Genomic DNA, 72,089 nt, shown 5'->3' with positions numbered 1-72,089 from the left:
ATCCTCGGCCACATCCTTGGGCCTTCAAGGAGCTTTCATTGCGCGTCCTCGGCAGTAGGGCTCCTCGGCCTGGGCTTTGGGCCCTTAACACAAACTGGGTTGGGACCTCAGATTTCGGGCCCCACAATAGCCCCTCAAAATCCTGCTGCCCGATTTTTTAGTTAGGGAGGAGGGTTTTGGTGATGTTGGGCCCACATCATGGCTCACTCAAATTCTGTACTCTACTAATATTTGTGTTTTTCCATTTACATGTGAGACGTGCCAAATTAAGAGGCATTCCTTTATTCATTTACGCGGAGTCCTTTAACGTTTCAGTATTTGAAGCGCGCCTTCATGAGGATCTTCAGATCCTACGGCTGCGGATGATGTTGGAAATTGAGCCAAGTCTGCCTTGTCCGTAGCATTCCTTGGAAAGCTGCACGAATTGAATGCCACCACCTTACCTTTTATATAAGTAGGATAGGAGGTTATTCTCCTTACATACAAACCCTCCGGCTCTCTTCAAAACCATAATCCTTCAGCTATAATCACAGTTTTCATATTCAGTGTTATCCACCCTTTGTGCAATATGTTTGAGATACGGGCAAGGGTAAAGGAGCTACATCCGCCACAGAGGCGCCGGGTCCTTCCGAGACTCAAGGTGACGTGGTCTGGGCAGGGGAGGCACAAATTCAAGATAATCTTCCGTCTTGACAAGGGGGAAATGGTATTTCTCCCTCTTTCAGTCAAAATCCGAAGCAGGTACTGGTCGCACCAGATTCTTGGTGTGTCAGGAGTAAGGTTTTCCGCCATCAGTACCGTCTACTTTATCGCAGGCGTGGTTACGTGGAGGCTCATCAACTTCCGGCTCCCTGCACCTTTTCTTCAACGGTGCTGGCCTCAAGTTGGGCTCTCTGCACCTTTTCTTCAACGGTGCAAACCCTAAGTTGGGCTCTTTTGCTGCCTGAGTTATAGGCATGTAAAAGTATTGAGGAATGGTTTCCTTAGACAAAATTTTGGAACGGCAGCACGTCTCTTCTCTGCACCTCTTCTTCGGCTTTTTCTTCACTCCCTTGTACCTTTTCTTTTCGCTTATGTAGTTAGTTTCAGTATGAGCTTATTTAAGCTCTTTCATTGTACGCTGTACTGTTTCTTTGTCTTAATAAGAAATGGATTTGTTTCCTTTTAAATATTTTTCTTTTTCTGCAACAACTACTTTGTGAATGGGATACTACATTTATATTTTCCTTTAATGATACTTAGAGCAGGAAACCTTGAAACAGAATCCTATTAATTCGAACTTATCGACAATATCAAGTATAATAATGCTAACTCACAGTAGGTTAACCTCATGAAACTAACCGAGATAACAGCTGAGTGCTCCGCAACGTGTGCAAGGCGACCGCCCGAGAACGATAAACCCTAAATAAACCGTCCGAGAGGGTTGCCGAGCAGTGAGGGACATTGGCCGTGTTTTTGATAATACCTGACCCTATGATAGTCGCATCAGTTCTCTTGGTATTGAGGATCCGAGGGTAGACTGGGGATCCCATTCAGTCTATGGGTCAACCCTACTATCAATGGGTAACTCCTTTCCGGGGTAGATTCTAAGTGCCGTATAACGTCCAGGTTGTGTCCAAAACTCGCATTTTTTCTTTTAAGTAGTTGGTTTTCCCATAGGCTTGAGTCCGAGGACCATACAAGGTCTTGGTTCTGTCCAAAACTTGTATTTTTTCTTTTAAGTAGTTGGTTTCCCCATAGGCTTGAGTCCGAGGACCATACAAGGCCTTGGTTCTGTCCAAAACTTGTATTTTTTCTTTTAAGTAGTTGGTTTCCTCATAGGCTTGAGTCCGAGGACCATACAAGGCCTTGGTTCTATCCAAAACTTGTAGTCTTCTTCTAAATAGTTGGTTTCCCCATAGGCTTGAGTCCGAGGACCATACAAGGCCTTGGTTCTGTCCAAAACTTGTAGTTTTCTTTTAAGTAGTTGGTTTCCCCAGAGGCTTGAGTTCGAGGTTGGTTTCCCCATAGGTTTGAGTCCGAGGACCATACAAGGCCTTGATTCTATCCAAAACTTGTAGTTTTCTTCTAAGTAGTTGGTTTCCCCAGAGGCTTGAGTCCGAGGACCATACAAGGCCTTGGTTCTGTCCAAAACTTGTAGTTTTCTTCTAAGTAGTTGGTTTCCCCAGAGGCTTGAGTCCGAGGACCATACAAGGCCTTGGTTCTGTCCAAAACTTGTAGTTTTCTTCTAAGTAGTTGGTTTCCTCAGAGGCTTGAGTCCGAGGACCATACAAGGCCTTAGTTCTGTCCAAAACTTGTATTTGTTTTTTCTTTTAAGTAGTTGGTTTCCCCAGAGGCTTGAGTCCGAGGACCATACAAGGCCTTGGTTCTGTCCAAAACTTGTAGTTTTCTTCTAAGTAGTTGGTTTCTCCAGAGGCTTGAGTCCGAGGACCATACAAGGCCTTGGTTCTGTCCAAAACTTGTAGTTTTCTTCTAAGTAGTTGGTTTCCCAGAGGCTTGAGTCCGAGGACCATACAAGGCCTTGGTTCTGTCCAAAACTTGTAGTTTTTTCTTCTAAGTAGTTGGTTTCCCCAGAGGCTTGAGTCCGAGGACCATACAAGGCCTTGGTTCTGTCCAAAACTTGTATTTTTTCTTGTAAGTAGTTGGTTTCCCCAGAGGCTTGAGTCCGAGGACCATACAAGGCCTTGGTTCTGTCCAAAACTTGTAGTTTTCTTCTAAGTAGTTGGTTTCCCCAGAGGCTTGAGTCCGAGGACCATACAAGACCTTGATTCTGTCCAAAACTTGTAGTTTTTCTTCTAAGTAGTTGGTTTCCCCAGAGGCTTGAGTCCGAGGACCATACAAGGCCTTGGTTCTGTCCAAAACTTGTATATTTTTTTTTTCTTTTAAGTAGTTGGTTTCCCCAGAGGCTTGAGTCCGAGGACCATACAAGGTCTTGGTTCTGTCCAAAACTTGTAGTCGTTTATTTATTGATTTATTTTCCAAAGGTTGGCCCCTTGATCAAGGTGGGGGGATTTAGTTTGATGTTGGAAGCCCCTAGAGCTGCCCGTGCCATTGGCATTACAAGGCGTAGCCCCTAGCGGAAGTTTATGTCGAGCAACAACTGCATGTCGCTGGAAATGGAGGAAACTTCGCGGACCTCTGCTTGATAAAGACTTGACTCCACTGCCACCTGCGCCAACGCACAAGCCTTCTCACAGACGGCGCCAATTGTAGGGACACGATTTTTAACGACCCAAGGATGGTATTGAGTTCGTGTGCAATAGGCCCAAACAATGTAATTTGTAGAGAGTGGGCTTGAAAGGCTTGCCTTTAGTCGCCGGTTAGCGGTCTGGTCCCGATTTTATGGGAGCTCATACAAAGGTAGGTTTGGCCTGAATAGCTAAGCCTTACATCGATGTAGCCCGAAGGGTTTGACTCCTCGGACTTAGTCCGAGGAGCATCACATTCTTCCCTTTCTTCTTTTGTAGTTTCTTTTTTGTCCCCCCCCCCCCCCCCCCCCCTCTCCCCTGGCTCTCTTCCCCTTTTATACTAGTGTTTACTTCCCGTCCCTCGTCTACGTGTCAGTTTTTCCTTTTTGGGGGTAATGACTAGTCCTATCAATCCATTCATCAGAGTGGTTGGGGGTGGTTGGGAAAAGTTAAATAGCAAGGTCTGCAGTATGGGCTTGTCAGACGTAGGGCTCCACATTACGGTTTTGGTAGCTTTCTTCCTTGTACTGCTCTTGTACTGAGTTTGTCATTTTCTTCAGGCGTTTTGTGAGGTGTTGAACGGGAGATCGTCCTCGGCCACATCCTTGGGCCTTCAAGGAGCTTTCATTGCGCGTCTTCGGCAGTAGGGCTCCTCGGCCTGGGCTTTGGGCCCTTAACACAAAGTGGGCTGGGACCTCAGATTTCGGGCCCCACAAGAATAATTAATTTAGAGTTTCAAGTTTCTCACTACTTAATTAGTAGAGTATTTCATAAAAAACCCCCTCTTTTTTTACATTCAATTCTAATTAAAATAATTTTTCATTTTTTATAATCTATATTTAACATCAAAATATATTTTTTAATTTATATATGATTTTTTATCAAGGCATTTAATTTACATATGATTTTTTTTATTAAGCTGTGCATCACATGGGTATAATACTAGTATATATATATATATATATATATATATATAACCAAAGCCTCTAAAGCTCCCACAATTTTCCACGTCACCACTATTTTCTTTTTCTTTTTATTTTAAATTCTTTTTATTTTAGGTTTTATATCTTATATATTTATTATTTCTCTTCAACGTGTAATTATCTTATCAAGTGTTACAATAGTTTAGTTTAAGTAAAACTCTATTAGATATATGTTTCAAGAGTTTAAAAATTCTACTTCAACTAAAATTCTATAACAAAAATTTCAACGAATATAAACCCCTGCCAAGGTTGAAACCCTTCATACTCACTCAAATTTTCACAAAGAAAACACACACAACAAATTGAAGATTTTGCAAAGAGGGTACGGGACTTCATGAGACCACTTTGTAACGTTGTATCCATGGAGTTGCTCAGAGTAAATGCAGAGGTAAGGACATGTTGCCATCTTTCATACTCTAACTCTCTGTGAGTACTACTTTATAATATTGTTATTGTTGTGACTTGTGAGTGAGTTTATTAGTATAAAAATCTACATGTGAAAATTTTAATTGTAAAAATTTGTTTTTACAGTTAAAACATTAGATTTAATCATAATTTTGATTTAATAATTAACAATTTCATCAATCAAATTTTCTCTAACGTTGGTGTAATTTGTACTACTATGTTTGTTATATACAGAATCCTCATATGATCTTGGAAAAATCACTTTATAAAAAAAAAAAATTGTCATCTATAACAAGAAGAAGAGCTTATTCCTGACCATTAATACCACAAATTTCCTGTCATCAATAATCAATTTTATATTAATGTTGTGATATAGTCCATAGGTATTTAAGAAAAAAAAAGAAAAAGGAGAAGTATGGTCTATAAGGGAATGGTTTAGATGTTTCCTACTTGACTTTAGAATCTCATATTGATTAGTAGAATAATATGGAGTGAGGAGGTGCATTATTCATATTAAAAGTGACAATTCACATTGAAAAGAAACTAAATAAGGGCGTGTAATAACCTCTATACATATGGTGGTAGTGAAGTATTGGTGCATATGAGAGTTAGAAGACAAAGTTTTGTCTTTTTTATTTATTTAAAATATGCATCCTATTTTGTTGATATCTATACAATACCTATGGAAAACTATTCAAATTCTACTACAATTTATATGTTCATATGATCATATCCTATCAAAATATTTTTTTTTTGATAATTAATATAACAAAAGCAGTCATCGTCCACAATTATGGTCTTTCTAAAAAAAAAATTTAAAATATGCATCCTACTTGGTTGATACCTATATAATACCTATGGAAAACTATCTTAAATTATAAAATAATTTTTCTATTAACTTTTAATTAATGGTTTTTTCATACAAGACTCTCTATTTGTTTTTTTAAAATATATGTGATTTTAAATTTAACTATTCCATACATCGTACGGGTTAGCGACTAGTTAATATTAATTATTAAGTTCTTGTTGCATAGTAGTTTGCTCAAATATTAAATAACATTATATATTTTTTTTGATAAGTATTAAATAACATTATCACAAACATAAAATGACATCATCCACCTTACATATATATGCAAACCTTCCATGTCTAAGAAAATATTCTTAAGATTTGCATCAAATGCTTGATGTACATTATTTTCTTGAATATATATAAAATGCAATGAAACACTCAATTCAGTCAATCATCATCATTAAGGTAGAAATCGTAAATTGATGTAGATTCTCAATCTACACAGTAATGAGTAAACACTTTTAACTTGTTCATCCTCTATTATCTACCTCGTGCCACATGTTTTATGGGTCAAGCAACATGAAAGAATTTATATTTCTTTAAATCATGATATTCATCCTCAAAAACCACATTTTTGTATTTTTCAATGATTTATGTTTGCCTTTTTTGAACTACCATTCGAGCTTCCAACTCATTAAGTCACTCAGATAACCATTTTGGTCGGGGTTTGATCTCTTTTAACTCTAATATCACTTGGCATGGCTAGGAGCTTGACGAAACAATTATTTCCTTCAATTGTTCATTGAAGCTTAAGTTTGTAAGAGGGAAACAAAAATAAAAACCTCAAATTGTGGCGAAATAAACAAAATGCTAGAATTCTTGAAGAAACTAATGTGCTTAAAACAATATTATTGGTAATTAAGAATTGTCATCCTGCAATGATATGATCATATTCTTTTTATAAAAAATCAAAACCTTGAAACCTTAGAACAATTAATCAATGACCCTTAATATGTAATAAAAATAAGCCAAAAAGAGTAGTAAACCCCTTAAAATGACACAATATTAATTAAGGTTTTTTTTTTTTTTTTTGGGTTCAAGGGGTAAATAAGTAAGGAGCATGGGAGAAGCAGATGATGGCCTTATAGTTATACCCCAAAGCCTACCAAACTTAAACATTTATAAAACTAATGGTCTGTTTAGATCGAGGGAAAGGGAGGAGGAGTAGAGTAGAGTGGAGTGAAATTGGCCCAAAATTAGCCCATTTTCAGCCAACTCTACTCTACTCTCCCTCCCTCCCTCCCTCCTAAATCCAAACAGGCCCTAAGATGTATTTTCTTCTCTCTCCTACCAAAAAGAAAAATATGGATAGGAGAGTGTTCTCCTTAAAAGATGAAATTCAAATAAGGTTTAAAATATGAGAAATGTTATGTTTACAACATTTTCACAATAAATCATGGGTGATAGGTTGTTAGTTGTTATGGGTGGGCAGAAAAGTAATTTAGGCTGCGTTTGGTTCAATGTAAATCGAATTCCGAGTGTAAAATGAATGCAGGAGAAAGTGAATTCTTGTAAGGAAAATAAAATTCGGGTGTTTGGTTGTGTAATGGAAAATAGTTTGGAAAACGATTTTCGGTGTTTGGTAACATTCTAAAAATTCTATTTTCCTACAATTTTTTCACATTTTCTCAACATCCAAACAAATTTTATTACAGAAAATTTCAATATATACACTTAAAGAAACAAAAATCTGCTCAAAATAATTCATTAAACTAAAAAATTTGGTCAAATTGAGAGAGCGAGGAAGAAAGAGTGATCGAAAACTGAGGGAAAGAGAGAGATCGGTCATGGGTTATGGGCGACGAGATCGAGACAACGAGATTAGTTATGGGCGATGAGATCGAGACAACAAGATCGGCGGCGTCGATGAGCTTTGGGTCGAGAACGAAAACGAGAACAACAGAGTCAATGAGCTTTGGGTTGAGAACGAGATCAGTTTTGGGTGGATCGGTCTTGGGTGGTGACGATCTAGATGGTGGCGTTGGTGCTGGGGTGCGATCTCGGTGGTGGTGTGATCTCAGCGGGACGATCTCCACGGTGCAAACTCGACGGTGCAATCTCGCCCGTGTGTCTGGGGTTGGGGCGCGATCTAGCTCACTCTCTTTACTCTCTCCTCTCTCTCTCTCTCTCTCTCTCTGTGTGTCTGTGAGCTCGAAAATGATTTGAAGGTAAAACAGAAGTTGCATTCATTTTCTGGGTCAAAGGCCTTATTTTACGGTCAAAGTAAATGATTTTCCAGAAAACTCTATTTTCAATGCGCAACCAAACACAAGGAAAGGTGTAAAAGGATTTCCTGAAATCGTTTGAAACCAAAACAAACGCAGCCTTATGCTATGTTTGGAAGTTTGGAGGGAGAGGAGTATGGAGGGGAGTAGAGGGAAGGAGAGTAGTAGGGAGGAGAATAGAGCGGAATGATTACTCTCCATCTTGTTTAGATGTTTTTAAAATTAAGCAAGGGGGAGGGGAATAATTAGCCTTTTCATAGTTATATGGTAAGGGTAAATTTAGTAATTCATTTGGTCAAAAATTTCTATGTTCTACTCTCCCTCCAAATCTCTCTAATTTTGGGGAATTAAAAATGAGGGGTTAGAAGTAATTAGAATCTCTCCAAATCCCTCTCCCTCCTCCCTTAAAAAAACATCCAAATAAGGTATAAGTTCCAACTCTCTCCTTAGCGTTGTGGGACAAAGCCCGTGGGATCTTTTAAAGGGCTTCATTTTCTTTTGCCAAGTAAGAAGAATAAGAATAGTAGACGAAGGCCTTATAGATGTAAGTTACAAGTCCACCTTAAATCTCCTAAGATAGCTTTGGGACTTATAAAATTAACACCCACTTCTTCCTTAATAGTGTGAGTCAAAGTCTATAGACCCCTTAAAAGGGTTTTCATTTTCTTTTACAAAGGGGAAATAGAGGGGTACATGAAGACTTTATAGGTGTAAGCTCAACCCCACTATAAAACTCTCAAAGTAATTTAAACACATATAGACTATCCAACTCTCTCCTTAACACAAGACAAAACCCATAAAATAAAAATTAAATTGTTAAGAGTAGTAAACAATATAATACTATAAATGTGAACAATATATATTCGTATGCCTTGCTCTTCACTAAGATGCTTATTCTTCGATGGAGTTGGAAGCTTATGAATAAGGTCCCTTCAACCATTACTATAGTCAGTGTCAAATTTTTAATAAGTATTCCATCTTTTTAAGCCTCCAATTCTCAACTCTGCACATTGCAAGATTAAGAACTAAAAAAAAAAAAAAAACCCTTTTAACCTTGTACTTGCAAGGTTTTGAAACCCAGATTGGACTGGGCGGTCCGATTGGGAAAACTGAGAATCGGACTGAAATTCGGTTTTTTAAATCTAAAGAACCGGGTATCAATTAGTTGTGGGAGAACTGGACGAACCGTAAGCCAGTTCAACTGGTCATGGAATAGGGAAAAATTAAAGAAAAATGCGGCTGCCAAGATCTGAACCTAAGCTCTCACACCTTGTAAGCAAGATTGAAGCCATGACCAACAGATCAAGTGCTCTTCTTGGGAGCTAATATGCAATATTATTAAATTTATATTAAGTTTACGTTATTTATAGTTTCTAAACTTCTATGTCATCTTTCTCAACATATTAAATATTACTAAATTAACTTTTTATTTAAGAATAATACCTATGCAATTTATGAATTTATTTTAAAAGTTGTTTTTAGTTAATTGAAATGATTTCTCTTAAATGATTATTATAAAAATTTCTTTTTATGCTTATTTATGTTGTACTATTTTTCATTAACCTTATAATGTACTATTTTATGTATTTTGTTTCAATTTTTAAGATATTTTTAGTAAATTTTGCTAATATTTACAAATTTAATATATTTATTTATATTTAAATAATTATTAAATTAATTATGATGTCATCACGGTTCGACCCCGATTCGACCTCAAAAACCTTGAACCTCTCCCTTTTACGGTTTAATAAATGGTTCGGGTCTGAAACCTTGTGCACTTGTTCTACTCCTTTTATTGTCCTCGAGTACCCACAATGAATTCCTCTTCTAATCCCCACTCATATATTTCCATCTTTGCAACATTTTTTTTCCCTTTCATTATTTCTATTTCAAGTTATTCTATTACCATAACATTTTTATCATAATTCTAACGTGACAGATGGTAAGTAATTACCTATTTTGGACATAACAAATTTCTCATATTTCTTTTTTACTACTCACAATTTATCATATTAAATTTATGACAAAAGAAAATTATGGTACTCTGCTAGGTAAGAACTTGGGCCAACATGCCTTTGGGTATGATACCTCACCTATAAGTTGTTCACCTAGATCATTGATGATTATAGTGTAGGATCTTAGCTCAAGGGTGTTTAGGGTGCTGCCATAATAATCACTTGATATTGAAGGTGCACTAATCAACTTATCTAACCATTTTTTGCTCAAAAAAAAAAAAGAGAAAAGAAAAAGAAAAAGAAAATTATGGTCCCAGATCTTCTCTTCTAAACTCCCGGCATGCAAACAACTCTTTCCCTGCCCCTCGTGGGGCTACCCTTGTCTTAGTTGTGTAGAATACAAAAAAAAAAAACAAACAATAAAATATGTCTGTGTCCGGAATGTAACCGTTGAATCCAGCTACAATTCCACGTCATACACTGGCTTCCTCGTGGATCGTGACCCTCTGACACGCATTGGATTCACATACAAAGCCTAAAACATAGTTTAAACTTTAAAAGCCCTGAAGTGAAACCCCACGCCCCAACTTCTTCTATTCTGTGCTACTCCTCACTGCTCACCATGCACCCTCATGTCACTCTCAGCCGTTCGATTTTAGTCAAAATAAACTTCTTTTTCTTTCCCACCTTAAAAAACCCAACAGCTCCCAACTAAACTAAACGAAACTTAAACTAAAAGGGAGCTCAAAAACCCTTCTGCTTATATATAGTTCTTCAACTTTTACTCACACCTCAAAAGGAGCTCCCTTTTCTCTCTCTCTCTCTCTCTCTCTTTCCAAATTTTTTATTTATTTTTTGGTTATTTCTTTTGGGTTGGTTCAGATATCCCTTTTTCTTGCTTTCTTTGAGATTGGTCTAAGTGGGTTTGTGTTGTTGTTTTGGAAGATTAAGGATTTCATACTGGGATTCAATGGCTATGCTGTTGCTTTTCTTCCTACTAGCAGTCTCTGTGGTTTCTGCCGATGAAGGTGGGCTTCTTTCTTTCTATTTTTGCTCTCATTGTTTCCTTTGTCTTTTTGTTTGTATTATAACTTCTGGCTATCCATTTTCTTTGCTGAAACTGAGCTTTTGTGTGCTCACTTATGGCTTATCTTGCTTTATTATTCTATAAATGTTTAGCATTTTATGATTTAAAACTAATGGGTCTCATTCCCTTATGCCATTTTTGATGTACTATCTGCTAATAACCTTTTCTTTTCTTCCTTCCCTCTTCAAGTTGCATCATATGTATGCTTGATGTGTTTTCTATGTGGGTTTGCCTCTATTTATGGGTATCATATAACTTTTGTTGAAACTGAGCAATTTCTTTTCCTTCATTTTTAAACTGGGTGAAGTAGTAGTTCTTTTTATGTGTCCCATTGATTCAAACTCAGTTATGTGAAATGCCCCTTTTCATATTTTCCTCTATAATTGTATAATGTATTGGATAACTATTGAGTGATTTGAACAAACAGTTTGTTGGAGAGAGAGAGAGAGAGAGAGAGAGAAGTAGACTGGTCTTGGTGGTTATCTTTCTTTCAACTGGCCAAAGCAGGAAGCTTCTGTAGCAAATCTTTCCCTTTTATTTTAAAATCTCTGATCTGTCCTTAAGGCTCTTTAATGGGCTATACATTATTGCTTCCCAGCTCACTTGTCAGCGCTTTAGCACCTTATACTACATTTCCAAAGAAAATGTGGGACCAAACCATATTCGGTGGGGTGTATGAATTCCATGTAGTTCTAATTCCAAAAAAGGGTAGTATTGTCATTTTGATTCTGGAATCTAATATACTGGACGGTTGGTCCACTGTATTATGTGCATAAGCCCACACCTTCCTCAACCATTCTGAATATGGAATTGGCTATATCTAAATGACACAGATCTAAATCTTAGGGCATTTTAGAGTACAAAGTTATAAACTATTTTATAGAACCAGGTGGGGTGATTGTAATGGTATGGTCTTAGTTATCTTTTCTTTATTGTACTTTTTAGGGAGTTGTATCTTAGGAAATTATGGCTGGGGACCACAGTTCATGAAGCAAAGGTCATTAGTTCGAATCTCCCCTTCCTTCTCCCTGATAAATGACCAAATTGTCTCACAAGAATCATTTTATCTAACAACTCTCCCTTCACCTGAATTGCTCTTATTAAGTGGGCTCCAACATGTGGGAATGTATGTATATATTTATAGGAGGCAAGATGGAGACAAGGTTTGAACCCAAAACCTCATGCTCTGATACCAAGATAGATGATTGATTGTCCCAAAAGCTTAGGAAATGATGAATTAATTCATTTAATCAAACACTTCCATTAGGCCACAACCTCACACTCAAAAAAAAAAAAAAATGCAGTATCTTCAGTTAGAAAAAAAAAAGTGTTCCAGGATTCTATTTAATGGTTAAAATTTTATTTCTTGGATTTATGTACAAAGTGCCACGTAATTTTTGGTGTGGCAGGCCTCCTTATATGATAATTTGTTGGAAGCAATGCTACAAATCTTATGTGATGCTCACCGACCAAGCCAGCCAACATTTAATAATTTGTACCTTCTTGCCAAAAATTTATTGATATGCATTTATGAATCTGTTCTAACGTATACATTGGATCTTTTTTGCCAAAATATTATTGATGTATTAGGAAGGAACAAGCTGTGAATGACCTTGAAGTCTGTCATGAATGAATGCCAGGTGTTAAGGTGGTGAGCAGCAACTGAGCACCGCATAACTTTCCGCCTAGGAAATTGTGTGGTTTCTTAAGCTTGGTCTAGATGTCTTAAATCGTTTATATACATTTTAAGTTATGGGATTACAACTCCATTCCCTCTCCCTTGTGTGTGTGTTTTTCTCAAAAAAAGAAAAAAGTTATGGGATTATAAATTTGAATTTTTCATGTGTGGGACCATGCAATTTGTGCTCTTAGTTAATGTTTGTTATTTTCTAGAAGCATCTAAACACTAGGATACTTTCTGTTTTCTTTGATTAACAATCAGAGGTAAGCAAAGCTCCACTATTTTGATGTATGAATGTGCTACAGATGGCCAAAACTGTGATTTCTGATGATGGCATTCTAGTGTTATATATATGTATGTATATATACCAACCCAAGTATGGCCCAGATATTTAGCATCCTTAATTTTGTTGGCTGCTCATTCTCTTTCTAGTTGTCACTCGTTTGGAAGCCCATCATAGCTGTTTGATTGTATAATTTTTTATGTCTTGAACAGAAGAGGAAAACATAAAAATCCCGATCTCAATAGCAAGATTAGTAAATTATTGTCATCCATCAGATTTTTCCAGTAGCAGACATACAATGATCTCAGAATTTTATAATGCCTCTTGTGTCCTGTGTATTTCTATAATTTAATGACTGTTAACTTTAGTTCCAGTAAGTGTTGCGATATCTAAGATCAAATTAGTCCTCAAGCTTTGTATCTGACTTCGGAGGGACAATGAGGCCCATAATCTAGGGGCTGATCATAACATATCCCTTCCAACTAAGTATTGGAGTGACAAATTTTGCTCATTGCTTTATGATGATTCTTAACTGGAATTGGTCTGATTGGATTGGGTCTTACCCAGGTGTTAAACTAGACCCACTTAGAGTAGATGGATGTTTGGTAATATCTGAGTTTATATATTCTGTTTACGTTTGATCAATCATGTATTTGTGGTTGGCTATATCATCAGCTTTACTGGTGAGACTTAACACCCTAAATATTCTTGTTGATTATTCAGAAACTATGTGAATGGTAGATGATCATTTGGGTTTACCTCTTTGTACCTCATGTAGCTTAAACTATCACACGGTAACTAATGTTATTGCAGTCTTTTTTTTTTTTTTAATAGCCAGTTTGTTAGGATTATAGGATGATATCGAGAATCTTCTGTTGGAATATAATTAACTTTATCCTTGAAACTTAGAGCTTAAAATCTACTTCTTGTGATTGATCATAAAGTATGTGAATGGGTGATGATCATTTGATCAAGTCGATATTATAAGAAGGCCAATTGATGATATTGAAAGTCTTCTGAATGATTAGATTCTTTTTACTCGTCTCAATAATGCATACATGTTTGATTGTTTGTCCACATTAAACTATGGCTTTGTTGCACAAAGGATTGTATTTAAGTGTTGTGCTTTATTGAATATGGAACATAATCTGTTTCCCATGGAGAAGGTATATGTCTAAGCCTTCAACCTTGTTTTTCCTTTTGCAGATGCCTTCATTGGAGTAAATCTTGGTACAGACCTCTCTAACATGCCAAGCCCAACTCAGGTAGTGGCCCTTCTTAAAGCGCAGAATATTCGACATGTCAGGCTCTATGATGCTGACCAAGCCATGCTCCTTGCCCTTGCCAACAACAGGCATCCAGGTGACTGTTGCTGTTCCCAATGACCAGCTCCTTGGGATTGGTCAGTCCAATGCCACTGCAGCCAACTGGGTTACTCGTAATGTTCTAGCTCATGTCCCTGCTACCAACATTACAGCAATAGCTGTTGGATCTGAAGTCCTAACGACCCTCCCAAATGCTGCTCCAGTCCTAGTCTCAGCGTTAAAGTTCATCCACTCTGCCCTTGTTGCCTCTAATCTAGATCGCCAAATCAAAGTCTCCACTCCGCACTCTTCTTCCGTTATCCTTGACTCGTTCCCACCTTCCCAAGCCTTCTTTAACCGCTCATGGGATCCAGTCATGGTTCCCTTGCTCAAATTTTTGCAATCTACAGGATCATACCTTATGATTAACGTGTACCCATATTATGATTACATGCAATCCAATGGAGTGATCCCATTGGACTATGCATTGTTCCGCCCCCTTCCTCCGAACAAGGAAGCTGTGGATGCTAACACGCTCCTTCATTACACTAATGTCTTTGATGCTCTTGTTGATGCAACTTATTTTGCAATGTCCTATCTAAATTTCACCAATGTCCCCATAGTAGTTACTGAGTCAGGTTGGCCATCCAAGGGTGGCTCAGCTGAGCCAGATGCAACCGTTGAAAATGCCAACACTTACAACAGTAACTTGATCAGGCATGTGCTTAACAACACAGGGACTCCTAAGCATCCTGGGATTGCAGTTAGTACTTATATCTATGAGCTTTACAATGAGGATTTGAGACCTGGTTCAGTCTCTGAAAAGAACTGGGGACTTTTCAATGCTAATGGTATGCCAGTTTATATCTTACATTTGACTGGTGCGGGGACTGTTTTGGCCAATGACACCACAAACCAAACCTTCTGTGTTGCAAAGGATGGCGCTGATCCAAAAATGCTACAGGCAGCACTGGATTGGGCTTGTGGGCCAGGGAAGGTGGATTGCTCACCATTGTTGCAGGGGCAACCATGTTATGAACCTAATAATGTTGTGACACATGCAACATATGCATTCAATGCATATTTTCAGCAGATGGCTAAATCTTCTGGGACCTGTGATTTTAAGGGGGTGGCGACCATCACTACAACAGATCCAAGTATGGAATTCTGACTTGGTTAAAGTGTTGTATTTTGTCTTTTGTTGTAGAGATGGGTTAATATGTGAGCTCAAGTTAATAACCTTGATAGTAGAGTGCGTGCATCAAGAATGAAAGCCATGCCTCCAAAACAGGGGGAAAAAACTAAACAGTCAAAGTGCCATGCATGTATCTCCTCCCCTCCCCCAATCACCACCCCCCCCCCCCCCCCCAACCCAATTTTCAAGAAAGAACATATAGTTTAACTTGGTGTTTAAGGTGTGTTTTTGGATTTTTCACAAAATGAAAGGCACAAGCAACTGGCAAAGATTTTTGTAACTTGATCCTTAGACTGTTCTGACAAAACCATTGTTTTAATGAGTTGCTATAAATCAAAGAAAACGCTTTTTAATTTTTATTTGTTTTTATAATTGCACCTTAATAGTACTAATGTTTGTTTTTTGCCGATTCTTGCAGGTCATGGTACTTGTATAGTTCCCGGAAGGTATGAACTGAAACTTTGAATTATATGGTTCTGTGCTACTTACCTCTTTGTTAATTGCTCAAAATCTTTATTTTGTCCAATGAACATCCATTTATACCTCTTGACATCTTAAAAGTTTTGAAATAAGTTACATATTATGGCACTGAACTTTTATGTTTGTTTTGTGAATGTAGTGTTGGAAAAAATGGCACGATCGTAAATGGCACATCACTGGCCCCATCTTCCAATTCTACTACTTCTGGCTGCCTATCACAATATTTCCATGGTGATGGTTCTTTCACGAGCTCTGTGATTGTAGGCATTTTAGTTTTGAGTGCAGTTTTATTGTGAAAACTTCATGCATTTGTTTGCAACTCTTTCGACAAATGTTGGAATTGTTCAAAGATATATGCGATTCTGCATCTGTTGAAAAAACTTGCAGCATACCCAGTTTTGTTCCTCTGGAAGAGGATTAGAAGGGTCATATATATATCCGGCAAGTAGTTAGTTGATAGTGATTTATCTATTGGATTCTGTACAAACAAACCGGAAGGGGATTTCGTGTAACTAATCTTGTTGAGGCAAAAATTTGGTTTCCACTAACGTATTCTTTGAAGGGTGATCTGGGGACCTGACCCATCTTAAATTGTGGTTCATGATGATCTTCATTTGGTCCCCCAATATGTTGGGAAGTTGTTCGCTTCTCAACAATGTTGCTGTAACTTACATTTCGATTCTGTAGTGCCTTTCAATGCAAAAGATTCTGGATGGGCCCTATGGTTGACCCAAATTCCAATCATGGATTGCCTAATTTGTAAACACCCGGCTGTCCCTAGTTAGCATAATAATAAAGAGTGCGTTCATCTGAACTATGGGTATCTGCTTTTCTTCCTTTTCACTATCTCTTTCAACTCTTTTCTTGCCAGCACTATAATTTTTTTTTTTTTAAATTTTTAATTTTATATATTAGCATGGGTTAAATTTATACGTAGGAGTGAAATCTTACCTTGGATACTAATGAGAAGGTGGAGTTAACATAATTGGATCCAAACTTGCAAGTGTTTTTGAGATTTTTATATTTCCTACTAAATTAGAGGTCTTCTCAACATTCAATGCATTCTTATGGGTATTTATAAAAATAAACAAAATGAAGTGCATATTAATCTTCTACTTACCTAGATAGAGTTTTGTAGTTAATAAATCCTAAGGGTATGTTTGATTGGGGTGAAAACAGGGAGGAAGGAAAATAGGGTAGGGGGGAAAATGGATACACCCTTTCTTTGGCCAAAGGCTTATAAGGCAGGGGGAAGGCGTCTCTCCCCGATGTGGGATTGAGCAAATTCATGAGGCAACAAAGTCAAAGCGAACAATACCTGCTAATTGGGGGCCGAGACAAGAAACCCTCCCATAGGTAGAAAATGACTTTTTTCACTGTTTGGTTGAGAGGGGAAGGGGGAGAGAAAAGTGGTGGGGTTCACAAGTTTTCTCTCCTCCCCTTTCAAAATACAATCTCTTCAAATTGGAGTGAAAAGTAGGAAAAATATTTGGACAAAACTACCCCATCTCTAATTAACGTTTCTTGTTTTGTTTTGTTTTTTTTTTTCTTAACTTTTAATTTTTTTTTTAAGAAAACACTTTTGGAAGATTTTTTATGTTATTTTTTGAAATGTCCACTTTCATTTATACACAATTTAAAAAAAAAAAGTATAATGTATTACTTTTTGTTTTATTTAAGATAGAAATGATGGTAAATTTATACAAACCTTATTTTCAACCAAACCAAAAACTTTTTCATCCTTCCACTTTTCTACCCTCTCAACCAAATACAAATGAGGAAAACTAAAAACTTTTCTATCCTTTTATTTTTCCATCCTCCCTTTATTTTTTATCTTCTCACTTTTTCATCCTCCCAATCAAACGGACTCAAAGTGGTAAGTTGTTATTTTTTCTAGTTTGAGTATCATTGAAATTACATTTATACCCACCACTAACCATTAATAACAACTTGGTACTTAGACTTTGTTATGAAAATGTTGTGAAAATATTGTGAATTTCTCTTATATTATTGTTAACTCTTTAAAAAGCCTTGCAATTATATGATGTGAAGGTAACAAATTGTTTTTATTTTAGAGAAAAATAGAAAAGAAAATATTTTTGTTACTTCTTAACTTAATTTTTGTTTACATTTTTTAAATGAGATACAAATAACCAATTTATTTTTTAGGATATGGAAAATATTTTTATTAAAATTTATATTTGAAATAATATATATATATATATATATATATATTTTTTTTTTTTGGGGTAAGAAAATCTGGATTAGTTTTAAATTGATTGGAATTGGTTTCAAATATGATTAAAATAGACCGTGTTAAAAGTAGTTTTAGGTGGATTCAAAATATTTTAAATAGGTTATTACACATTCAAAGTGCTACATATAATATATCTTAATTTAATCTTTTTTATTTTTTATTTTTTAAATTTAGATTCATGTATCTACAATTAAAGATAACTACTACGAAATTAAAGATATTTTGACACTTGGCTCAAACTTGAAGTCCATTTAAATTCTGAAAACACTTGCATCTAATTAAAGATATTTTGGGATGCAATTAGAATCTAATTAGAATTCTTCTTTGAAATTTCACTATAATATATTTAGTAGCAAAATTTATATCAGAAGTTCGTTTGAGAGAAGTGGCAGTTATATCATGTATGATCGCTCTCGTGCAAGATATTTTGCAATGACATGCAAACTTTTTTGTTTAAGGTATTTCAGATTTGCTTAACATCTTGCCTCTAGCAAAACAGCAATTTGCTCGATCGAAAGGCAATTTGCTCAAGAGTTGAAAGAAACAATTTGATGCTTCAAACTTTACAGAATTATGCATAGAAGTGTGCCTTCAGTGAAGGTTGATTTCTTCTAATGCCTAGTAACAATTTTAACAATGTTTCAAAAGTTGTGATTTTTCAAATGTGACATTTCAATTTTATTTTTTCATGGGCGTCTTTTGAATTTTCATTTAAATAATCATATTCAAGTTAAGAGCATTGGAGCCCAACCCGTGTTTATAACATAGACGACGGCTTATAATATAGATGTTTATGGTTTAAATTCTCATTCCTTATTATATAAACTAGTCGCTAACCGGTGCGATGCACGGGAAATGTATTGAGTACAATATATAATTTAATCTTTGTTTATTTTACTACAATACCAAAATTGAATTTGTAAAATAAAACCATATAGCTAAAACATTTGTTAACAGCTATACGTTTCAGACATTTATTAAACTATATTATTATTATTATTATCAACTTAACAGTATTTTAATATATGATACCAACATACTTCAAGAAAATGTCCAACACTGAAAACAATTTCGAAAACAAACTCAACTAAACAGTTTGATGAATAAATATATTACAATCTCTAATATAAGCCAAGAAATAAACTTTGAAACCAATATGAACAAAATCCACGTCAAACAAAACCATTTCGATCATTAAGAATATGACTCACTAAAGTCATGAAAAACATAGGATTCATTACCAAAAAAAAAAAAAAAAACATCTTTAGTCTTTATAGATTTTGCCTAAGTACCCAGATACAATAACACATACTCACACAAAATTCATTAAAGAAAGAATCAAAGAACATACACAACATGTACATACGCTATGAAAGTAAAAATAAGAAAAACAAAAGAGACGTAAACACAGACAATTAAAGAAAAAATATAGGAAAAAAAAGTTAGGAATAGAAATATAAGATAAAGATGGGTTACCCTAAAAAAGAATAATCCATGGATATTCATTGAAATCTTCTAGATAATTTCTGATAATAGAAAAAATAAAACCCAAAAGTTATGATGTTAAAACTTCCAAAAGGCCAAAAAAAAATTTTTTGAAAAAAAATCAGAAGATTCAAAGCTTCAAAAATATTGAAATAAAACAATATATATATATATATATATATATAAAATTACGCAATAGAGAAATACAATAGAAAGAAGGGAATCTATGATTATAGCTTTTCTACTATTGAAATTGGCCAGACAATTAAATGTATTGCAAAAAATGAACTTAAAAATTCACAAATCTATAATTTTTATTGAACAAATCAAATAACCCTAACCTTGATGCATTGACCGAAGAAGGAGAGGAGTCAAATACATAAGTGGAATATGTGAATTGTGAAGCATGAGCCGTCCTAAAAAAAAATCTTGAAGAAAAATAAGTTTTAAGAAGAAAATTGTGTTTTGGGGCTTACGTTTTCTACGCAAGCAATTCTTAAATAAGAGAGAGTAGAGGCGGTGGGAGAGTATCCTTATTTGGCTAGAAGTCTAATTTACATTGGAAAAGGAAAACGGTGATGAGGTAAAAAATGTAATTTAATTTAAATATTATATTTAAATATTATGCTGACGTGAAAAATTGTGGGAGTTTCAAAAGTTTCGGTTTTATATATATATATATATATATAGATAACTATAATTTCCTTGTTATAAATTCTCATTCCTTGTTATAAATAGCTATCAAATTTATCCTAAAAAAAGAACAAATTATATTCAGTTTTTTATTATAGAAAAATTATACAAGGAAATGCCGGAATTCTTAATTAAGATGCTATCTGTAGAGTTTAGATCATTGTTAATATCTCGTACTGGTGAGTAAACTAGAACAGTGACCACCCCTGTGCCACCTCGGGTGGAATTTCGGGCTATTCCGGGCGTTTCGGTAAATACTGGCCGAGATTAAAGATTCGGCCGGTATGAATCTTTGGCCTTTTTCCCCTGAATTTGATGTCCGACCCGCTGGTCACTGCCTTACCAAAAAAAAAAAAAAAAATTGATCCACTGCCTTTGTTTCTGTTTAAAACGGAGAAGAAAAAACACAAGATGAAAAAAAAATAATGAGGAACAAACACAGCAGAGAGAGAGAATAAGAAGAAACAGAAAAACAGAACATAGAGGAGAGACAGAGACAGAGCACTGGTGAGTGTTGAGGCTCCAGACATCTGAGACTCTTGAATGAGAGCATTGAGAAGTGTGTGAGACAAAGGAAATAAATGGGGTTGGTGATAAAGAGATGAAGAGGTTCACGTGGGTGGGTTTGGGAAATGGGAAAAAGTTAAATTTCAACTTTCAAGAATATTCCTAGTTTTTAATTACTCAATATGTTGACTTTATTTACAAAAATGCAACAAGGGGTCTCCTTCAAGGTGACCCTTTATCCTCGTAACTATTCTTGCTATGTGCAGATGATATTTTTCCTCTTATTAACAATGCTGCTAAAAATCAGGGGCTGAGTGGAATAAGCATGTGTAGAGGCTGCCCAATAATCACCCATCTATTTTTTGCCAATGATAATTTATTGTTTTGCAAGGCTAGCAGCCAAGAATGCTATCAACTTGTTGAAATCCTCCAACTCTATGAAGCTGGGCCAGAAAGTAAATACTGATAAATCGTCAGTATTTTTTTAGCCGTAATGCTCTTGAAGCTTTAAAGAATGAGGTGCTGAATGTACTTGGACCTATGGAGAACTCTCGGCATAGTAAATACCTTGGTCTTCCCACTATTATTGGTAAGTCCAAAACTGAAGTTTTTGCAGAAATTAAAGAGAGAGTATGGAAAAAGTTGACTGGATGGAAGGAAAAAATACTCTTGATGGGTGGTAGGGAAATTCTCATTAAAGTAGTTGCCCAAGAAATTCCGACTTATACCATGAGCTGTTTTCAGCTACCAAAATGTCTTTGTGATGAGATGGAAGGGATGATGCAAGGATTCTAGTGGGGGCAGTGCCAACAAGAGTCAAAAATTGCATGGGTCAGTTGGAGGAAGCTTTGCAAATCAAAGACTAGGGGTGGTATGGGTTTTAGAGACCTTCAAGCCTTCAATTTGGCTATGTTAGCAAAGCAGGGATGGAGACTGTTAACAATTGCGAACTCCTTAGTCGCTCGAATTTATAAAGCATGCTACTATCCTCATGGGGATGTTCTCAAAGCAAAGCTTGGATCAAACCCCTCATACATGTGGTGAAGTATTAGGAATGGGCTAGAAGTGATAAGGAGAGGAACCCTATGGCGGGTTGGAAATGAGAATTTGATCCACATTTGGGAGGATAAATGGATGCCTACACCCACAACTTACAAAGTAATCTCTCCACCTCGGCCTTTTGATGGCTTCCTTATGGTCTCTAACCTCATTGATAAAGATACAAGAAGGTGTAAGTCAGATTTAGTTAGAACATTGTTTCTACCTTTTGGAGCAACAATCCTCAACATTCCCCTTAGTTACAACGTGCCTAAAGATAAGATTATCTGGGTTGGAAATAAAAAGGGGGAGTTTACAGTGAAAAGCGCATATTACATTGCCCTTAATTTGAGCAAAGGAGAGGATGAAGAGGAATGCTCTTCGGGGGATAGTAGAGCTCCCCTGTGGAAAAGAATTGGGCACTTAAAAATCCCTACAAAGATCAAAATTTTTGGATGGAGGGCATGCTTGATTGGATTGCCAATTGCTGAGAACTTAAAAAAGAGGGGAATTAATACAAGTGAGCTTTGCCCATGTTGTGAAAAAGAACCTGAATCAATTACTTACTCTTTGTTGAGATGTAAGATTGCCAAGAAAGTTTGGAATTGCTGGCGGGAGTGTCCAATGGATATACCATCAAGTCAATGGGATATCTTTGATGTAGCGTTGGAAATTCTGGCACAAGGGATAGCTATGGATCTTAAGACTTATTTTGTCACAGCATGGTCAATATGGTATAATCGAAACCAGGTGGTGCATGAGTTAGTCTGCCAACTACCTAATCAGATATAGAATTTTGCCAAAAGGTACCTTCAAGATTACAAAGAAGCCTCCTCATCTATAGGCCATGATAAGCCCTGTGAAAGTAGTAGATGGCGTTCCCCTCCTGCTGGACTTTTTAAAATAAATGTGGACGGAGCTATCTCAGAAAATGGAAGGAACTCAAGTGTGGGGGTGATTATTAGACTCCAAGAGAATGATAGTTGCTGCCTACGCAAATTAACTTTCAGGTCAGTTTTCAGCTTTAGAAACTGAAACTCTAGCAGTTGAATGTGGCATCCTTCTTGCACAGGAAATGGGGTTAGCGTAAATAATCATTGAAACTGATGCTCTATCAGTAGTTCACAGTATTTCTGCTAGTGAAACTAATGGAGGAATTGGCCACCTATATCTTGGAATCATTGGTCTTCTTAAGTTTTTCAAGAGCTGGGAGTTAAATTATTTGAAACGGGACTACAACAGGGTTGCACACGAGCTCGTACAATTTGCCAAAAGGAATAAGGCTTCTCAATGTTGGAAAGGGGTCTCCTCGCCTATGGTGCAACACCTCATCCAGGAAGATAGTGTATAGTATTGGATGTAGCTCATGTTCTTCCCTTCTCTGTTGTATTGCCTTTTCAGTTTGCTTATGTATCCCTTTCCAATAATTAAAAAAAATGCAACAAATGATTTTTTAATAACCATATGCTTACTTTATTTGAGATTAAAAAAAAAAAGAAGCAAATATATTAAATTAATTATATTATATATTTTTTTATATATTTATATATATGCGGTAATCCGAAATGGTCTAAAACGGTATGTCGAAATAGGCTAGTATTGAATTATTTCATTCCAATAGACAAACCAAAACAGGTTCTGAAACGGTATTCATAACATTAATTTAGACTTCTATTTTATCATTGGGATAATTTGCTTGGAACCTGATAACAAACTCTATTTTTATTAAGGACAATTATTGTTTTAAAGGCAACGATTCAACATTCCTCAAAACCAATATTTTTTATTCTTCTTCTTGTTTAAACCCTATTTTCCTAATAGAAAAAGGGTTTGGAAATGTTTTGTATGTTTGGAATTGTGTTTAAAGGTTTGGTGTTTTTTATTATTATTAAATTTTTTATTAATTAATTTTTATAGCAGTTTGTTTTGTACTTAAAGTTTAATGTCTGTTTATATGGATTTTTTTAGTGAGAAGTGCTGTGTCCACAACATTTTCATAACAAATTATAGGTAATTAGTTGTTATTGATTCTAATTTGAACTTATCACTAAAATCATTTTTTTGTTCCACTACTAACAACCTTTAACAAGAAGATGGGTTTTAGGTCTTGTGTAATAGAAAGTAGTTCTAAGTTTTATTTGTGGTTTATGGGGTTACTTTGTATTTCATTTAGTCGTTGTGTTGTGATGTTTTGTCTTAGAATTGATGAAAAGGGGGTTCTTAGGGTTCATAGATGTGTTGGAAAATCCTAGTTTCAAAACACATTAAATTTAGGTTGTATAAATAGAAATGTGTTAGAGTTGAGTTTAGAAGCTGCTTAAAGACAATGAGATTATCATCTGCTTAAGTATGATGAGTTGCTGATCTTTTACTCATATCTTTTACACTAGAATATCTTTTTGCACCAAAAAAAAAAAAAAAAAAAAAAACTTTTTCAGTGAAACTTTTTTCATTGGAAAGTATAAATGCTACTCAAAGATGACGATGTTATCATCTATTTAAGTATGATGATGATCTTTTACTTATTTCTTTTTATACTAGACTGTCTTTTTGAGTGAAACTTGTTCCATTGGAAAGTATAGATCCATTGATTTATAATGAACACCAATTTAACCTAATTTTGATTTGAAATTAGTAAGAAATGACCATTTGAGATTGGTACAACAATATTGTCCTTCTAAGTTTGCTTGAGTGAAATTGTGATAAAAAGTAATTCGACTTTGAGGGCTTGACGACATAACCTAATGATTTCCCTATATAGAATCAACAATGCGACACTAATTGAGAGGAGAGGTTACTAATACCATATCAAGATTACATTGAGAACAAACATTCTTAAGCCTGAATAGTTCTAAATTTCTCTCCCTAAAATGTTTCTCCTTGTGAGGCATTTTTCCAAATTTCTCTTTGGAAGTTCCTCTCCACGGTCCTTAATCATGAGATTATTTTTGAGTTTTACATACCATAGATTGATAAGGGTATTTTTGTCCGACCATATGTCTTTGAAACTTGTTGTCCTTAGGGCTGTACCTCCCTCCAGTGGGCCCATAGGGTCTAAGATCTGTCGGTTTAGAAGGATGGGCCCTGACAATGTAGCCACCTAGCGTCTCTAAAGGTGCTATTAGCAACTACTTAAGTAGGCGATGAGCGAGAATATCAGCTTGAGCCAACGGATGAACATGGGACCAGGCCAATGGATGGAAGTGGGACCATATCGATGAATATTGAGAAACCTCGCATAGAAGTCAGTTGAACTCGATGGACAAAGATGTAAGCCCGACGAATTGATGCCCCTAACCCCAACGATTGATCCATGGGTCCCACAAACCTTTACGTGCGCACCACTCATAAATCCCTACTTGGCAATAACTTGCACAACACGTTCAAAAACCCTTCTACATGCTCATATCCTCCTAATATGGGAAGGAAACCCCTAAATCTCAGGACATTAAACTTCGTATCCTCCATACAAGGAAAAATCCGATATCCATGGGATCTTGGTTGGTCCTACACCACTATATAAGCACCTAACCTCCTCTTGCCTAAGGTACGCAGAAAATCCCTAACTCTCACACTACTGAGTTCTTGGTGATTATTCTTTCATTGATTTAACCTTTAGAGGGTCTTTGGTCGGTACCCCACCTGTGCTCTCTGTTGGTTCTTGGTTTTCTTGTTCCTTAGGTACCCCATTGGAGCACTCGTGGACAATCAGCTCACTAACGATTTTTGTGTATCATCATAGATGTTGTTCATCTAGAACATAGAAAAACCTGGACCTCTACTGGTGAGTTTATTAGTAGAATCCTCTAGAGAGTTCCTTGAGACATTAGAGTTCAGGGTTGTTGCGAATGATGTTAGTTTGTGGAGAAAGTGCATGTAAAAGAATTCCAGAGTTTTGGGGCCATTGCAGTGGGAAGGCAAGCGAGCCATTTGTTAAGGTTACATAGAGAGTCTAAGATTGTCAAAGTTTTGCAAGTATAGGTTATTGTAATATTATGTCTTCTATAGTGGATTTTCAATGTGTTTAAATCATCCACAATGATATTTTCTTTGAACAAGTGCTTCAATGGTTTTCCACTTCCTTATCAAATTTGTGTGCCTTTACTGTTTGATTGTTATTGCTTTTAGATAGCTGCAGTTAAAATACTTATGTGCGCTACTTGTTTGGAATAAGTCAAAATTTGATCAATTGATATGCTTATTGGTTGTTTGGGGTCAAAATATGGTTTTTTCAATTGGTTACATGCCATTATGAAACATGTAGGGGACAAAATAAGAATTTTGAATCTTAATGAGCAATTTTATTAAGTGTAATGGTTATCACACACATTGTGTAAGTACACACAAGTTAAAATCAAGTTTTGAAAACATGTTTCTCAAAAAAAAAAAAAAAAGTTTTGAAAACATGATTTTAGTTATAACGGTAAATTTGTGTTTTGAAAACACGATTTTATAAGCTGTGTATACAATTGTATGTAATTAGTTGTGTACAACAATAATTAACCTTTATTTAAAATCAAAGTTGTATTTTAATGATATAACATAAATAAAAATCATTCTATAATAAGACCCACTACGTGAGCAAAAGGTTTAGTTCTAAATAATTTCACCAAATTATAGCCAATAAAACCAATAAATGGCCGTTATTATCCCAAATAATTGCGTAAACCAAGTCCTTTTTTTGCTTTTCTTTGATAATTTTCACGATCTTTGGCACGCCATTCTTGAAAATTCCGATCCTCGCAAAGTACTGTGATACACATGCACGGTCACACAAAGTACATGTTCTTTGTTGATATCAAAGGTCTGCGCAAGATTCATCACAATATTTGATGCACTCTTCTTTATCTGTAAACTTCTCCAAATCAATATGTGAAGCCACAGCCATATTGTGAGGTGAAAGGGGAGGAACAGAGGGATAGAGAAGATCATTGGCTTTCATTGCAACACCTACAACTATAATAAACAATGTCACTGTTGCCAAAAGTCTCTTCATTTCAATATTATCCATTCCTCTTGTGCAACTCTTAAAATTTTTTTGTTTTTTGATAACTTCTAAGACAAACGGTTTTATAATGCATGTGTTATATTGAGAAGTTTCAATATAATAATATTTTAGCTTGGAAATTGAAGTATTCTTACAAAAAAAAAAAAAAAAAAAATTATACAAAGAAAGATGATCCTAATGAAGAGTTGGTTAAGAATAAGGATTTTTGGGAACGTATCAGAGCTTCTGATTGTAAAATATTATGGTTTAAGTCATGTCTCTTGATTAGTGTCATGAATTTTTATATTAGTTTAAGATCTGAATTATTTAATATTTTTGGGATTTTTCATGTCTCAATTTAACAGGTTGCAGAGTAAAATAATATAGTAGTTCAATAGGCATGGTGTATTTGTCAAAAAACATCCATTGGTGATTTCTTTTTTTAATAAAAAAAATCCATTCTAGAAGACAAAAATTTGAGAATAGTGATTGTAGGAGGCAAAAATTTGTCAAGCCAATTACAAAATGCCACATCAAAAGTTTAGTGACAAATTTCAAATTAATATGTCATTGAATTAATTAAGTCAAATGATGACATGTGTCATCCAAATTGACATCACATTAGCATATTGAAATTTGCCACGTGTCATTTGGTCCACAAGATAAAAATAAATTTCCTATTCAAAATTTATAAATAATTATCTTTCTTGAAATAAATTAATAAAATGAAGATAAATTTACTATTCAAAATTAATGGATAATTATCTTTATTAAAATAAATAAATAAAATAGAGATATTTATTTATCTTTGTTGATTATTTTCTTTATCAAAATAGATAAATGGAGATAATTATCTCTAAGCAAAATTTGGGCCAATCAGAGTCTATTACATATTTTCAAGTATATCAATTCAAAACGAAGTTTATTCTCTGAAACCACTATAAATAGAGGACATCCCTTCTCATTTTCAACACAAAGTTTTCAAGAAGTTAGAACTTTGGAGAAATTCTGTCTTTAAAGCACCGAAGAATTTCAACCTAAAATCCAAGAATCTTCGAAGAACTTGAAGAACAACAAATCTCTAACAAACTAGCTTAAAGCCAGAGATTTGTTGTAAAGACTTCAATCCATCTTCCCAAAGCCAAGAGAATTTCTTGTTCAAGTCAGTTCAAAGAAGATAGAATCAGAGGAGTATTCTTTTGTAAAAGAATCAAAATAGAAATTATACTCACTACTTGATTAATACAAAATTATATTTGTGAAACACTTTTTCAATTGTTTGATTTTCTACTATTGAGAAATTTTGTGTTTACAATGATATTATTTTTATTTTTATATTATAAATAAAACTAGTGGGTAAATTGTGTAATGCACATGAAAATTTAATATAATATGATAATTATGATTCTTATTATAGATATGTATTATGATTGTGTTTGTGTATTGAATTATATACTCTATCGTTTAAAGAAAATAGGTTATGCTAAGATTTTTATGGATGTTTTAAATTAATAATATAATTTACATTCAATTAATATATATATATATATATATTTATATATGTATATGTGTGTGTGTGTGTGTGAAAATAGTATTGATATGTAAAATTGTGAGACCTCAAAAATATAAACAACAAAATATATGAGGTATGTTTCTATTTTATATATACTAGTGTGTAACCTCGTGCATATGCACAGGTACAATTAAAAACAATCATAATTAGACGGTTTAAATTATACCATTTTTTTAGAAGATGTTGAAATTATACATGATATTAGCTTAAACCTTTTTTAAACCATAAATATTTAAATCATGTAATCATTTCTCATTATATATATGTGTGTGTGTGTGCGCGTGCGTGCTCTTTTGAATTTAATTGAATTTAGACTCTTTGATTTTTACACCCAGTAATTTACTTACCACAAAAATTAAAAAAATTGGACTCCAATTGAAATCCAAATTAGAATCTAATTGGATTTGGACTTTTCGATTTTTACTCTCAATAATTCATTTGGCACAAAAATTAAAAATTAAATGGGACACATGGCTCACAATTGGACTTCAATTGAAATTAAATTTAGATTATAATTTGAGTTTCTCTTAGTTTTGACTTTTAATATATATATGTGTGTGTGTGTGTGTGTGTGTGGTGGGCAAAAACTTAGAAAGTTAACTTTTAACCTCACACAATTAATTTATAGATATGGGGTGTTAGTCAACCTTGGTTACCCCTGTTAGAATGAATTGATCTTGTGATAAGAGAATAAGTGTTTGGAATATACTTAAGACGAGGAAATTGAATAATACTAGTCTTGGATTGATTAAGCTATGTTCCTTGGGAATGGTCCGAGGTAGGTTTACACTTGTTCTTGGATTACAATGGTATTACTTTCTTTCTTTTCTCCTTAGATTTTTCATCCCCTTCTTAATCGGGATCTCTCTATCTTATATAGTCGTCCAAGTTGTATCTTGGCCTTCCACTTGGAGGGCTAGGGTTCATTTTCCTTGATACTTGTCTCATTAGGGTCTTACTATAAGGTTTCTCTACTAGACTGTGAGTTGTGATGACACTGTTCAAGAGTCATTCCTTCATTAATGTGACCAGCTAAATGAGTACAAAGCATTGAATGCAGAGGTGATGGATGCATTATCTACACTCTTCCTTTTCTAGCTTGATGACAAACTTTCCTTCTTTTCCTTGGTTCATGCCCGATGGTCTTTGTAGTTGGGCTTTAGCCCTTCCGAGGACGTGTCAGTATCCCCAGGGTCCTCGGGTATTCTAGTCTCCTTGGGCCTATGGTTGAGTTGTCATATTTGTACTGAGGATTCGTTGACATTACTTTCCGAGGTGTATTATTCTGGCATTTACCTCCTCTCATTCATCCCTGTCCTTGGCTTCTCATTCTCACACAATATATGTATATATATTATAGATATGTTAATTGTTGTGCCTTAACGCATTTCAAGGAGAACCAATTAGCTCTAGACTCAAGTGGCAATCCAATTGGGGGGAGACAACTTCCATTTCCAGATAGCAGATAGAATCTTCCGTCTCAAGGCTTTTCTTATTTATTTATTTATTTATTTTATTTTTAAAGGAAAGTAAGATCTCATTCATGGGCCCTCTCTCCAATGAGTGTTTTCAAGGCGTTGTTGACGTGGACTTGGAACTTATGTCTCATGGTTGGCTATTGGAACAAACTCTAGATCTAAGAGATATCTACCTAGAGAAAAATTAAATATACATGGTTATTGTAACTTTGTATTTCATTATTTAATTATTTTTTTTTCTCTTAAGTCTTGCTCTCACCATATTCTCTCTCTCTCTGTGAAGATAATAATATAAAAGAATGAAAAAAGATCATGTAATTAAAATAGAATGTAGAATAGATAATCTTATGTGAGTGTTTTTTAAAAGTGATTGTGTAAAATAAAAAAAGTAGAATCTTATGCTAAAATAGACAAAAAGAGGAGAGAGAAAAGACTAATGGAAGGCCTTGTGGTTGGAATTCGATCCATACCTTCGCATCTACTCTCTCTTAGAGAATGAATAAGCTAACACCTGGTGTTGATGTGTGTACTATCGGGGCCTTAATGAGGCAATTGTTGTGGGTACAACACATTTGTTGAATCACTACTGTTCAAACCACTCAACTCTTGGCAAACATCATGTAAAATGATGGTGGTTCAAATTACACATGATATTATATTTGTTACTGTTGCACCATAAAATAATTTTCTATTACATATATACATGCACACACGATTCCATTGTTGGATTAGATTCTTAATATATCATATATGTTTGCAAAATATCAAGATTATCAAAAATCAATAACTGTCTCATTTGATATATATATATATATATTTGTAATCGTAAATTATATACAACAAGTTTATTGATAAAAAAGTAACATCTAATTGATACGAAATTTTGACATGCATGTTAAGAATATAGAAAACACGTAATCTATTGGTGAAAATTTTAAACTTTTAATCTAATAAGAAGTTAATAAGTGGAGTAACATTAAAGCAAGAGTTACGTGAGATGCATCTTCAATTCTCATTAAGATGTACATATATACGAGTGATGAACTAATATGAGAAATAAGATTTGAGGTTGATTATGACATTCTAGAACTAGAGTGTGCATGTCAATATTCGACATTAGCAGTAGCAAGCACCCAACATCGCAACAAATTTCACATGACAAGCATCACAAACGAAACCATTAGAGCTGGAAAGCCTGTGTTGGTGATTGATGTGTAGCTTGCAATATGGCTGGTTACAGAAATTACATTTAGGAAGCTGCAACCAGCAGTTTGAGCACAAGTTGTCACCACACGCAGTGGCTTCCAGTTCTTCAGATTCTATGATGCATTCACCACACTCTTCACACCTCGGAATGCAAAGGTTGCATGCCTTGCAACTCTTTTTCTTGCAGGTCTCTCGTGGACAGTCATAAACCATACTTACATTGTTGCACTTTGGGCAGATATCCACGTCAATGCCGATCATAGGGTTACTTTCTTCATTTCTAAACTCTGGGGAATTCCTGTGATGAAATAGGATAGGTTGCTGCCTTTGATGCTCCTGCTGAGGCAGTTTCATTTGGAAATACGAGCGAATTGTGTTGAGGTGATCTTTCTTTATGTTGTAGATGCCATGTATCCTTAGACTTTTTAAACTGTGATGATTTTCGGATAATGTCTTTACAGCTCTAATGACTCCCTCAGGGGTTAAGCCAGTGCATTCTGGTAGGAAGAGCTGAATCCATATGCAAAAAACAATAATGCAGTTAAAAACTGTCTGCTAATATACATTTGTTACATGACTGTCGTCAAAGAATGAGTAAGAAAACTAAATTGTTGCAAAACAACCATGATCTAAATGTTCTGTTCTGCCTGCCAAATCACACTAGTTAAAGGGTGTTTCGATATGGCATGTATTTTTCCCCCCATTTTTCTCTCTATTTATTTGGGAAATCCAATCTAAGGCACTTTTCCCCCGAAAGTATTCATTGATGGGATGCATATTTTCAGTGAAAAATGCTAAAAGTAGCATCAATTTCATTATAAGATGGCAGAATGCTTATAAACTGACATAATAAATCAAACGATGTTATGGTTGAGAGCTTTTGCAATTCTGGTACATTTATCAATTAAAGTAATTTTGATCACAAAAAGTTTTTTTTTTTTGGGGGTAAAATCTTGATACAGTAAATCAAATGATGTTATAAGCAGAAATGTAGGAATCAAGTATAGCATAAACTAATTCATCTAAAAAAAAAAATGCAGCATAAACTATGTGCACAGAGGGCTGTGTCCAAATAAATCCCCATTCCATTGATTTATGAATTGAATCTAGTTTATTGTTGGGAGCAATTGAACAAGGCTCTGTCCAGGCAGCTGTAGAGGCCAATGCATAGCCTAAATGGCAAAAGCATATCACAGAGCCTTTTTATTCTTCCCTGTGGAAGTACTGTTTTTAATAAGTTGTGCTGGTGCAGGATCAGCTCACTTTTGTATCCAGATTGATAACTGAGTTGAACCGCACCATAAACATATACATAGCACATACATATATTATATTGCTCTACAACTCAATTTAGTACCCAAGTGAGCCAATCGTATCATGAAAGAGGAGACTAGACAGACTTTTATGATAGAGGAAATCCCAAGTTGCCCACCACCAGGCAAATCTTATCCATTGCCATCTCTTAACAATCCAATGCAAATTATTCATGGCTATCAACTGTCCCAAATATGAACTACTTCATCCAATTAAAGCACCAAAACTAAAATTGAAACTGCAAAATTAATTGAAGATGGAACATAAAGAAACATCAGACATCAATTTTTTGGTTTTCATACCTTGTTGATATGGGGGTTCTTCCTTACGACTAGCTGAAGCCCATCATCTGTAATCTTCTCACAGTTTATCAGAACCAAAGTTTTCAGCCTACCACTTGCTTTTGAAGTGATCTTCATCAGAATCTCATCAGACAACCTTAAACTTAAAGGCCTTTCAACAATGATATTCAGCCATAGCAGTACATCATTGTGCACTGTATCTCTTAATGACATGCAAACTTCACTCATGGCAAGAAGCTCAAACAAAGGAAGGTAAGCCAAAACAAGGAACAAAGACTCATGGGGTGGCCCTGGTTCTACTTCCTGTGTATACTCGTTTTGGGAACTTACACAGGATTTGGATGAAAGTAGAGTTTGTGAATTCTGCATGTTTTCATTTCTGTTGTCCTCCACAACATGTGAAATTTCCATGTCCGTGGGTTTGAGAATTGACAATAGAAATTCAAATAAGAATGATTTAAAGGAGTTATATAAACTGCAGGAAGCAACAGAATCAGAATTGAAAGGAAGAAGGAAGGAACTTTTATTTTACTTGGCAGAGAGAGAAGGAGAGAGTTTGAGGTTGAAGGATAAGAAAGACTACAACAAACTTAGTAGTTAAGAGTTTCAAGACTAGGATGATATAAGCCACATGTGCAAGTTGTGACTTTTGAGTCGGTATGTAGAATTTTCAGACGGAGTCTTCTTTCCTAGCAAGCAAATGAATATTTGCTAAAGTTGAATTCAAGAACGAATTTACCATGGTGACAAACTAAATGTAACATGTAATCCAAATTTTGAAATATTAGCATGTAGTTAAGTATGATTAAGGGCATGTTAGATTCAAATCACATCTAGCATAACAAAGATATACTGTTCAGTAACTTTTTATTAGATTAATATTTTTCAAGTCTACTATTAAATTGCATCTTATCTCACTACCGAGTCTATGAATTCATGTACTAAGTATATTCTAAAAAAGTAACAACTAAATTTTTGAATAATATATAGATGGGATGCTTCTTAATCTTCAATTAATATCAAATATTTCACAAGCTTGACGGGTCTGAGGAGTATCTGACTATATAACACCGCATATTTGATGAAATGCTTGGCCAATAAAAAGATATTTGTTGGCGTGACATCGACCAAAAGTTGCACCAAATATAAGTTGAAATTAACACACACACACACGTAACCAATCACTAAGAGAGTTGTGTCCAAGCTTTATGGAAACGCAAATTAAATTACTCAATCTGAAAAGTGAGGCATAATGTTTTACAGAATGAAAGTATGTAGCAAAATTGACTATAACCTATAGGAATATTGTGCAGCTTATCATAAGAAACTAGCACCATTTATGCACTTAGTATAAGGAGAGTCACCAATATAGAACGAAAAAAATACAACACAGAATAGAAAATGTTTCTGTATATCGCAGTCTATAATTTTACATTCAAGTTGAGCGTGGAAATATTTAATTTCATAAAACACAGTGGATACAACTCAATTGTTAAGACTGTTCTAAAGGCTCAACAGCAGTCTTGAATAGAAGGATGTAAACCTTGTCAATTGAAAAATACAAGAAGCCCCCTATGGAGTGTGTGACATATGAGCCAAAGCTAGTTCCCACAATGCAGTGCCAAGCTGGACCATATGATGAATCAAATTCCTGTCACGTAAAAAAACTTAATCAGAAGCTTTCTGCATAATAAAATTAAAAGAAGAAAAAAGGCAATATGAAGCCTTAACAGTAAATGGTCTTAGAACTTTTCTGGAAAAATAGGGAGAACTGGCAGCAATTTTCCAGTGGCCATAATGAATCCATGAAATTTCATATATTCACAAAAAGCACATTCAAGGAAGTGAATCAAAGTATTGGGTCTAGACTAGAGAACTCTCTCTCTCTCTCTCTCTCTATTCCTTCTTTTCAACACCACTCTGCCATAGAAGCTGCTGTATAGAGGTTTAAAATCAAATCTTGTTCCGCTCACATCACCAGAAATATCAATGTTTGGTTCTATGATCATATACCAATCATCATTATTATCTCCATGTATTCCATGATGATAGGTCAGACTCATAAAATTAATTTGATTGCAATCTAGCTTTCTCAATGTTTGGGCTAATATCAAGTGTTGTTTGCAATGCCCTTGTCATTTCAATGGCTTTATATAGCAAGGATTAAAACACAATTGAAGACCAGTTCCATATGCATATCAGACAGCCTATCTCTTTTAAATCAAGACATCAAATGCTCTTGCTTCTCCAATTAAGGTCATCTTGAAAAGCAGTACCATAAAAAAGAAAAGGAAGCTCAAACATCATCTATGAAACCCTTTTTTTTTAATTTTTATTATTATTTATTATTTATTATTTATTTATAAATACAGATCACCCTTCTACGAAAAAAAAATGTAAAATCATCAACCAATTAGCTTGATGGCAGATCACTTAAAATTACAATTTTTACGAATCAAAAAGTTATCATTTTTTTTTTTTGATAAGGTGAATTACAAGGTTCTTATAATTGCTACTTGTACCATAATTCTCAATTACCTACTAAGCTAGGATCCATGTTAAGGTTAGCTTGTTGTATATGTATTATATTATACTCTAATATCACCAAGCCTAATAATTTCAGCTATTTAATGTTCATGCACAGCAAGACAGATTATTAAAAAAAGGGGAAAAAAAAGGTAAAAATTGTTAGTGTATTTCATACAGTTGATTGTTTTAGTAGATATCATTATATAAATGCAAAAGAAGTTTAAACCTAGAAACTATCAATTAGCTGAAATTGTTTCTCATTTCAAAACTGTTTTTGATTTCACAAACTCTAGATGATGCAACCTTTACCATTCATGAGCCAAGCACTAGTGATGCACTATGACAACCAACCGGTTGACTATACTTGAATTTTTGGCAATTTTGTGTTTCACCACACATCTTGTTTGAATTCAATCTTCACCTAAAAATAAAATTGACAAAAAAATGGCAATTTAACACTTGACAAGTAAATATAGAAAATGTAATGATGACTTTTACGATGAACGTGAGGAAAGAGGGGGAGAGAGAAAGGAACAGGAATGTGATTGTAGCAGAAAAACTTCAATAGAAAAAAATCTGACAAAGGGATTTGATAGCGTGAGGAAGAAAATGGTTGCATTCAATAACATATTTTCCCAACCAAAAAAAAGAAGGAGAAGAAGAAACATATATTGTCAAGAAGAATGGAAAAGAAACCACAGAGAATAAGAAAACCAGAAGAAAAGAATTATATTGAAAGAATTGCTAGAGGCTATAATTTTTCATGAATCTCAATCTAGAGGCAGAATAATGGCAAGTCCAAGCCAACACAATCGTAAGTGGCAAATCTGTTGGAGGATGGACCTTTAATTCAAGGATTAACATTCTGCTACAATCAATATAGGAATAAAAAACAGCAGCTAAATATAACTAAGAAGACTAGTTTAAGGATAATGGAGGGTTTCAGGTCCAAAAATAAGAAAAGAAAAGAAAAGAAAACTGAGAACCAAAAAGGTGGTATGCAGGGGGCTGTGGAGAGTATCCATGAATAATACTGATAATGGCAGTTTTGATATTTTTGAAGATTTCTTATGAAAATTGATGGTTATGGTTTTATAGGATATGATTCTTAAGGGTTAATGGTGTAAAAATAATGTCTGGATGTGGCTGAAATTTGAAGAAGAAAAAAAAAAGATGAGAAAAATCTTGGAGTCTCACCATTAGAAGACAGAAAAACATACTGAAATGGTATAAATCAAAACATTACATATCCTTAAAATTAGGGCCAGTGGCCTAATGGCTGGATGACATTCTACCGCCTCTTTGGGGTTTGTTTCCAGAGTTTTATCCCTCCATCTTACTATTTGCAAAAAGAGAAACACCTCTCTAGAATTAGAATTTTCTATCATGTAGGATCTATTCTTAATCTAGTAGTGAATATTTTTTTCTCAAATAAAAGAAGTAACCTTAGTCCCCTCATTTGTGAACCCAACCTTAGATCTCCTCCTCTTATTTGTGAATATCATGTTGGCTTCACAAATGATTAGGATTGCCTCTCACATCATGATCTAATTACAACTTTAGAAAATTTTACTAGCACAAGGCCTAACTACATGCCAGCATCACTGCGTCAGTAATCTTCTCTTTCAGCACTACGAACTAGAACCATGTATTGTAATGCTAAATTGATACCACTATATTAAGATACTCAAACCAAGCCTTGATGCTTCTTTTTCATATTTTTGCTTTGACTCTTAAGCACTAAACCTTAGCTATGACTACCTTTATAAAAAGAAAGCAACTTTATAACTTCTCTTTTGCCATCTATGGCAGCACATCCCCTCTCTCTTGTTCCCTTCTTGATATGAACAAATTCGATTGCCTTTTTGACATAAACAAAACTATAATGTTGACCATCTTATACAGAATGTCTAAATTAGAAGCAAACAGAACATTTTGCCAGACAGTTCATTTTCGGGTAACCAATACAGCCTAATTAGTTACATATAAGAATTTTCTCAAAAAGAAAAAAAAGAAAAAGAAAAAAGATTAGAATTTAAGAGGCTGGATCAAGCTTATGCTCTCAAACACGACCAACTTGGAACCAACCAGGTCAATAGCTAATTTAAAAACCATGTCATGATATCTGTATTTTCATGCATTTGTATTCTCCATCCAAAAACCATACAATATAGAACTAGACTCCAAGTAAGAAACCCAACTCAATATACACCCTCTTGATGAATTAGGATTAAATTCAGTTTAAGCTGACACAATGAACCTAAGGGACCACTTGTATTGTGGTTTACTCTGAATTTGAAATGTAGTCATCCAAATAAAGCATTTGATCTCAAACTAACAAATGAAGTTCATAACAAGAAAGGTTATAGTAGAAAACTGCATGTGTGTGTGAGTGTGTATGTGTTTTGTAGCTTAATCTGAAATAACCAAGCAATTGGATCGGTATACAAGTTGCTCAATTGCTGCGCTTGTCTAAATTTAAATGGTGATACCAAATAAATTTATTCAAGACAAAATAAAAAAGCATTAGAGTGTGAGAGAATTCTTATATATTTTCAGCTTAATCCAACTAAACAGTTGGACCAAGTGTAAGTTACTTCACTTAATACATACAAATTACAGTAAATTAAAATTTGGAATCTCAGAGTGAAGATTGCAATTGAAAAAGCCACCAGCTCAATTTGACGGTACCAAACATTTGGAACACTTCAATTCTAGTGATTTCAAATAAAGGAAAAATCAATTAAGTTTATTCTCAATATAATGACCAGAAAAGAATTTAAAGAGAGTCAGAGAGAAGATTTTAAGCTCAAGCTAACACAACTGACCATTTGGACCATCCCTACACAAAGTTATTTGAGATCCTCACTAAAAATATTTAAAATAACAATCCAGATAAACAGACTGACAAGATAAAGATCATCACCAGGAAAGACAGAAACAGAAACACTCTAAAGCTACTAAGCAATTACACCTTCACATAGATTCATTCAATCTGCCTAGTCCAAACAGGCAAAATATAAAAATAAAAAACAAATATAAATCCAGTAACCCTATTAGACCACATATAAACACCAGAAAAAACAGAACCAAAACGAATAAAAGAAAATACCCTTTTCAGCTCAAACCAAGACAAATAATTCATTGGACCACCTCTATACTATATCTATTCAACACCCTTTGCTCTAAAACGCACCAATTAACAATCAAAATTAAATTATCCTATAAGTACAAAACAAAAAGCAGAACCCAGAAAGAAAAAATAGAAAAAAGAAAAGGCAAACACATTCAGCTCGAGTCCAAGACTAGCAAAGACCAAGCAGGACCAAATGCACCACACTAAATTTGATTCACTACCCATTACTCCGATCACTCCAATAAACAAGTATCCAAACAAACCCAACTCAAAGATCTTTAAAAAAAAAAGGGAAAAAAAAAAAAAAAAAAAAAGCAAAACCAAGAAGAATAAAAGAAAAAGAATAACCAAAATTTTGACCTTCTTAAGCGCGAGAGCAAGGCGTTTACTGTCGAGCTTGGAAGGCATGGAGTCGAGGTGGTCACGTGCGCAACGAAAGGCACGGTTTTGCAAAGCAAGTGGCATGTCAGAGGCTCTAACGCGAACGTTGAGATAGTCATGCTGATCTTCTTGCTCTATCGCTTTCTTCTTCTGTATCAAACTGCTGAGGAACTTGCTCCTCCTCTCCAGCTCTTCCTCTGCTGATCCCTCCATTTCTTCTTTCTCTTTTCTCACTCACTCACTGCTTCTTCTTCTTCTTCACTCTCTCATCACTCCCACACTTAATCTCTCCCACTACTACTGTGTTTTAGTGTTCCATTTGTTTGAAAGAAAAGTAAATGTGCAGAGGAAAAAGAAAGAGTGAGACTGGAAAAGGAAAGGAAGGAAAGGAAACAAAGGTCTCGAACGTAATGTTTATATGTTTGTTGGGTTTTTTTTTTGCTCTTTATTCTTTATCTTTTTCTTTTCTTTTTCTTTTGATGCGTTTGTTGGTGCCGTTGTTTTTGTTTATTTTGTTGCGTATGGAGTCATGGACGAGGTGGTTGGGGCTAAAGGCATAGAGACTAGGGAGGGCAGAGGGGACAAATTAGTGTTTACTTTGATTATTGGGAAACGGCCGACCAAGTCCCAGAGGAAGGTCCAAAAGCACTAATAATAAATATGGTAAAGTTTAAAGTAGTACTAGCGGAGAACCTTGCGTGGCTTTAACTGTTTAACAGCCTCATGTGTCCTTTCCTTTTAGGTTTTCAGTCATTCTCTGTTGCAATAATCCTATTGCCATTTAACTGTCGTTCTCTTTTGCAATGGTTAACGACTGAGATCATGTAATGGACTTAATGGTTAATAAATTATTTTAAAATTTTTTTATACTACTTTTATAAAAAATAAAAAAAATTGTCAAAATATTTAATTGCTTTATTTTTTTTCTATAAAAACTATCTTAAATTAGTTCACTAAAAAATGTCGTTAAAGTATCAGTTAACTTTTTTCCATTATCTTATTATCACATACTTTCGTATACATTGTCAAAACTGTCATACATGATGGATTGTGGGTTGTTAAAAAAAAAAAAAATTTGGGTTCATGTGAAGTATTATATAATCAATTATAGTTTTTCAAGAAAAAAGTAAGTATAAAAGTAGGAAAATGTTCAAAACTACTCATATAATAAATAGTTATTGGTAAGTAAAAATGTAATATTAGTAATAGGCCTAGATGATAACCAGTAATAATTTACCACATCAATAATTTGTGAAAATGTTATTATAGGGAAGATAGGCCCAGAAATATATATTGGGCCATTAGCCCTGTTCGAGGACAATGGAACGTTGATGTAGAAGTGTGGGCTAGTAAATAGTGGAAAGTGACTAGTTATAAGAGTTCAGGAAGGTGGTCCGAGGACAAATTCCTCCTCAACTGTAACGGTGTAGAGGTTAGAAGGGTTGACATGCCATTAAGAGTAACGTTTCGGGCAATTCTACTGTTAAGAATAAGTACCAGGAAGTAACGAGACATGAGAAAGATAAAAAATATCTGAGGAAAGACTGCTACCACCGTATTAAATGCTTTGTAGTTATCTCTTTGGCCACATTAATGTAGAAATGATACCTGAACAGTGATTTTCAGTCTTACAGCTACTTCTAGAGACTTCAAGAAGGTGCTGATGGGATAAGGATCAAAGCCAGTGACTTGATCTACACGTGGAGGGTGGAGATGGAACGAAGGGGAGAGTATAAGAGAGAAAGAAGCCCCTGAATGAGAGGGATCAAAGAATTGAGAGAAAAACATTGTAGCAACAAGAATTGAACTTGTAATCAAATTCAAAAGAAATATATACTAGAACTAATTTCCTCGAACCGTGCTGAGGACAATTTTCTTTGGATAAAACCAATTTATCTTTGTTTTCTTGTCATTTAAATTCACTATAATTGTTATTCAACTCATTAGAGCCTACTTTTCTAAACCATTCTCTACAAATTTATTGTATTGGACTCTTTGAGCTTAGATCCTATTATCTTTTGGGCTTAGAAGTGAAATTGAGCCCTTATAGTTATAAAATAGTTTGTGTATGTAGCATTTATAGTACGTGTGGTACTAATATTATTTATTGTTCTATCTTCTTGTAAGTTGTAATTAAATGAGAGTATATCTTTGCTCCTTTCATTAGGTCAAGGAGCAATTTGATTGATATGAGAGTACTTCACCTCATCATTCGTTGCATTTGTTTACAAATTCTGCCCCTCAAGCAATTCTAAAAAGTCGGGCAACCTTGATACTTTTACAAATTGATATTTAAAGGTTTAAATTAACATTTTAAAAAACATTGAAGCTTAAATAAAATATTTTAAAAGTTTAAGATTTAAATAAAATATATCTAAAATTTAAGATCTGAAAAGTAATTTACTTTTTATTTTTAAGACAATGAAATGGTGAAATGAGATCCAGGTTCCATTTTTCCCCTCTTATATGCATTTTGTTTAAATTGGGCTGAATTAATGAATTTTTCTCAAATGTCTATTTAGTTTTTACCCTCCAATAGATAAAATGTACCAAAAAAAATGTTATACGCTATATAATGAAAATTGGATCCTAAAAATTGTGGTTGCATAAAGTAAATACCCTATTTGATTGTCATGCAAACTATTTTTAATAATAGTTTTATAATAACAATTTTAATGTAAGTGTTGTGTTCTATTACATTGTTATATATGTTTTTGTTCAATCATCTTTTCTCATCTTTAATAAATAGTTTTGCATCTTATAATAATTACTTTTTTTTTTCCTTCTCATTATTTGAGATAGAAATCCTACTCTAATATAATTTAATTATATATGTGTTCGAAATTCTCTCTTAGAAATTTGAATCTTGGTCTTTGCCCCCCAATCCAACAATAACTTGTACTTATGAAGTGACCATCATGTCAATAATGCGTGCTGGTTATAATTATTGCGTTGAATGTTGAATAAAAACCCTAACTTGATTATAACTCAAAATTATTTTATGAAGCATTGATTGGCTGCTACACGGTCCCCTTTGATTTCCATTATTCCCTATTTAATGGAAAGCTTAAATTAGAGATGGACAAATAACATAAATGGTGTGTTTGTGTGAAGTTTTTGTAGTACGTAGTTGAGAGAATACTGGTTATTCAACCTCTTACCTGATAGGATCCATGGGGTATTAATTTATAGGAGGGTAAAGGCCAGTGTTTGTAAAATGAATGATGGCTTCTTTGCCATCTCGTTTCCCCATGTCAGCTAAAATTACTGGTGTTATTCCTTAAAGAACCCTAAGTTGATTACTAACAATTCCCCTTATCTGAAGTTAGTTGAACTGACTAGGGAAAGGCTGAAATGCTCCTCCTGCCAAATTGCCAATGATCAGTCTTGTTAGAGATATATATTAGACATATTAGCCAAATGTAATAGGCTCAAGCCTACTCCTACTTGTATTAGTAGTCTAGGGTTTAGTCGCCTATATATATACTCATGTTATGGCTCATTGTAACACAGGTTATTGTACTACACTCTTACACAATAAAGATATAGCCCTTAAGGGATTCCTTCGTGGATGTAGGCCGACAAGGCTGAACTACGTAACCCTCGTGTTCTCGATGTTCCTATTCTATGCTTCCCCTTCCGCATCCACTCTAGCATACATAACATGGTATAAGTTATAATACGTTGCTATTACTAATAATATATTCAACATGGTATCAGAGCCAAACTTCGTTCTTGGCATCAAACAAAACATCTCTAGCAAGTAAAGAAGAATATCACGTGCACACCACCATCAGAAGTCACAAATGCTTCTCTGCTGGATCTAGACTCCACGGCATCTCATAGCCAACGTGGCTTAGTGCTGTGTCCAAGATCCATAAACTCAAGCAAAGCCGTGACTTAACTCTTCAAATCTGTGCAAATCCCTGCTTCACCTGATGAAACCAACACCATAGACGTGCTCCACGACCTCCCGCGGCAAAAACCCAAAAACTTGGCCCTCGACAGCAAGCTCACGCGCCAACATGCGCCACTAACAGCTCCGGAACGTCCCCACACGCCGTTAAAAAAATCTCGAGACCCAGTTAGATCATAGCCACACATGCCGCCATGTCGGCCTCATTGCTCGGCAATCTGCAAAACCCGAGAAGTCTGGCCGTCTATCAGGTTCACACACGCCAACACACGCCGCCTGCGTTTCAGGATCCTTCCCACGCATCGCTATGATTTCCTCATGTGTAGCTCATCCATTGGTCACATGCGCCGTCCTATCAGCCATGTTGAACACCGATCTGCCTACAGGAGAAATATGGCTTTCAACCGCTTTTGCACGCGCCTCCACGCGCCACCTGGGTTTCTAGCTTCTCCTTCACGTGCCAATGGAACACCCACGCGTTGAAATCTGTGATGCTGTCATCCATGACATCAGCAAAGAGCCACATCAACCCTAGACACGTTAGCTAGCCATGTTAGCAGTGTCGTCTCGTCAGCACCACGTCACCTAGCTGACCGTTGACCCAGATCGACTCGACCCGGACCGCCCGGATCTGACTCGTGAGCACTGACCATTGACTTTGACAAGGATCTATTGACTTTGACTTTTGCGTTGACCTTTAACCAAAAGTTAAATTTTCCGAAATGGCCTATCTTGCTCAGTTTTTCATGTAGATTCCAATTTTGGACTCCGTTTCTTCATTTGAAACTTTGAAATTGGTCAATTGGCACATTCTTCATTGTGGTTTCTTCAAGGCATCTCCAAGTGATCTTCTCATGCTTATCCAACCTCGAGCCTTCATCGAGCTTCCGCCTTGAGTTTGAGGGAGGGTATTAGAGATATATATTAGACATATTAGCCCAATGTAATAGGCCCAAGCCCACTCTTACTTGTACTAGTAATCTAGGGTTTAGTTGCCTATATATACTCATGTTATGGTTCATTGTAACACATGTTATTGTACTACACTCTTACACAATAAAGATGTAGCCTTTAAGGGATTCCTCCGTGGATGTAAGCCGACAAAGCTGAATCACGTAACCCTCGTGTTCTCGATGTTCCTATTCTATACTTCCCCTTCCGCATCCACTCTAGCATACACCACATGGTATAAGTTATAATACGTTGCTATTACTAATAATATATTCAACAAGTCTCCTCTTTATGTCAAATAATATTTAATTCATGCTTTTCTTGGTAGTTGGGAGCATTAAATGCTGATAGGTGCTCGACTAATCCAACAAGGTTTCTCAAAGAAGCATCTTGTGATCTTCTTTTTTTTTTTGGGTGGGGGGGGGGGTGCGTGGATCTTCTTCCAATTTAAGGCTTTTTCATTTTCCCCACGATTGATTGAACTATATTTCCAATTTCGATCCCACTCCACATGGCTTGGGTTAGTATCCTTGCTCTAAAGCCTGGTTGTCACCATTGTTTGATGGACTAAGTTTGATCTCAGGTGCACATGGTTGGAAGACCTGGACTGAAGGGGTATTGTCTCCTAATTCAGAGAGGGAGACAGTATCTCATGTGTCCGACACATATGAAAGATTTTCTTTAGCAAGGTACCTTAGACAAGGGAATGAATGATGGCTTCTTTGCCATGGTTAGAGTAGTCTCCGCTTTATATATATATATATATATATATAAAGTCAAATGATGATTTGTGTATTTTTTTTCATACTTTTTTAATCATATATATCCAAATTAAGAAAATAAAAACATCTTTATCCACTTTCATTTTATTCCATCCTTTCTAGATTCACAATATTATCAATTTCCTTCTTTAATAACCTCTTAAACACATTATAGATTGGATGTTTTAGTTACAAATCTATCGGTTTTTAGAAACAATTTTGTTCAAATTTTCAATGACATTTTGTCACCCTAAGTTAAAAAGTCAGAAAGAAAAACCATTAAGCAAATATACATATACATGTGTGTGTTTATATACTCTGAATCTCTGATAGAGGCATTTAAAAATCCATGTCAACAATCCAGACTTTAGGAACCGGTGAATTGAAAATGAAAACATAGACCCAAGAAAATAAAGAAAAAGAAAAAGAAAACTGGAGGACTAATGATTTCACTTTTTGAAAGTTCATACTTTCCGTACCATTATATATATATATATATATATAATTCAGTCTTTCCTATTATTTTTCATATTTGACTTTTATTTATTGATATATGTATAGTAAATAAATATTTTATGTGGATTAACAATTTGTATATTTTCCTAGCCAAAAAAAAAAAAAAACAATTTGTATATATATAATATAGATTGCGGCACACACTTACAATATGTTTAGAGTCATAATAAATTTTACATTTGTGACAAATTGTTAACGTAGCTCCTTGGAAGCATGATGCGTTAGTAAGGGTCCGTTTGGATGCAGTTGAAAATTGAAAACTGAAAAATATTGTAGCAAAATAATTTTTAAATGTGTGAATAGTACCGTGAGATCTATTTTTAATGAAAAAATTGTTGAAAAGCGAGGTTTGTGGGTCCTGTGACTGAAAAGTTACTAAAAAGTTGCTGAAAAAGTTACTGTGTGTACACTATTCACACCCCAAAGTCAACAATCACGACTTAAAAAAAAAAAAAATGTTGAAAACATAGACGTGAATGCTGGGAAGCGCGTATGCACACTAAGAGTCCTGGATTGAGTCATACTTGTGGATTTAGGAGTTGCCTAATTCCAGTTATGAATTTCTCAAAAATAGGTCAATGATCACATGTGTAAGGCCTTGTTCTTTGTTCATAATAATAATAATAATAATAATAATAATGTAGTATCAGTGGTAGGTAAGATTAGAATCAAAACATGCCAACTCAATAATTCTAAAATTTCCTGTAAAAAATGTTATTCCTGTAGCATTAGGATGAAAAAAAAAAAAAAAAAAACACTTCTGTCAAACCAAATCCAGTCTAGATTCTAGAATGTCTAGTTTCAACTTTCCACTGTCAAACTTTTGAAGCTATCTTAAATCTTTATTCTTTTGTATTCTTTAATATATTCCGCAACTCTATTTGTATATTACATTATCAAGAAACCTGATCGGAAGGTTAAAAACAAAGTTTGACTAGAATTAAACGAATGGATTTGGGCTATTATAAACCAATCCTATAATGTGGACCGGAGTTAGGAAAAGGCTTTAAAAGCAAAAGGTTTCGTAATGTAATTAGTGCCGATTCTCTCAATCTCAAGGTGGGCCTAAGGTTTCGAGACAAAACAAACGGCAATTGCGGGATAAAGCTGGTGTTGGTCCCCATAGAAACTCATTTTGAAAGTCGGTAGAGTCTTTGTCTTTTTGTCCCTCCTTTAGTCCATTCCCCTCGTGAGTTCATTTGGACATTGACCATTGATAGTCCAATGGCTCCCACCTATCTATTTCATTTCCTCTTCTTATGATATGTGGGGTTTTGCTTTTATTTTTTTGGGTCTCAAAATGATAATAAAATGAACAACACTTGGCGTCCATCATGTCCCTTATAAGAGGCTCAATCCAAAAGAATCTTTGGTTTTTTAAGCAAAAGAATAAAAATATGAAATCGGCAACATAATTTACTTCTTTGAATGTAGAGGTAAGTTTTATAAAGGAGAACTAAAACAAGGATTCCAACTGAACAATGTTGTAGATGTAATTGTAAAAAAGGCTGATTTTTTTTTTCTTCTTCAATAATGTCTTTTATTCATAAAAAAATAAAAATAAAGGAGAACCAAACAAAGGATTCCAACAAAACAGTGTTACAAGCGAGTGGAAATTAACCAGATTTGAACTTACAAAAACTGAACAACCTCTTTGAATAAATTGGTGGGGTTGATTGGAAGAGAGGCAATCTACAAGTTAAATTAGTGGAAAGAATTTTGGAGAAGAATTGTAAATTAATGAGGTATAGAGAAAAGCATAACTTTATATTTAGTCAGGGCAAATTACAATTTAGCCACCTGTGGTTTCGCCGAAATTTAAGTTGCATATTTGTGATTTGAAATTTGACATCTTACCCACTCGAGGTTAGTTCAGTTAGATTTCTTTAATTCATTTATGTTAAAAACATGGTTATATATGTGATTTTGCTTTACTTTTATGTTTCTCCCGTCTAAAAACCCAAAAACATAAAAATACAAGATCAAATAAGATAAAAAATAATCTAGCTGAACATTAGCATCATGGGATTTCAAATCACAGGTAGGCAACTTAAATTTCAGTCAAATCTTAGGTGGGTAAAATGTCAAATTTTATATAACAGATAGGTAATTTAAATTTCAGCCAAATCACAGGTGGATAAGTTGTAATTTGCCATTTAGCTAATAGTGGGTATTTATAGGTTTTTCTCTTAAGTAGGAGTTGGTGATTAGTTGTATAATTTTTTTAGGAAAGGGGGGGGAGGGGGGGTGGATAAGGGTGGGGGGAACGAACTTGACAACATACCATCCCCTCAAATTGGTGGAAGGATGGACTCCTAAGAGCAACCGCATCAGTTCATGCAAATTTTGTCTATTTTTCAAGAAAAAAACCTACTTTTTCTATTTTACACATTCACTTTTACAAAACACCCACATAAGTTTATCTATTTTACACATTTATTCAATAAAATATTCATTCTTTTTACATTTTTTATTATTTCTTTCTCTCTCCTTCCTAGAATCCTCTCACAGACCCAACACAAACCCAAAATCACCCACACCCAACCATCATCTTCTCCGTTAAGCTATAGACCCAACACAAACCCAAAATCACCCACACCCAGCCAACCATCGTCTTCTCCGTTGAGCTACAAACCTAAGAGATCTGGGGTTCAATTCCCGGTTACACCAAAAACCGATTGGTGTCTTAGTTTGATGATAAAGAACTATCATTAGGAGCGAACGCCATAAGTTGAATTTATCTAAAAAAAATTATCTATTAGTTTAGAACAATTATATATTTACATTGTACTATCAATGTAAGATTTACATTGTAAACTAAACAAATGTGTACTTAAGATCTAAATAGACTTTTTTTGAGGATTAAGTTGAACAAATTTTTACTTTTGTTGTTGGGCTTTTTTTAGGGTGTTCAAATTTTCATTTTAGGAAGACAAATCAAAAATAAAATATAAAAAATATTATATAATATAAAAATACATTCCAACTCAGGGGTTTCATTTGAACCCCCTGAACTCTACCTAGCGCCGCCCATGAGTAGATGTGCGCATGAATGCCTTTCAAAACTTGTTCTCCTACCTCCTCTTACCAGGGCAGGCTCAATCAATTTTGGGTTTTAGCTGTTTTAGGCGAAAACTTTAAGTGGGCCTTTTTATTTTATTTAAATATTAATTAAATAATATTTATTTAATTAAGACCATTTTCATTATTATCTTCTAAATCTTTTTAATGGATTTCTTGTTCATTTATTATTTTTTCACCCAATTTTTTTGTTGAGTCTTGTTTAATGTTAATAACGAATTTATCTATAGATTCCTTTTGATATTCTTTTTTTTTTTATTTAATTTATTTTTTCTATTGGGTTAAAATGAATTGATCAATTGCAATTAATTAATTAATTACCAAAGTTAATTAATTAGATCAAATTTCATGCAATAGCATAGTAGCACAAATAAATCACCAATTATACTAAATGCAACGAAAAATAAATTTGACACAGGTGATTTATTTACGAATGGAGAAAGCCACTGATGCAAAACCCCATCAGATGATTTTAAAGTTACCACTCCCAAGAATCTACTATTATCAATCACAAGTAGTTACAAGTATAAGGAATCTTACCAAATCCTTTGGCCTATCCCGAAATATCAATTTATAGTTGAACCCTTACCTCAATACCTAATTGGATTTGTATTGTAGCGGTAATCTTTTTCTTGATGCACAAATCCCAGTATGTGACTAACCAATGTGCACGAATTCCAATACATGACTAACTCTAACAACTTGAAGAGGTTGTTGGCTACAAAGTTCTTCAGTTCATCAATGATGAAGATCAGGAAGCTCCTTGGTCATAAAACCTTTGGTGTAAAGACGCAGTAGTTTTTCAGATAGAATAATGAACTAGGGCACTCAATTGCATGCACGACGACCTTTTAAAATAAACACTATATATGTCTAGGGTTGTGAGAAAAGAAACCCTATACAAATATTTCAGCTTAGGCCGAAAATCAGATCTGGAAGTTCTGATTTCGTAAGTCTCGACAGAAACAGCTTTTGTCGAGCTTCTGTCAAGCTTCGACTATAAACCTTGATAGAAGTCTTTTTGTTGAGATTGCTGTCGAGATTTAATGAACAACTTTTCTTCATTTGTTTCTTAGTCAGATCTTCATGACTTTAACATTTGACTTGAACAATATGTTTCTTGAAGTTCTAAACCCATCCTAGATCTACCCAATTACAAGTAAAGTACATTTTGTTAAAAGATTAGCCCATTACATAAAATATGTCTCTAACATTTTCTTCTTTTATTTTTTTAAAAAGTCTTCATATCTAGATGTATATTTTCTAGTAGTCATTTATCATTTTAAAAAATATTTATAAATAAATGAAACACAATTTATAATAGAAATTTATAATTTAACTAAAATGAAATTTAAAGTATAGACCAATAGATCTAATTTATCAAAAGTAAGATTACAACTTTTCTAAATGATATGGTTACTTTATACTTTAAACTTGCACAAATAAAACATTTATTTTTCATATAACTGAATAGATTATAATTTTTAAAAGATAACTAATGAAAATGTACTTAAACAATACAAATTAAATAAATTACTTGAAATATTAAAAAAAATCGGTACCAATGGAGTTGGGAAAAATCAAACTAATTAACATATAAAAAAATTTACATAAAGTCACAAATGGGTTCACGTGATAATGGCTAGTGTCTATAAACTCTTTATCTATTGTTTTTTAATAAAAAGTACAGACTAGGTTTTTGTGTTTTGAATTACAGCGAGTGCCTTTTTAATATACAATGCATTCTATTAGCTAATAATATGAGCCTTATTATTTTTTTTTTTTAATAAAAGAAATCTAGGTAAAAGGTCAAATAAGTCTTAATCAAAATGTAATATAAGAGGAGGCTTTCTTTTAATTGGAGGTCGTAGGTGACTGTCTTAGATGTCTATATGCCTCATATCTATATATGTATTGTTGGTTTGGACTAAAAATTAGGAGGATTCCAATTAAGAGGTGCTTTTCAAGCAATTGTTAATAAATTATTTAAAAAATTTTTTGACATAATTTTATTGGTAATTAAGAAATATTAAAAGCAGTAAAAAAAATATTGTTGTTTTATTTTTTTTTCCATAATTGTTTTTTTAAAATTTACTAAATCAACTTTTAGTACATCATTATCATTAACTTCAAAAAAAGAGGTGATTATTGCATGAGCTGTTGGAAGCAACTAATGCTTCGACAGGATAGAAGGTTGGGTTCATCATTTGATATGATTAATGAGCATTTTTTGAGAATCTACCACTCTTCAGGAAGATTTTCTGTGAGTGCGTGTTTAGAGAGGGTTGAAAACTTAAAATTATTTTATTATTTAGTTTATTTTTACTATTATTTATATATTTTACTATATATTTTAATACTATTTATAGGTTCTATTATATTATTTTAATTAATTTTTATCTTTATTTATAATATTTTTAACAATAAATTTTTAATTCCAACAAAATAAACGATATTTTTTATGGGTTTTAAATTTTTAATCCTTTTACTCCAGCAGGCTTAATGAAGAAGATAATGCCGATCAGTGTGCGATCTGAATTATTTATGACTATGACTCTATATGAGTAGGCAAACACTTTGTGGGAGTAAATTGAGTGCTTCTAAGAGCACTCCCTTATGATGAGCTCATTTGCAAATGTGGGCCTTGTGGCAAAGTAAATTAGGCTAGAGCCCAATAACTTAGAGGGAACAATGTGATTTTTGGACCCAATATTTCTTGACTATAAATTGCTCATTATTTTCTAATCTTATATAAAGAGTTGTCGTATAACCGAAGACCCAATAAATAAAAGAGTTACATCAACAACTAGGGGGGGGTAGCAAGTAATTTTTGCTTGGGAGAGTCAAGGTAAAACTATCATATTGATTTTTCAATGAAAAACTCAAAGTTCAGTATATCTATAACACAAGATTATTGTTAGAATTTTTTTATCAGCGTAATTCTAATTAGCACTCAAAAATCAAAGTTCTAACAAGCTAGTCAACTAATTGAGCATCTTAAGTCTTTTTTTTCTTGAGTTTCTTCTATTCTTTTGAAAAACTAACATTCATATAAATCAAATATAAGTATACAAACAAAACTGCTGAAGAAGAAGAAGAAGTTGGTGTCTCTCAATATTTGCTTAGCTTTAAATAGGAAAACTCTTTGTTAAGGATGAGGAAGAAACTAATGAAAATGTGATCATGTGAGAGCATCTGATGGAAGAATTAATGAAGAGAAATTGAAGAGAGAGCACAAGGTGATGAGGAGAGTCTTTTCAGTGGTTGTAAAATGGAAGGGGATATTGTAATAGTTTTGAGAAAGTACAAAACTTAAGTATAATAATATAAGTGTAATATATTAAGTTCTGCAATTTAATTCTTTTTTTTTTTTTGAGAGAGTTTTAACCTATGGCGTCCGCTCCTGATGATTGCTTTTTATCATCAGACCAAGACACCAATCAGTTTTTGGTGTAAGCGGGGATTGAACCCCAGATCTCTTATACAACCATCAGAGACTTTACCAGTTGAGCTAACTGGAACCTACGTTCTTCAATTTAATTCAAAAGCATGTTTAGCATGACCAATAAAATACAAACAATGTTATTATTTTTAACGACAATTAAATTCAATACATGTGAATTTAATAAGACAATCTAATGTACTACATCTCAGTTTTATCTTTTCAAAAAAAATTGAATAACTAAAAACTAAAAAGATATGAATGTGCCTTTCATGCTTTAGAGAAGAATAGAGAAGACAAAATGAGTTAATTTTTATGATTGCACAGTTGGGATTTGGGGTGGGTAGAATTTTATGAGAGACATGTTGAAGTGGGGGGCAATCTTTTAATCTTGTAGGGGGCCAGCTTTTAAATCAAAATGCTTGTGGGCTAGTTTTTCTTATAATTAGAGAGATTTTAAAAAATTTTGGAGGGGCCCTGAGTCCCTGACCCCCCAATGCATAAGGTCCCCTATGACAACAACCATTTAGAACTATCTAGAAGGGATTTAAAAAATGTTGGTTCAATTAAGAATAAGTCATTTGAATGGATGCCTGTTCCAACAAAATATATATATAAAGAAAATGAAAGAGAAGTGGATGTAATGCCAAATCTGGCCAACTAAACTGAAGGTTCCAGGTCCGTTTGAAAATAAAAAAAATAAAAAATTCAAATAACTTGAAAATTGGTACTTTTGATGGAAGATGAAAAGAAAACTATGGGTATTTTGGAGGAAACTGAAAACATTTCAGTTGATTTCAAGATATACTGCTTACCCAGCCCTGCAAAACTTCTCGTAATTAAGCCACACGGGATCATTTTTTTTATTAAAATTCTTTATTTTGGACAAAGAAGCAAATTGGGACTTAAAATGTTGTTGAAATTAGAAGTTTGAATGGACGCCAAACCCAAGACCAGTTGACAAATCAAGGTTTCGGCTACTTGCTTGAAACGTTGTAATAGAATTTTGACTAGAGTAGTATTATATTTCTTGAAATTTTTGTAATAAATTTTTACTTGAAATAAATTATGTTAATTATTCTAAAGATAACACGAGCAAAATATCTTGTATGATGTGAACATTTACGCTGACCTACATATCATTCACGTGACATGTAGGACAAAATTTTATTTTTTATTATATAACTAGTAGGCAGTAGCTCATCTACGCAGTATTGCACCAAAAAAAAAAAAAAATTTTTTGACAACAAATATTTATATTTAATAAAAATTTAATTAATAATTATTAACATAATATACAAAAATTCAAATTAAAGAATTTAAAAAAAAGTTTTTATTTTATTAAATATTTGCTTAGGGAATATAAAATCTAAATTAATTCATAATTTGTTTAATGTTGTGTTGCTTTATCCAAAAAGATGATGAATCCTGACTAACTCTTAAAACAAAATTAAAAAATATTATTAAAATGATGATATGAAAAAAAATCGAACTTTAAAAAATAATGTAAAAAATAAGAAGTTAAAAAAGCCAAATGCTTGTATTAATTGATTTCATTATATAGGAGCATGTCACATACAATTTGCTAATTTGCAATCCCAATTATATGACATACTTGGCCTAAGTAGAATCAACCATATTAAAAGTTCAAGTCACATCCACATTAGCAAAATTAACAGAATTATCTCGTATTTTGGTTTGAGATCTTCACCAATATGAAGTAATGGAGAGAGAGAATGACAAGTTTTAGTCCATTTGATATCAATTTATTAGACATTTTATAGAAAGCTGGCTGAAGTATAGTTGTATTTAGGGGAAAAAAAAATCAAGGTTTTAAAAAATTATACATAAAATGATATTTTGTATTAAAAAAAAAAGGAAAGAAAAGAAAGAAGTAATACCTCAATTTTTCCATGTATTACTGATAGTGGAACTGCTAAATTTGGCTTATTGGACACTTTTAACTATCAGATTAGGCCCCATATAATCTGTCAGTAAAGCATAAATGTCCATATTGAAAAATAAAGTGCTCAAGAGCAAGAAAATGCCCGTGTTTAGATATACTATATAAGACGCCTTTACTAATATTAGAATATAATGTGCTTCCTTCTGTAAGTCAAGTTTTGAACTTCTTGCCCTACGATCGAAGGTGTGATCTGAGTGAGTTAGGATTCAAAGTTGACAACTCCCATTGTTTTGAAAAGACTCTTGCAATTTGAAGCGACAAACCTCAAACAAAAAAGCCAATTAATGCCAAACAGGCCAAAAGAAATAGAGGAAGTTAAGAGATAATGAATTTGGTTCAGGAGAGAGCAGAAACATGTTTTTATATGTAAGAGTTAAGTTCAAATAATATTTTTTGGATTAATTTAAAAAAAAACTATATATATATTTTAAAGACTTTTTTTAATTTGAAAAAATGGCCTAAGGTGCAATTGCCAAGGCTTGATTTTTTAAACTCTTAATGGTAGCGTACTTATGAAAGTGGACGGAAAGACCAGTACTGGAAATAGTTGTAAAATGAAGCGCACGTTTGACAATTATTATTTTTGTCTATTTATTTATTTATTCAGTTTATTTTTGTTATTATTTATCAGTCTCACTACACTTTTTGATACTATTTATGGGTCTCATTATACTACTTTAGCTAATTTTTACTTTTATTTATAGTACTTTCAGCAAAAGGTTTTCAGTTTCAACAAAATAAGCGTCCGTTTGGCAAAAATTATTTTTGCCAACTTATTATATTATTCAGTTTATTTTTGCTATTATTTATGGGTCTCACTGCACTTTTTGGTATTATTCATAAGTCTCACTATACTATTTCAACTAACTTTTACCTTTATCTATAATACTTTCAACAAAAAGTTTTCAATTTCAGCAAAATAAACAGATTCTAAATAGAACTTTAAGTGGATTCTAAAGGGACCGAAGAAATGAAATGAAAAACTTTAAGTATGCGAACAAAAAATGAAGCGCACCTTCATCTATCTTTTGTTACATATGAAGCACACACCCTCATCTATCTTTATTACATATGGTGGCACGTGCCACAAAACAAACGGACAACACTAGCGAACGAAAAAATGGAGCTCTTAACAGATACAACAGTAGTCTTTTATTGCAATCATGACTCGAAGACACAAATCTTATGAATCTTCTTAATTATTAATAGGCCAATCAACAATAAGATCATAGATCGATGTTTGATCAATATTCTAGCGATTCATGCTTCCTTGGAACACTGGAGCTGTTGTAGCCATCGCTCCACCAGTTCGTTGCTCCACATTTCCTTTCCAGCCTAAACAATTTCCCACCCCCCCCCAAAAAAAAAAAAAAAAAAAAGTCAAAACTCACCCTCGAGAGTAACCCTAGAAGATATATTATACAACCAGTTATTATTATTATTTTTTGGACTTTATTTCATTTTATATTATTCATAGGTATACATTTTTTGATCTTATTTTTTATAGGTATATCCACACTTGTTTTTATTACAAAACCAGTCTAAGTGTGTGAGTGTTTTTTTAAAATATTAATAATGTGGTAAATTAATTCACTCATCCACAATAGGAATAAAACCATTTTCAATTTACTTACTAGCAATACGACCTTTGTATTTTTATGCATGACTATATTTGTCATTTGGGTCAATAATCAATATAAAAGAGTGTGAAACTTATTTAGAAACTACGTTTTGAAAATATAATCAAACCTTATAACATATTGTAATTTTTCTTCTTTGATGTTATATATTTCTACCTACAACTTATCATAGGTCCAAGATTTGCAAGGAACTTTTTTTTTTTTCAATTACTTGTAAACAAAAAAGAAAAGAGAAGAGAAAAGAGGAGGAGAAGAGAAGTGTGTTTTTTTCAACCTATGGTCATGTCGAATCCGCGGGCTTCAAGCTCACGATACTCTTGGCATAAGGCACATGGCTCGCAGCAGAAATGAACCAAGCAATCCCCACAAGGCCTCTCCTCTAACATGTACTGCTGCCTGATTTTTGTGCGATAGGGGTACGAGTACAAGCATCCACAACCAATCAAATTGGCAATTAGTGCGTAAACTACTTCACTAAATCCAGTAGCTGCAACACAAATCACCATGCCACACATCTTAAAAATCAAACACCACCAAAAACCATCACCGTCCAATTGATATATATTCACTGTATACTTACTTTTTGATCCTTTATCAACAATATCTGCAATTCGACCAAAGGTAATGCATGGGCACCAGCATGTCAGGCAACCTGTGAAAAATACCGAGCAAAATTGTAGCATTTAAGTTTAGTAAAAGTATATGAATAATGAGAGCGTCTCTTATATAGTAATATTTTTCAGAACTTTTGTTCTTACAATTATTGATATGAGTTGTTTTGTTGGGACTAATATCACTTTCATTTAGATTTATCGTTGACATATTTTTATTATATAACGACTGTGTCATGTTATGGAAAAAAAAATTGTAAAAAGTGTTAGTGTTCAGTGTTTCACTGATGTCTTATAGGGTGTCACGCCAAAGTGTTAAGCTATATCTTACAATTTGAGACATCATGGCAGCAGTCATAGAGGCCAGAGGACCAAGGGACTGGAGCTTGAAATGAAGCTTGCTGGGAATTCTCGTGGTATTGGCTTGTCGAGTTCATTGGAACACCAGTCACGGTGGCCTGAGCAAATGGTGGCGGCGCATGGGAGTATTGCTCTGTTGAACTTGGGTTTGATGAATACATGATGAGTTAGTAATTGGGACTGCGTATTGATTTGAACAAAGAGGGTTTAAAGGCTGAAAGAATTATGAGGAGGCGATACTTGGATAGGGGTATATATATATAATGGTGGTTAGTGGTGGAGGAAATGCTGGGATTCGTTTTTTTCGTATGAGTAAGGATTTAAGAAATGGTGACTACAGAATGTTCATGTTTTAAAAGTCAAGCGCAGCCATTGCTGAAACACTGCTTTTTTTTTACTTTTGAATCACGAAGAAAAGTTCAGAGAACCATATTATATTGTACACAGGGACAGGGCAGTTGAGGATTAATTAATGTGAGAATAATCGTAGAGCTAGGGACTATGTCCACCCTTGTATGAGATCTCCACGTAGACTACTTTATTTTTTATTTTTGAAGGGGATAAAATTTAAAGTAGACGGATCCGTTCAACTAAAGCCAATCAAAACAGACGGTGATAAGGAAAGGGACAGTTTGGCGTATTGAGAAACAATCGGTAGAACAGATCGTATCCTGGACGGAGGGGTAGGAAGACGGATGGACCCTCCATAATGGATGAGTTCCAACTAAACAGACACAAGGGAGACAGGTAATGAAGCCACGTGGCATTTACGTGGCCTAAGTGGTTTCTAAGAAACCTCATATGAAAATGTCTTGTGCCCCACGATTAACCCTAACTCAACGAAGTCTCTAAATGGAAAGGATCTCACAAAATATGTGTATTAATGAGAATCTTCTCCATAAAGAAACGCCTTTGCCTCCAAGAAACAAATATCAGTTCTACACTACTATAAAAACCCAAAGCGAGAAGTCAAGGTATGTGTAATTCTCCTAGTTCTAGCACTCTAGAGTTGTAGAAATTCTCTCTAACTTAACCTTCGGAGGGTATTTGACCAGTACCATACCAGTACTCTCTACAAGGTTTTCTTTCTTTTTATTTCACAGGTTCTATCTAGAGCATGTGAGGATTGTATAGCTCACTGACAATTTTTGGCATCATTAGTTGGCGTTGTCTATGGGAAAGAAAACTATAGTAGCCATATTACCGTTTCCAGACAAAGAGTTGTATGGTATTCACTCGCTTGATGGCAACCAACAATAATAACAAAGATGAACCATGCACTACTGCCCTTGAAAGATAGGTATAGACCCTAGCTGCGGCTGTGGAGGAAAACCACGACTTGGAGGAACAGCTGTGCCAAAGGGATGCTAAGCCCAATGGTCATGGAGAAAAGCAAGAGGAATAACTGCAAAACCACGACTTGGAGGAATAGCTGCGCCAAAGGGATGCTGCGCCCACGACTTGGTTTTGCCTTACCAAGCAAAACCGTGACTTGGAGGAACAGTTGCACTAAAGGGATGCTGGGCCCAACAATCACTAAAAAAAGCAACAGGGCACCACGCCAAAAGGAGGGATCGAGAAGGACCAGAAAGCAGTAATGCCCCAAGCAGACAAGAGCGACAAGATACCAGCCATTTATTCGTCTCAGATATGGCACCATCGCATATGGTTGCAGAGATGCAAATGATGAAGGAGATGATGGACTTCATGATGAACGTCCTCAAGGTGTGGGTGTCAAACGACCTTGACGAGCTAGTCCACCGGATGGACTCACCATTTACAGCATCTGTCACTTCGTGCCCCTTTCCTGTAAAGTTCCGTATGCCGCAGATAGAAGCCTATGACGGGCCAAAGGATCATTTGGACCACTTAGAGTCGTTCAAAACCCTCGTGCACTTACAAGGTGTTCCAGATGAGATTATATGCTGAGCCTTCCCAACTACATTGAAAGGTCTTGCTAGGATATGGTTCAGCAGATTGACACCCAACTCCATTGGTACCTTTAAAGAGCTAAGTGCGCAGTTTACATTGCACTTTATAGGGGGGCATAGGTATAAGAAATCCACTGTGTGCCTGATGAGCATCAAACAGCGAGAAGCCAAGACGCTGAGGTCCTACATAGCACGTTTCAATAAAGAAGCTCTTTTGATAGATGAAGTTGATGACAAAATACTTGTTGCTGCATTCACCAATAGTATGCGAAAGGGGAAGTTTTTGTTATCCTTATAAAAGAATGACCTAAAGACCACGTCAGATGTACTTTATCGAGCTACTAAGAACATGAACATAGAGGATGCGCTACTAGTCCGAAAGGAGAAACCCAAGAAGAGGGAAAATTTAGAAGATGCATGATAGAACCAAGGATGGAAAATGATTAGGACCAGAGATCGACGGGAGGATAAGTGCTTTAAACCCCCCACTGGAAGGTTCACCAACTTGACCTTGCTGACTGCCTGATTGATCAGGTATTGATGCAGATTAAGGTCGATACAACCTTGACGTGGCCTGGCAAGTTGAAGGGAGATCCCAGCAAGAGGTCCAGAGACAAGTATTGCCATTTTCATCAGGATCATGTTCACAACACATCTGAATGCCATGACTTGAAGTAATAGATTGAAGCTTTAATCAGAAAAGAAAAACTACAACGATTTGTCAGTAAGGAAAGGGCAGACCACCATAGGAGCAGGCCACAAAAAGAGATAATAAGCACCTTAAGCCACCCTTAGGAGACATAAGGATGATTGTAGGAGGCACCATAACTTTCAGTTCGTCTAGAAAGGCACATAAAACTTACCTATGGATGGTTTAGAGCGTCCCACTAATAGGCTTCGTTCCAAAGATGGTATGGATCGGTAACCCTATAATTGGGTTTTCGGAGGAAGATGCTCGACGTCTCCACCACCCACACGATGATGCATTCATTGTTAGCATACGGGTAGGGGATTACAATACTCACCGGGTCCTAGTTGATAATGGAAGCTCGGCTAATATCCTCTATTACCTGACATTCCAACAGATGAGGATTGAGAGAGAGCGGCTCGTACTTACCAATGCACTGCTTGTCGGGTTCAGAGGAATGAGAGTATACCCCCTCGGTGCGGTCACATTGCTCGTAAAGATTGGTGATTACCCTTAACAGATTACTAAGGATGTTACATTCCTTGTCATAGACTATTTATCTATTTACAATGCCATACTGGGTCGTCCTACCCTCAATTCATGGAATGCCGTAACTTTGACCTATCATCTGATGATCAAGTTCCCCACCGAGTCAGGAGTAGGAGAGGTACGTAGAAACCAAGTAGCAGCACGCAAATGCTATATAGCGATGCTAGAGATGGACAACCACTTCTAGACCATGACTACAGAAAAATAACGGATGGTTACAAAACCCATTGAAGGGTTGGAAGAGGTGCTTCTCGATAACTCCAGGCCTGATTGAACGACTAGGATCGGCATCCTCACCAGTCCACCAGTTCGTCAAGCGCTCATGACATTCCTAAGAGAAAACCAAGATGTCTTTGTTTAGAGCCATAAAGACATGCTCGAGATTGTCCTATCAGTCATAGTGCATAGGTTAAATGTATCGCCCTCCTTTCCCCCTATCTGTTAGAAAAAGCAAGTGTTCGCCTAGGAGCTAGACAAGACTATAGCGGAAGAAGTCCGATTGGCTCGCCAACATAGTAATGGTCAAGAAAGCCAACGAAAAACGAAGGATGTGCGTAGACTTCATGGAATTAAACAAGGCGTGCCCCAAAGATAGCTATTCCCTCCCGCGGGTTGACATCCTAGTAGACTTAATAGCAATACACCAGTTATTGAGCTTCATGGATGCATTTTCTGATTACAACTAGATCAAATTGGATGAAGTTGATCAGGAGAAAACTTTGTTCGTCACCAGTTAAGGCCTCTTTTGCTATAAGGTGATGCCTTTCGGTCTCAAGAATGTGGGTGCAACGTATCAAAGGCTCATGAACAAAATGTTTACACATCAGATTGGAAGAAATGTCCAAGTTTACGTGGACGATATGCTGGTGAAAATCTGAAGGGAAGACGATCATTTAGACGACCTCAAGGAGACCTTTGATACCCTCTGCTCTTACAATATGAAGCTCAATCCGAAATACGTGTTTGGGGTGACAGTTGGAAAATTATTAGGGTTCATGGTGTCTAAGAGAGGTATCGAACTCAACCCAAACAAAATCTCGGCCATATTGGAGATGGAACCACCAAGGAACATAAAAGAAGTGTAATGCCTCAATGGCAAGGTAGCTGCATTGAATAGGTTCGTGTTGAGGGTGATGGACAAGTGTCTACCTTTCTTTCTCACATTGAAGAAGTCCTTTGAGTGGATGGCCAAGTGTTAATAGGTGTTCGAGGACTTAAAGGCATACCTTTCTTCCCTACCATTGTTAAGTCCTTCCAAACTTGGGGAAGAGCTGTTTCTCTACCTGGCCGTCTCCCTAGCTATTGTTAGTATAGCCTTAGTCAGAGAAGAAGACAAGGTGTAGAAACTTGTAGTAGTGCTCTGAGACGCGGAAGAAAGATACCCTCCGATGAAGGCCCACACGGTGATTGTTTTGACAGACAAGCCTTTATAAAGAGCAATAAGTAATCCTAAAGTCGTGGGATGGATGATGCTGTGGGCAATCGAGTTGAGTGAGTTCGATTTACAATACTGACCATGTACTACTATAAAGGGATAGGTGGTCGCTGACTTCATTGTGAAATTCACCAATATGGAAGGCCAGGGGGCAGAAGAGTATCCTCCATGGAGTATTCACACGAACGAATTGTCTAATAGGCAGGCTGACAGAGCAGGTATAGTGCTTCATTCTCTAGAAAGAGATGAGATCGAGTGCATGGTTTGTCTCAAATTCCTTATGACCAATAATGAAGTGGAGTACGAGGCTTTGGTGGCAGGATTGGATCTCGCTAAAGTAGCAGGGGCCATGAGCATGGTCGTATGCTGTGACTTTTAGGTGGTCACAAGTCAAGTGAACGGGGACTACAAATGCAAAGGGCAAGTAAGGAGATGAATGGACAACTTTCAGGCCAAGTTTGTTTAAATCCCTAGGGAAGAGAACGAGCAAGCCAACCGTCTTGCCAAAACTGCATCAGCAGAACACATGCTCATCTAGTAAGGTACTTTCTTTTGTTTAGCTTCCACCTTAGATAGATGGCATCGGTGTGTAGGAAATAGGCTCAGGAAGCAACTAGACCACATCGATAGTTTCCTATTTGAAAGACGGCACTCTACCCGACGGTAAGGAGGCCGCAAGAAAGCTGAAGGTTCAGGCGGAATGATTCGTCTTGATAAAAGAAGTCCTGTACAAAAAAGGCTTCTCTCTCCCCTACCTAAAATGCTTGAGCCCCGAGGAAGCATATTATGTCATGAGAGAAGTTCATGAAGGGATTTATGGGAAATATTCAGGGTCACGATCGCTAGTGCACAAGCTAATCCGGGCTGGATACTATTGGCTTATTATGCAGAAGGATGCCCAAGCCTATGTCAAAACCTGCGACAAATGTTAAAGGTTCAGTAACGTCATTAGATTGCCAACAGAAGAGCTCACTCTAATGATGACTTTATGGCCTTTTGCTCAATGGAGGTTAGATATCATGAGCCCATTCCCAATAGTGATAAGAGAACTGAGGTTTCTAATGGTCGGCATCGATTACTTTACCAAATGAGTGGAAGTTGAAACCTTGGCCACCATCACAGAGAAAAACATATGAAACTTCATTTGGAGGAACATCATCTGCAGGTACGGGATCCCTAGAGTCTTGGTCTTAGACAACAGAAAGCAGTTCGACAATGACTTGTTCAAAGATTTTTGCTTACAATTGGGAATCAAGAATCACTCATCCTCACCTACCCACCCCTAGGCCAATAAACAAGTTGAGGTCACGAATCGTTCCTTACTCAAGATCATTAAGACTCAGCTCGAGGGGGACAAGGGTATATGGCCAGAAGAGTTGCCAAGCATACTATGGGCGTATAGGATGACGGTCAGGACACCTACAAGAGAGACGCCGTTTCGACTAGCATACATAAGCGAGGCCGTCATCCCAGCTGAGGTTGGACTCACAAGCTACAAAGTGGAGAACCATGATGAGAATAGGAATGATAAAGCCATACGCCTACAGCTTGACCTAGTAGACGAAGTAAGAGCAACAGTTGAACAGAGGTTAGTGCGGTACCAGGATCTCATGGCCAAGCATTACAACTCCAGAGTTAGGCGCAGAGATTTCCAAGTTGGAGGCCTTATCCTAAGGAAGGTCACGGGCGCCACGAGAGATCCCTCACAGGGAAAGCTGGGACCTAATTGGGAAAGACCCTACAGAATCACTTTATGGCAGAGGAAAGACACTTATCACCTGGAGATGCTAGATGAGCAGAAGTTGCATCACCCATGGAACACAGAGCACTTGAAAAGATACTACTTGTAGATGACGGCTTGAACAACAACACTCCTTATTTCCAGATTACTTCATTTTAGTTAATTTTTACTATTTATAGTACTTTTTAAGCCCAAAGGGCAGCTTTTTATTCTTTCAAGAACAATTTTTTACTTGTGCACACATTTATCACAATAAGAAGAGTTATTTAGATATGACTTGTGTATGTATATGTCTCTACGAAAATACATCTGTGATTAAGTCCATAAGTGGACAGATTCACCCTAAAGGGTGCCATTAAATTACAAAGTCCATAAGTGGACGGGTCCATCCTAAAGGATGCCTCCAAATTAACAAGTCCTTAAGAGGACAGGTTCACCCCAAAGGGTGCCATTAAATTACTAAGTCCATAAGTGGATGGATTCATCCCAAGGGGTGATTTCAAAATATAAAGTCATTTAACGGACGGATTCATCCCTAGGGGTGATTTGAAATTATTAAGTCCCTGAGGGGATGGATTCATCCTAAGGGATGATTTGAAATTATTATGTCTTTGAGGGGATGGGTTTATCCCAAGGGATGCTTTGAAAATGCCAAGTCCCTGAGAAGACGGGCTCATTACAAAGTCCTTAGGAGGACAGGCTAGTTCCAAGGATACTTTCAAAGTACCAAGTCCAAAGTGGATGAGTACACCCAAGTATCCCAAGAATTCAATTGATCCTCAAAGGGATGGGAGCATTGTAACATAAAAACTGGTCCCAAGGTGGACGGGAAAACATATATCTCAAAGATAAGAAACAACCTATAGCAAAAAAAACATTTTCAGATATATAAACAAAAATATAAGCGACGGATATGAAGACAGTTGATAAGAAGCCCATGAAGGGCGAATGTTTATATCTAAAAGCCCAAAAAGCAATGGGTGATGGTAGGAATAAATATTTTTCTCCCAGGAATTAAAAAAAAAGAAGATAATAGAAACATTCGAATAAATCTACTATTGATCAACAGGGGTTTCTCTGTCCTTCTCTTTAGCCATCTAACCCTTCTTAAGAGGATGGGTCTCATCCTCGACGGATTTGACCTTATCATCATAAGGAGTAGTCTCTCCGTCACCTTGAGGGTCGGGAGTGGTGTTGTTCACAAATAACTCATCGGTGCCTTCGGGGTCGGTAGAGCAGGTTGGAGTCTGGGCTTAGGCGTCGATAGAAATTTAGGACGGTTTAGATCCGGGAAGGAGGCTTTGACTTGACAGAGACAAACATTGAAGCCGTTGGCAAAGGAACTACCTAGCTCGTATAAAAGGGCATTGGAGTTACGATATTCATTTATCACGACCTTCTTGGCCCAATAGAGCTGCTTCTTTAACTTGGAGATCTCATCCTTCTTGTCCTTAAGTATGTTCCCTAATGCCTCGACTTGCTTATCTGACTCCTCCAAAGACTTCTTCCTCATATCAAACTTTTGGAGTTGGACCTCCCTCTAGGCATGAAGCTCACGAAGCTTTGTCTCTGTGGTCTCTGCCTTCTCCCTCAGACGACCCATCATCGTCTCCTGGGACATGCAATGGTCCATTAGACCCTTCATCATGAGCACCCCCTGCAAGAATTAAAAACAAAGGTTAGAAAAAAGGGGTAACAACAAGACGGAAGGGAGAGAAGGACAAATATTCATACCTGTGTCAAACTAAAAAGACCCATCTCCCCTATGGCCTCGGTTGCATGATTGCCCAAGTCCTCGTAATCATCATCCTTAATGATAGATGAGAGTTGCTTGATTACATATCGTGAGTCTTCATGGAGGAGGATGGGGTGCTTTTCAGTGACGGGACCCTGACCCGTCATCACACCTTTTCCCTTCCTAGGTTGGGGCGGAGAAGGTAGCTTGTTTGAATCAGGGGTCTCCTTAACGGTTGACCCCGTCACTACCTTAGGCTTTTTAGGAGGACGGTTAATCTTATCTGACTTTTTCCTCTTAGTGAACGGGTTAACCAGATTCGTCCCCTTTGGGGGCATGCCCTTCTCCTTTTGCTTCTTCACTCATACAGTAGCCTGCTGATGGATGTAGGCTCTCCTCTTACCATCTTCCATTTCTGCATCGGGACAGAAAGAAGAAGTTAGATAAAATACTAGAAATTGAAGGAAAAAGTGTGAGTGACGAACTTATGTTTGTGTGCTTGTTCATTGTAGCAATGAGCAGTAGCAGTAGGCTTAGGACCTTCACAGTACCAATGAATGGTGTCCAAAGCAATAAACTTTTGCCATGTCCTTTCTGCCAACTTGATCCTAAAGATCTTCTGCAAAAAGCTCCATTGCTCAAGAGTAACCTTTGGACGACCCTATGTTGCAATAAGAGACGGTTAAGCTAACGCATGAAACCAAAAATAGAAAACAGAGTTTAAATTAAATAGACACCTACCAAACGGGGGCATTATACCCCTAAGTTTTAATAATAGGCATGTTCTCTTGATCATTAGGGTGACACATCCAATTGTCCTTCTAAATGAAGAAGTACCGGCTCTTCCAGTTCTTGTTGGAATCAGGAGTCTTGCACACTAGCCTAAGTGATGGCTTCCTCGGTAGGAAGCTATACATCCCCTTAAACTGGACAATTTCAAAAGGACAGTAGCAGTGGAAGAACTCCTCTACCATCAACCTGCATTCCCCGTTGGTCAAGACCCCATACAACACTTTCGCTCTAAGGAAGACTCTTTAGGCCTTTAGAGAGATCTGGTGATGGCTAGCCCCAAGTACTGACGTAAACGGTGGTGAAGAGCGTTTAAAGGGAGCCTAAGTCCCGCCTTAAACATTTGCTCATACACTCTGACGTCTTCGACATCCAAGTAGTAACATTTTTCAAATTTGAAGGGTAGATGGATGGGGACATCGGTGGGAATCTGATACCTCTCCCGAAGGGTCTCAAAGTGTGGTCTCTTGACAGTGGAGTTAAAGTCATTGATCGTCCACATGAGGGGAATGAGAAATTTCCTAAGACCTTCAGGACCTATGATGGATCTAATAGAGGATTCAACATTTCCTACATTCTCTTTATTGTTTGAATCCCTACCTGAACCACTCTCTGATCCATCCACATCTGAGTCCTCATCCTCCTTCGTGGAAGGTGAGTTGGCAAACGGAATGCTTTCATCATAAGAGGTGTCGGGGTCGTCTTTATTAGACGGATACACCTCATCGTAGCCCCGCTCCTTTGTAGATACACGATTGCTCACTTGACGCTTCACTAGACATCTATCACCTACACGTGATGGATAAACTCCTAAGACTCTTAAGGTCTGCATATGCGACGAGTATACAATAATTAAAGTAAACAACAAATGAAAAATCTCAGTATAATATGAAAGATACTTACAATTGAACGATGCAAAGAGGCGACGGAAGTGGTGTAGCAGACAGTCACGCTAAACCGATGGATGACAGTTTCTAGCAGGAGACGGTAGCACTCGGACACTAGAAATTTGTTGCAAAAATTAAAATGAAAAGGAGAAGTAATCTATATATAGAGGAAACGGCGCGAAAGATGAAGAGACGCTTCGGTCCTAGTGACCAACCACTAAAATTGTGCCACGTGCCACCTGAATTAATGACCCTAAGCTAGCACGTCAATCAAGACACAACTCCCTAGAACTAAGTTAGACCATCACTCCATGGGTCCATCTGTGCAACCAGGCAATGGACCCATAGAGTGAGGGGGCAGTTGAAAGGGATAAAATTTAAAGTAGACGAATTCGTTCAACTGAAGCCAATCATAAAAGATGGTACTAAGAAAATGGATGGTCTGGCGTATTGACAAACGATCGGTAGAACATATCTTATCCCGGATGGAAGGGTAGGAAGACGGACGGACCCTCCATAATGGAAGGATTCCAACTAAACAGATGCAAGGGAGACAGGTAATGAAGCCATGTGGCATCTACGTGGCCTAAGTGGTCTCCAAGAAACCTCATATGAAAATATTTTGTGTCCCACGATTAACCCTAAATCAACGAAGTCTTTACATGGAAAGAATCCCACAAAATATGTGTATTAATGAAGATCTTCCCCACAAGGAAACACCTTTGCCTCCCAGAAACAAAAGTCAGTTTTACACTACTATAAAAACCCAAAGCTCTTAGAAGTCAAGGTATGCGTAATTCTCTTAGGTCTGTCACTCTAGAGTTGTAGAAATTCTCTCCAACTTAACTTTCGGAGGATATTTGGCCAGTACCACACTGGTATTCTCTGCAAGGTCTTCTTTGTTTTTGTTTCGCAGGTTCTGTTTAGAGCACGTGAGGACTATGTAGCTCACTGCCGATTTTTGGCATCATTAATTTTTATTTTTATGCATGCAAATCTGAAAAGGGTTTGATAACCAGTGTATCTAGGCCAATTCTGTTTCTAGGACTAGAAGCCTCGTCCGTATAATAATACAAGGGAGAGTAGGATTCATTTGATCAGACCAAGACCATCTCCTAAACTTAGAAATGTGCAGGGGAGTCAGGACTTTGGTTTGGCAACTTTTGTTAGAGTGAGTTGGGCCTGAGAAAAGCCATGATTTGATCCGAACACAAGAGAGTAAGGGTACAAGTCTTGTATGCCGAGCTCGATCGGTTTGGAGGGTTAAGCTCAAACAACCAAATGTTGTGACGCAAAGCAAGCTAAAACGAGAGTCAAGCTCTATCTATCATTGATTTAGGATCGCTTGGACGAACCAGCGCAGCTAGCTAACGTACCCATGGTTTAAGGTTAATAGCGACTGGTGGACAATGCATATTCACGTGAGATGGGATGATGGTCCCTCCTTTTCATGGTGCATGTCGTGGGTGCTTGGGTGGAGAGGATGTGGATATAGAGTGTATGGTGTAACCACCAATTATTGAAATTTCTTAAAGGTGTGGTTGATCACCCAAGTTTTGAAAAAAAATGGTTTTACCCTCTAAATTTATTTTCTCTAATCCTAAATAAAATAAAATAATATGTGGAACCAAAAAACAAATTCGGGATTTAATTCCGAAGGTATTAGGCACTCTGACCCTATAAATAACACCTAAATTTTAATTATCCCTTAAAAATGTGTGCAATGCTATAAATAAAGGGAAATGTTAACGGATGTCCTTAAAACAATAATTAATAATTCATTTAAAGAAAATTTTGTGGGAAAAGAAAAAAAAAAACAATTAATGTTTTGACCATTTTTTTCACTTCTCATAAAAATGGTATCAAAACATTTCTAAAATTGATTGTTGACTATTACTCTAAAAACACTCGTTAGCATGACCCATAAACAAAATACTTGCCCAATCTCAGGGGGCATATGTCCCCATTATAATTAATGCATCAAGAATAACGCACAGAACATGATATTAATGGTTTTGATTTCAGAGAAAGAACAAAATTGATTTTAGTTTAAAAATCGTTTTGTAAAACCCGTGACTAATAAGGGGATGATGTTAAGATGGACTTGAACTGTTATTGGCACCCATTGCAGATATGTTTGGAGGGGGTCCTAGCCATTATCAGGATCTCATTATTCTATGGTAAATGATGTGGTCCATCTTTTGATGAGGTTTGAACTAGTCGATCACATAAAGGGGGACATCCTGTGATCTCACTTGCTAATGAGGTTTTTGATAAGGAAAACCTTAAAACCAGGGTATGCGTTTGCAAAATATTGGTTTTTGAAATGTGGAAAGTAGATCAGGAATTTCGCAATAGTTAGTTTTTGAAATTTATTATTTTTTACTAAAAAAAAAATCAGGAAATCAAAATTAAGGTAGAATGTTGGTTAGCATTTTTTTATTTTGAAACTTATTTTTAAAAAAAGTTTTTTTTAGTGAAAAGTCAAGAAACCAGGATCAAATCAAAATTTTGGGTAGAATTTTTGCATTTGGAAATTTTTAAAAAATTATGATTTTGAGGAAAATCAAGAAGCTAGGATCAAAGCTGAATTTTGGATAAAGTTAATATGTTTGGAAAATGAAGATTTTAATGAAAAACCAAGAAACAAGGATCAAAGTAAAATTTCAGACAAAATTTCTACACTTTAAAAATATAAAATGAAGAATTTGTTTTTTTGGGTGAAAATTAGAAAACCAGAATTTTGATATAATTTTTGCATTGGTTTATATGATTATGAAGGATGTATGCATGTATACATAGCCATGCTATAGGAGAGGGGTTTAAGAGCAATGTATTGTTTAAGTAGACAACATCTACTCGGCTACTTGATCATAAAACAACAACATGGTGAATGTGTAGCAGTCAACATGCCAACAACATTTTGGCAGTATTTCGGTAGAGTTCAATCCCATTTGCTCAAAGCTCTAGTGAGTGATATCTTTATGAAGTTCTTAGTCGTGAGACTCTCTAAGTAGTAATTCATTGATGCTAATGAATTAGACATGCTACTATCCTGGAAGAACTCCTAAAGGACCACCACCTATCTACTTTGGTGGTTTGATAGTAACCCCCATAGAGTTCTTAGTCGAAAGACGTTTGACAATAGCAATCTGTTGATGTCAATCAATCATATATCCTACAACCCTGGATGAAATCTATGAGACTCCCAAACTACTAAAGACTACTCAAAAGAAAGAAAACTGAAGCTACGAAGCTCCTTTTAAGCAAGGAAAGGCTTACTTCGATGCTTGATGCCCAAACAGAGGGGTAGGAGGGCCTATTTATACATGCTTTCCTATATTTGCCCCTAACTTCTGGGGGCATTAAAATAGAGAAAATATGTTACCATTGGAAATTTAATAAAATTATCTTTCCAATGACACCAAGTTTGAGTTATTAGAGATTGGTGTGAAAATTTATGACTCGGAGAAGTTAGTGCGTCATAATTTTTTTTGATTATTGTAGTGAAAGTGCATGCATTTGCATGGAGGCCTTACTGAAATTGGAATTGAGCATGCCATACGCCATTGGAAAGCCTATTACACATATGGTTTTTATTTATTTATTTTTATTTTTTATGTACTTTGGTTGGAGCGTTTTGTATGATTTTCAGAATTATAAGCTCCTAAAGTATTTTCGAGGGGTTTCACTGTAAGTGATTTTTGTGAGTTTTCTGATAAATTGGTTGTTTGGGGTTGAAGTTGAATATGATAAATTTTATTGTGCAAGCTTTCCAAAGATATGTGATTTTGCACAATTTGGAGATCATTTGGTCAGGTTTTGATTAAACCCTAAATTCAGTTGGGATTAGAGCATTCACATCCTAAAATTCTATTCCATTCTATTTTACTATCCTAAAAAGCTACTTTATCAATTGTACCATGCCATTTTACAATACATCCAACATCCAAAACTCTATTTTTTTCCCATTTTATTTAAATATTCTATTTGATTCCTTTTTTTACTATTTCTCTTTTTTTCTTCCTTTTCCTCTCTTTCTCCCTTAACCTCTAGCACCGACCATAAAAGATAAAACCAAAACAGTTCAACACACAGTCACCCCCACATATCCCAACACCACCCATCAGACCATCAAGCCAAAACCAAAACCAAAACCACAATTAAAAAAAAAAAAAACACCCATAAAGCATCAGTTCAAACCAAGCCAAAAAAAAAAAAAAATCACCATCGAAGCCACCATCGGAGCTACTGATGAAGCCACACACAGAGCATCGATCCAAACCCAGAAACCCACTAATCTCCACCAAGAAACCCACCAATCTCCACGGTCCAAACCCACCACACAACTGATCCAAACCCACGCCACCATTTGACCCATGATACACCGATCCACCTATCTAAGCCCACCATTGGATTGGGAGAGATGTGGGAGATAGAGTTGAGAGAGTGGGAGAGTCAGGAGACAGATGAGAGAGAAAAGGAATAAAATAAAATTTTTGTTTTTACAATTGAGCTACATTGTGATTTTACATTTAGAATCGCATTGTAGCACAATTGCAAATTTTTTTGCATTAGTCTACATTTACAATTTCAGATGCAGTGTGAGTTTTTGGGCTTTTATACTAAATTGAACCAACATATGGCATATGACATTCCCAATATGAATGCTCTTCAGATTTCGGTTCTAGAAGCTTTTCTCATTTTTGTGACATTTTGTTCCTATTACATTCGATTTTGGCAATCCATTTATCAATTTAAAGGATTTGGATTAACCACACATTAGGAGTAGAATCAAATGATTGAATAGTTGGTCAAACTACATATTTTTCTTTGGAACTCCCATATTAGACCAAATTTAGCAAAGTGGAGGTGTTTGAGTGGGTTTTGCTGCCACGTTTTGCACCTTGGGTGGAATTAAGGTTGTTTTCAATTTTTAGATTTTTCTTATACTAAATTGAACCAACATATGGCATATGACATTCCCAATATGAATGCTCTTAAGATTTTGGTTCTAGAAGCTTTTCTCATTTTTGTGACATTTTGTTCCTATTACATTGTTTTTTGGCAATCCATTTATCAATTTAAATTATTTGGATTAACCACACATTAGGAGTAGAATCGAATGATCGAATAGTTGGTCAAACTACATATTTTGCTTTGGAACTACCATATTAGACCAAATTTAGCAAAGTATAGGTGTTTGAGTGGGTTTTGTGGCCATGTTTTGCACCTTGGGTGGAATTAGGTTGTTTTCAATTTTTAGATTTTTCTTAGTTTTTGTGAACAACTGATAATTGGCTTCTAGAAGGGAAAAATGGGGTATATGCCCATTCTTGCTTTAATATGCTTGACTACAAGAAACCGTGGACAACAAATTCCATTGACTTTAAGTGCCCATAAATCACCTCAACTGACCTTAGGATGTGGGTTGTAAGTGATCACCATGCTTCATGGGTAGATGCACTAGTCATTGGTCATTTCAATTGACCTCAAACTACAAAAAAAGACCAAGAAACCATCATCTTTAAGTGTGGAAAGAGTTCCAAGCCCCATATATAAAAATGCCCTAAATTCCTTCTGTTAATAGCATTAGTATTTGGTTTGCTAAAGGTTAATTTTTAAGGCCCGTTTGGAAATATTGTTCTAATAATGTTGTTTGTATTTTTTGAAAATACGTGTAGGTGAAAAAATGTGTAATGTTGTTTAAAAACTGAAAATTGTTGCTCAAAATCCCATATTCTATTCAATATGTGCAACGACCATATTCTATTCATATGTCATACATTTAACATAATTGAGTTACATTACTCTTTTGACTCCAAATTAAATGTTTTGTCATAATTTTCAAAAATCCATTTTATTTTTGTTGAGTTTTCTTCTTGAAAAATATAAGGACCGTAAAAAATTACATAACTTTTACCACAAATCACTACGTAGCAAGTTGTGAGTGTTTAAAAAAAAGGTGGGTCTATACTTTCATCACTCACAACTCACAATGTGGCGAATTATGCCAAAAATTATTTAAATTTTTGTGTTCCTAGCATTATTACTTATACAGTGCATAATAACTCTTTTATTAGCTCGAAACCTAACAAATGGACATTAATTTGAAAGGACAACACTTAATTTATAATAAATATTTCTCTATTAAAATTCACTATTTTAAATAACTTTCTAACTAATATGTTTAGGGAAATGTCATACCATTTAGCCCTATTCTTTACTTTATTGTCGAATTAATACATATATTTTATTCATAACATTTAACATAATTAAGTTACTTTATTCTTTTGGCTCCAAATTAAATGTCTTGTCATAATTTTTAAGAATCCATATTACTTTTGTTGAGTTTTCCTCTTAGAAAATGCTAAGACTACAAAAACTTCAAAACTTTTGTTATAAACTCGCCATTTGATGAGTTGTAAGTAATGGAGAAAAAATGGTGAGTTCACAAAAACTTACACAACTTTTACCACAACGTAACTCTCCACATGACAAGTTTTGAGTGTTGGAGAAAATGTGGTAGATCCATGTGATTTCACACCTCCATCACTTACAACTC

At 35.4% G+C, this 72,089-nt stretch overlaps 3 protein-coding genes and 1 pseudogene across 3 annotated transcripts; 1 reads left to right on the top strand and 3 right to left on the bottom strand.

Annotated features, from left to right (window-relative positions):
- Positions 1-10,201: 10,201 nt before the first annotated feature.
- On the top strand, positions 10,202-16,453 carry LOC115981928 (annotated as a pseudogene).
- A 14,157-nt stretch (positions 16,454-30,610) lies between these two features.
- Positions 30,611-33,183, bottom strand: LOC115981552 (F-box protein SKIP28-like). Its single transcript, XM_031103769.1, has 2 exons — positions 32,480-33,183; positions 30,611-31,373 (listed from the first exon to the last, which is right to left on the bottom strand). Exons 1-2 carry the CDS (start codon positions 32,888-32,890, stop codon positions 30,774-30,776), a joined length of 1,011 nt encoding a protein of 336 aa, XP_030959629.1. The 5' UTR covers positions 32,891-33,183; the 3' UTR covers positions 30,611-30,773.
- A 610-nt stretch (positions 33,184-33,793) lies between these two features.
- Positions 33,794-39,119, bottom strand: LOC115981553 (dynein light chain 1, cytoplasmic-like). Its single transcript, XM_031103770.1, has 2 exons — positions 38,505-39,119; positions 33,794-34,130 (listed from the first exon to the last, which is right to left on the bottom strand). The coding sequence occupies exons 1-2, from the start codon at positions 38,736-38,738 to the stop codon at positions 33,972-33,974; spliced, it is 393 nt and encodes a 130-aa protein (XP_030959630.1). The 5' UTR covers positions 38,739-39,119; the 3' UTR covers positions 33,794-33,971.
- A 15,291-nt stretch (positions 39,120-54,410) lies between these two features.
- Positions 54,411-55,930, bottom strand: LOC115980805 (protein PLANT CADMIUM RESISTANCE 3-like). Its single transcript, XM_031103016.1, has 4 exons — positions 55,741-55,930; positions 55,379-55,450; positions 55,073-55,285; positions 54,411-54,493 (listed from the first exon to the last, which is right to left on the bottom strand). Exons 1-4 carry the CDS (start codon positions 55,928-55,930, stop codon positions 54,411-54,413), a joined length of 558 nt encoding a protein of 185 aa, XP_030958876.1.
- Between the last annotated feature and the right edge of the window lie 16,159 nt (positions 55,931-72,089).

This window comes from Quercus lobata, chromosome 3 (genome assembly GCF_001633185.2).
Source record: "Quercus lobata isolate SW786 chromosome 3, ValleyOak3.0 Primary Assembly, whole genome shotgun sequence".
NCBI classification, from domain to species: Eukaryota; Viridiplantae; Streptophyta; class Magnoliopsida; order Fagales; family Fagaceae; genus Quercus; species Quercus lobata.
The sequence above is the reverse complement of the archived record's forward strand: the minus strand, read 5'-3'. Positions and strand labels throughout refer to the sequence as shown.

What these genes read in the sequence shown, in the direction of transcription:
- LOC115981552 (XM_031103769.1), bottom strand. Translation starts at nt 32,890, where the DNA reads ATGGAAATTTCACATGTTGTGGAGGACAACAGAAATGAAAACATGCAG. An exon ending in AGAACCCCCATATCAACAAG is followed by an intron (nt 31,374 to 32,479) that starts GTATGAAAACCA and finishes ATATGGATTCAG; the next exon opens with CTCTTCCTACCAGAATGCAC.
- LOC115981553 (XM_031103770.1), bottom strand. Translation starts at nt 38,738, where the DNA reads ATGGAGGGATCAGCAGAGGAAGAGCTGGAGAGGAGGAGCAAGTTCCTC. An exon ending in TTGCTCTCGCGCTTAAGAAG is followed by an intron (nt 34,131 to 38,504) that starts GTCAAAATTTTG and finishes TTTACGTGACAG; the next exon opens with GAATTTGATTCATCATATGG.
- LOC115980805 (XM_031103016.1), bottom strand. Translation starts at nt 55,930, where the DNA reads ATGTATTCATCAAACCCAAGTTCAACAGAGCAATACTCCCATGCGCCG. An exon ending in TGTTGATAAAGGATCAAAAA is followed by an intron (nt 55,286 to 55,378) that starts GTAAGTATACAG and finishes TTTGTGTTGCAG; the next exon opens with CTACTGGATTTAGTGAAGTA. An exon ending in CGGATTCGACATGACCATAG is followed by an intron (nt 54,494 to 55,072) that starts GTTGAAAAAAAC and finishes GAAATTGTTTAG; the next exon opens with GCTGGAAAGGAAATGTGGAG.